We start from the raw sequence: 72089 nt of genomic DNA, 5'->3' as shown, positions 1-72089 counted from the left end.
GGTTCGATCTATCTTCAAACTCCTGGTGCTCTCTAGCGTCCATGGATGAAGGATAGTTTGATCTCTTCTAAAGGTATACCCTATGGGGATGGGATTCCTGGAATTTAGCTTCAATCAGCTTATTAAAGTTGCCAAAGATACTTGAGGGTCTTTTCAAGATCACTCATAAAGACACTTTTCAATAAGTTTGATGAGAATCTAAAGAGAAGTTGATCAATGATGATCATAAACATCTACATGAATATTCTTAGTGTGTGACTAAAGTAGGAATGTGATCCTGACCTTATTGCTGAAAGATTGAAGTCCATTAAAGACCTTGAAGATGATCAAGGATTGTATTTGGTTCTGTGAAAAGGGAACTAATGTTCTACTGGATGTTGGAATATCATATCAGCAGGTGTGTAGATTCCTGTTGCTGGGCAGATGTTTTGGGTGCTAAACAAATGTGTATTGATCACATATGTTTAGAACCTTCTCCTGACTTGGAAGAGGAGGCATCTGAAGTGTGTATCTAAGAAGTTTCTATCCAGGAAACACATCTTAGATAATTGTGCTGATCAAGGAATGATCAACATGTTATTTGCACTCGAGGTCGAGCTCATTTGTCAAGGACATTCTCTCCGACATTTGGAAGTTGCTTCTGATCAAAAGGAGTCAGATTCGTGTGAACTTACCTTTGGGTTATCTAGCTTAAATAGACTAGGTTCTGATTGCTTTAGAGAATGGGGTCTCTAAGAAGGAACTGATCTAGAAGGCCAGATGATGGTGGTCTCCAACAAGATGGAGGGTGTGCACTCTTTTTTAAGGTTATTATTCAGTCTGTGAGAACATGGAACTCTTGTGGTGAAGAAGACATTCAAGGGAGGATGACGCATGCGAGTCTGAAGAATAGATCTCCAAGACTATATCAAGGAATGTTGATATAAGATTTACTCCTAGAGGGTAATCTGCTGCTGCTTCCAGGATCACATATCGTCCATGTAATGGAGTGTGTGATTGATCAAAATCCCCCAAACTTAAACTGTTGCTTGACCTCAAGCGACAATTACAAGAGAAAATGACCTTCCAGGCACACCGGTGTTCATACGTGAGATATCTGTTTGTATTGATCAAGAAACAGTTGGTCCGGTATTCACATGACGCGACGAGTTTCTGCTAGAACATTAAACCTTAAGTTCCCCTTTCGGATACCTCTCCAACTATGCTTTGCACTTAAGTCTCTTTCCGATTTTCCTCCTCTTTCATTCGGACAATCACATTAAGGCACTGCATTTCTTATAATGATCATCACATGCATGAGACGAATCAAGGCTTTTTATTTTCTTTTTCTGGCACCAAACGAGCAACATTTGCTACTTTTAATTACCGATGAAAATTTCAAACTTTGCAGTTATATATTGTCCTTTTTGGACGACGTTTGGGGATCAACCTCCTTTGGGCTGAATAACCGGGTGAGAGTTACCCAACTTAGCGAGCCGGTTGCCTTTTACAGCCTCTTCATCATCAGGTGCCAACTTTATCAATTTTTTTTCTCAACCAGTCATCATGCATGTGAATCTGAATTATGCCAGACTGTATCAATAAACTACTCGAGGAGTACTTCTCAGGAGACAAGTACTATGGTGCAAATCTACATGTTAGACTCGTATTTCTTTTAGGGAACCAAGGGTGTTTAAACAAACCTCTTCTTGTCACATTATTTCGAACTTCCTGTCCTCAAACAATCCTCCCTTCATCTCTATATACTATTCTCGATCGCTCTTTAAGATCAAAACTCTTCAACAAAAATTAAAATTTCGGTCAAAATTTGGGAAGAACTCAATGTTTGGTTTTACACATCATAACAAAAACATAAAAAGAAAAATGCAAGAGTAAATCCTCCCCCAAACTTGAACTAAACATTGGCCCCAATGTTTCAGAACAAGCCCGAGAGGGGTGACTCACAGAGGGTAGTGCAACTCTAACTGCAGCTTCCTAGCATTCACCAGAAAGTCCCCCTTTTTATTTCCTGAAACAAAAAACAAGCAAACACAAAAAGAAAAATAAGTTGTTAAAAGCATGGGTTGCCTCCCACGAAGCGCTTCGTTTAACGTCACATGGCTCGACGATTCATTCCCCTTGTTAGGGTGGCATATATGACACAAAGAACACATCATCTTTTTTCTTTCTTTTGTTTAGTAGCAATCCCATGAACTTAAAGTACTGATGATGTTGCTGCCAAATCCATTTTAGCTTGATTTTATTGAACAAGGCATAAATGTCTTCCAGTACTTTGTCAATTTCTTGTCTTTCATCTGCCTTGTTGTAAAAATAGTTTTCGGGGATACTCTCTTGTTGAAGATTTTTTTGTTGGGTGACCACATCTTCACAATTTGTTAAATTTGTGGTTTTATCCAAAACTCGATCATCTTCAAGTTTCCTTATTTCTTCTTCCCCATATTTATTTTTTACCTCAAATTCTTCTATTCTTACCGCATCCTCTTCATCTGATATTATGCATTTTTCTTCTGGTTCCACATATTCTTCTTCCAACTCTAACTTTCTCCAAATAAATCTATCTGGATAAAAGTTAGCTTCCTTACATTCATTCATAAGGATTCTTACCTCCCTCTTATATGCTTTAAAAATTTTAGTCGCCTCTTCCAAAGTGACTCCTGAATCAGGCGACCAACATGCAGGAGATACAGGTGACAATGTATCAAAACAATACATAGCTACAAAACTCAGACAATTTGTTAGTAGCAAAGTAGAGAAGAATTCATGAAGCAAAAATAATCAGACTTTTTTTTTTATAATATCATCAAATTCAAATAAACAAAAACTCAAAACAAAATTTTAGTTGACGAGCAACACAATTTCAATTGAACTAAAATTAAAACTCTATATTTTGACAGTTCCCGGCAACGGCGCCAAAAACTTGATCGAAAAAATATCAAGTGTACTATTTTGCCTCTTGTAATAATAGGGAAAATTCCCCGAATATCGATCTCAGGGACTGCGCAGGAATAATGAGTTCAATTCAAAGTTCAATTAAACAAAAACTAATGTTGGGGTTGTGTTTGTAAATTGTGACTAAACAATAATTAAAATAAGCAGAAAAGTAAATTGGCTTTTTGACAAATATGAGTATTATGCTAGGGGTATAGTGTGTGATTGTTCCTGTAATAACCTTGGATTTAGATCTCTTCAACAAGTTCATAACCTTTAATTACCGCCCTTTAGATTATTTTCCCCTAAGTCCTTAGTGGGAAAACCTTTGAACATTCATCCTAAATCCTAAGTCCTTAGAGAATTATGATGAAATCAAGCCTTTATGTTATCAAGAGTTAACCGGTAACTATAGGGTATCCCTAGTCCTAGGTGATATCTACTATAGTCTAATCGTACAAAAACCTTAACAACCGCTGTCCAGCTGGTTGTTAACCGTAAATCAATCTTGTTGGTCCGACAAAGAAAGCATAAAAACCTTGTACAATTAAATTGAATAAGAAAACAAATCTATTGATGAACTCAGGAATTCAAAATCATTACAGAATCAAATCAGGGACACCCCCTAGCATTAGGGTTTAGTTACTCATATTGTTCAAAGAAAACAAAATATAAAATAGATACATTACAAGAATTGAGATGAAAGTTGATCTTCAATCGCTTCCGTTCATGAAGACCTTCTTCTCTCCCAAACCCTTGTTTTCTCCAATCTTCAATCTTGTCTTCTCCTTGCCAAAAAGTCCTCTAATTCATCGCTAAAACTCTTCTAAATAGTGCAAACTCACTTAGGTTGGTTGGAAGTACCCAAAATACCCCCTTGGGTCAACACTTAATAAAAAATCATAAAAATCAGCAAAATCAGCGTTTTAGCCAACACTGCCCGTGTCAGGCAACACGGGTGGCCATGTTGGCCCTCTGAACTTAAATTTTCAAAATCACTCCCAGCACTGCTGACACGGGTGCCGGTGTTAGGTAACACGGGCCGTGTTAGCCCTTAACTTCAGAATTTGGATTTGAGTTCTTCAGCAAAGTTGTAGACTTTTTCGTTAGCGAAATTTTGCCACCGGAACCGCGTCATTCCGAGTTACGAAGCTCTAGTTATGATCAAAATACTACACACCTGTCACGATGAGAAACACGCTGAAAATATCCAGATCTCACACTTGCTAACACGAGCCGTGTCAGCCCCGTAACTTTCATCTCTTTTGCATTTTCTTGGCCACGCTTCATCCTAACACGGCCAGTTTCAGGTGACACAGGTGGTCGTGTCAGACCTCGTGTAGCTTGATTTTTCACTTCCTTCGAAACTCCCCTTTTTGTACTTTTTCGCATTGATTTGTCTCGATTTATTCCTTTGAGCCTGCAAACAGTAAAATACACAACCAAAGCATAAAATGTAGAAGAATGAAGTAAAACACATGACAATATAAAGCAAAGACGACTAAAATCAACGGTAAATAAACGTGTAAAAGAGATTCGAAGGAAGACAACATGGAACTCTTTTTTAAGGTTATTATTCAGTCTGTGAGAACATGGAACTCTTGTGGTGAAGAAGACATTCAAGGGAGGATGACGCATGCGAGTCTGAAGAATAGATCGCCAAGACTATATCAAGGAATGTTGATATAAGATTTACTCCTAGAGGGTAATCTGCTGCTGCTTCCAGGATCACATATCGTCCATGTAATGGAGTGTGTGATATTGATGTTGACTTCAGAACCATAGTAAATGGTCAACACCTTTGATAAAAAATGATGTTTGAAGTGATATTAGTCTAGAATGGTCTAGAAGGGGGTTGAATATACATTTCCCTTCTTAAAAATTATTTTAAAAATCAGAGTTTGATAGCAAAAATTTGAAGATCTTTTAAAAGAGATTAAGCTTATTGGAGCAATGTTCAAATGCAAAACAATGATGAATTCGACTAAACATTGAATGTGAGAGTTAATCTAAGCAAATTTAAACAAATATATTTAAATGTTACTTAATTAACTAAAAGAATAATAAAATATTACAACTTTCTAGCATAATCAACAACAAGAGTTATTCATAAGACAATATCTAATACAAACCTACGCTTAAACATAAAATCATTATTAACTCAAATTAAACCTAACAACATGCACACTACTAAAAAGCAAGAAACCTAAAGCACACAAATCTAAGTGAAAAGTGGAAAGATAAAGTAAGAGAGATTGTACGTCATGATTTACATTAGTTTGGTGCTCTGTTCTCACTTGCACTTAATCCAGTCTCCAATGGCAAGCCATTAGAAATTGTTGTCTTCCACTAAGAATTTTAATATGTTCTTTAATACAAATGATAATCACACATCAAAGCTGAAATACTTAGAATAAACTACTAAGCTAAACACTTACATTTCTTGATTTTCCTTCAACTTTACATAGCTCACAAAAATGCAACAACTCCAAGATCCATGATCTTAAGCAGATACACCTTTACACAGATCCTCAGTACACTCCAAGATCATGCTCAAAACAATATTCACTTGATTCTACCATGTTTCCATTGTCTGAGTCTTGATCCCAAAACCTCTTGGATAAGACTTCTTCTTTTTCTTCCTATAACTCAATCTATAGAAATCCACAACCTGATTATACTATTTGTCATTTTTTCATAAAAATATTAAAAAAAAAAAATAATGAATCGCATCATTACAAAAACTTAAACTCTCACCTATAGTTGAACATTACTCATCAATAATGTTTTGCTTTGAGGTTGAAGATGAAGTTTTAAAAAATCTCACACAAACAAATTTTCTCACTTGAGATTAACACTCAAATTTTTTTCTTTAAAGTTTCTTTGAGAGTGATTTTTGTGTGAATGGTGAACAGTAAAAGTTTATCAAAGATTATTGTGTGATTATTCTTAAAAATTTAGAGAGAGAAAGTTTATTTATGTACTAGAGATAAGACCCAAAAATAATATAAAAGTGACCATAAGATTCGATTCAATGATAAAAGGACTTAATTGAATCTAGTGAGAGAATGATTTGAATTAAGAAAATAAAATTCATAATTCAGTTTGATAGATTCAAATCATGATTCGATCTAAGTGATTCAAATCATACTCAATCATGATTGAAATAAAAAACCATATGTTTTCAAAAACAAAGTTTTTTGTTCATGGTTCAAGCCAAACTAGCATATGATTCAAGTCAAAACACCTCATGATTCGAGTCAAATGAGGGTATGATTCGAATAATAATTCCAACACCAAATTCCAAATTCTTAAACTCGCTCATGATTCAAATCAAAGATTTGTGTGATTTAGATCATGTTTCCCGAAGCGAACTTATGAGAAATAAAAAACTTCACGGTTCAAATCAAGAACTTGAATGGTTCGAATCATGTTGCTAGAATTTCTTGATTCAAATCACAAACCTTCTAATTCAAATCATTTCGGATTGACTATTAATTAAAGACATGTTTTATGCACTAAAACAACAAAATATGAGTGAGACAAATCTTTCTTAAGGCCAAAAGGTCTCACAAAAGTCGAAAGAGTTTAAAAATCAATTGAAGGCACATGAAACTTGAATATTTGACATGACTTGTGCTCAATATTTATAGCTCCATAAACTGAAACAATTATTTTTCGGAGCATGATCAAAAGTGAGATTCCACACATGGATAATGGAAACGAAGATGCCAACAAATAAAGAGAATTCGAGCCAAACATATAGAGTCACCATAACCGTGTTTGAAGGCATATAAGACGGGTTACCCCACAGGGTCCAAGATTTTTTAGAGTTAAACCGTGGTTAAAAAGGATCTCACAAAAATATTTGTCGCGATTAAATTCTGGTTAAATAATATCTCTATTTATTGTGTCATGGTTAAACTACGATTAATCTATACAGGATTTCCAAAAAATTGAGAGGACTATGAGAATAATATAACATGAAAAACACTTCCCACCTACAAGACTGGCCAAATAAAACAAATCTTATATAGATTTTATATGACACAATTTTTTGTCAATATTATGTAGCTTTGCATATAGCTAATCATTTCATCATCTCATTTTAAATAGTTTTAAGTTAAGACCAAAATATAAATATAATACTAACCATTAACTCCTAACAATTTATCATTAAAAAAATACACAAAATATATCAAACTTATTATTTGCAACTTACTTTTATCTTTCTGCCTTAGAAGCAAATAATCTAAAGGAATTTTTTTTAATTAAAAGTTATTTATCAGATTCGACTAAATTTAAAATTCCACAACAAAATGAATTCACTTAAATTTCTAATGTAAATCAATAATAAAATTCCCTTTAAAAAAGAAAGAAAGATAATACAAATTAAAAGATAGTATACTGATAAGATAAAATATAACTAGAAGATACAGTAAAAAAATTGTTGAGGAAAACGACAACAAGTCGTGCCGGCAACGATCGGCAATCTACTTTGCTCAAAAACGGTGTTAACCATCCAATATCCTCCAAATTTCAAATTTCTTAAAATTCAAAAAACACCATCCATACGACATCGTTTCGCAATTTACAAACAACACAAGGACCCATTTCCCCCAATAAAGAAATAGAATAAAATATTCAAAAAAATTTAAAAATTAAAAATTAAAAAAAAACACAAACACAGTGAAAGGATCAAAGTGAAAGAAACGCAGAAAGAAGAAGCAGCAAAATTATAGCTTTTTCTTAATCGCGCGTTTGGTGATTTCTACGGCGGAAACAAACGTGCGTTTAAGAAGGTAATGACGATGGACAGAGAGAAAGAGCGAGAAATCGAACTAGAAAGTGCAATGTATACGAATTGTTTGATATTAGGTTTGGATCCATCGGTTATCGGAATCGGAGCATCGAATTCAACTCCTCGTGTTGGAGCATTTCGTCATTCTAACCCTAAATTAGGAGAACAGCTTCTGTATTTCATTCTCTCCTCTCTTCGAGGACCAATTCAATCTTCCAAAGTATTTTTTTCACTCTATGTAGATTCTTCTCCATTTTCGTTGTTTCTATCTGATCTGTTACTTTAACTTGCTTTTTCTGTGTGGATCTTTCAGGATTTCGATAAAGTTTGGCCGATTTTTGATTCTGCTCAATCACGTGATTTTCGTAAGGTATATAGATTTATTGTTGTATTTTATTTGGATTTTTGTTGTTGTTGATGTGAATTGGAATGGATTTGGTGGAATGCTTTTGAACGGTGTGGTGGAACGTGTTTTATAGGTTGTGCAAGGGATTATTAGTGAGCTTGAGTCACAAGGAGCACTTCCTAGAAGCAATTCGAGGGTTTCTTCACTTGCTACTTGTTGTGGACCTAGGTTGGTATTTGAATTTGATTGTTGATTGAAGAAGGTTGAGTTGATTGGTTATTTGTATTTGTATTTTGTGCTTGTGTTGTGGTTGATTGTTTTGGGGAAAATAAGTTTATTTTATGGGTATGCCTAATTTAGTTTTTGTTTTTTTCAAACGGTCAATGCTAGTGATTAATTGTCAGGTTAGTATTTATCTCCTTCACCAGGGTTTGAATCTAGGTCCTCCAATTTCTTTAACTCTTAGCTCACAGCTCATAGCTCAAACCAGTTGAACTATCTATCCCCTCAAGTTTCCGTTGTGGTGCCTTGTTACTCTAGGTTGTCGATAGCGCGATATAGTGTAGCAGTTCAGTATCTCGGCGCCACGCTATTGGGATGCTAACCGCTATCCGCGATACCGGAAATAGCAGCCGCTATTTGTGGAGTCGTGGCGGCGCAATAGCGGTTCTGTAGCGGTTTATAGACCGCTATTGTGAAGATGAGGGCAATATTATAAGTTTGAATTTTTTAAGGGCAAATTGATATTTTTCCCTTTTATTTGACTAATATTAAAGCTGCTAGCGATGCCTTAGGCCATTTTCAGTTCTTTTTTTTTTAAAAATCTATTTGTGACAATATTAACCCAAACTTTCATCAACATAAGTTTTTTCAAAGCAATAATATAATTGATCCTATTTTCCTCAACAATATTAATGAATGTTATGAACGGTTGCAACAAAATGAGGATAAAAATGGAATATTGGAAGATGATTTGGATTTGGTTTAGAGAGCGCTTAGAAATATCTCTGTAAGGCTTCTTGATAGGCAGTTTTTTTTTTATTTTTAAATTATGTGTATCCTTGTATCCATGACTTTGGGTGCAACAATTTGGGCTCGCCTTTGCTAGCATATGTTTGGGGTTGTTTGTTAGCTTGTAATTATTTTAGGCTAAGGGGGTCATTGAATGTGTTAGGATTGCATATATTCAAGATATCCAAAATATATATGAAAGAATATCAACTAGTGTGCGGACACAAGGTGGAGAGACGGGAGATTTTCCCATTACAATAGGCGTCAAGGTTTAACCCTAAGCCCCTACGTTTTTATTAATGTGCTTACGGAATGCATCCAAGATCTAGCACCGAAATGCATGCTTTTTGTGGATGATATAGTCATACTTGGAAAGTCAAAGGTGTATTTTAGTGAGAGGTTAGAGACAAGCTTTAGAAAATCATGGCTTTCGCCTAAGCTGAAGTAAAACTGAGTATATGGAATGTAAGTTCAACAAAAGACGAAGCATTTCTAACGTAGAGGTGAGAGTTGAAGATCATATCATCCCACAAGTCACACGCAAGTCATGCAGTTTAAATATCTTGGACCCGTAATACAAAAAAACGGAGAAATAAAATGAGATGTAAACCTTCGAATTCAAGCGGGTGACTGGATTGGAGGAGAATTTCAGAGATTTTATTTGACACACATGTATCACTCAAGCTGAAGGGAAAATTTTATCGAATTGTGCACAATGTTGGGCTGTTAAGAATCAACATGAGAATAAAGTAAGTGTAACAGAGATGAGGATGTTGCGTTGAATGTGTGGTAAGACTAGATATGATAAGAATAGAAATGACACTATGGAGAGAGTGTTAGGGTAGCACCTATAATAGAAAAGATGATGGAAAATAGACTCGGGTGTTTTAGGCATGTAGAGAAAAGACTTGTAGATTTTGTGTTAGGGAGAGCAGATCAGATGGAGATGAGTCAAACAACTAGAAAACTATAAGCGAAGTTATTGAAAAATATCTCGAAATTAACGATTTGGATAGAAGTATGGTCCTGGATAGAACATTATGACGGAAGTTGATCCATGTAGCTCATTCCACTTAGTGGGATGAGGCTTAATTATTGTTGTGGGGTCATTGAAGGTGTGGTGGTGTTAGGGGGTTGTTGTCCTTTGTTTTGTTGTGCTCTAACCGGAGTTTGGATCTTTTTATTTTTGCCAATTCCTTGCACTCATTGTGCTTGATGTTGTGCTGTTTTATTTCAATTAGTCTTTCTAAAATAAAAGATCGAGATATATTTGTAAGTTGTTAGTGGCAGGAAGTGAAGTGCTTTTGTAGTTAGTGAAGAGATATTGACTGGTCAGTAAAATTTGTGGACAATTAGTATTAAATAGAACTTGTGCGCTGAGCAAACAAAATACTTGGCTGTATTGAGTAATTAGAGTTTTACCTTCTAGAAAATATTAGAAAAATAAGAATATTTTTCCAATGATATTTTATGATGGTGAATGTTGGGTGGTAAGGAATTTAAAAGAGCATTAGCTGAGTGTTGTATACTTGTATTCAATATTCACGAGGATATTTTGGTACATGACTGGACATACAGAACAAGATAAGATTGGGAGTGAATAGACAAGGTAGCATATATTATCCAAAGAAAGCATGTACAATTGTGTGTAAAATCATACGAGAAGAAGACCAATAGAAACCTAGCCTTGTAAGACGCAATGATAGTGTAAGTATTATTTGAGAAGAGAGACTAAGAAAAACGCCGAGTGAGACCATTAGAAAGGACTTAGATCTAAATGGTTTTTCTAAAGAGGAGTTGACCCACCTTGGAAAAGGATTCCTATTGTTGTTGTTATATTAGAATTGGATGAGATAAGCTCATGTGGTAAGCTGGTTATAGAATGATGGAACTCTAAAATCCATCGTAAGAAATTGAGTATATATCAACAATGCAAACTATTCAATAGATGAAAGGGAAGAATATAGAAATAAATGAATTCCAATCTACCCCTGAGGAGATAACTCCCTCTGCCTAATCATAACGGTTCTTTATACTACTAAGGCATAACTAACATACCAACTAAGAATTCTAACTCACTATTTATCATATATCCTTACCACAATCATGTTTACTAAATACTTACTTTTTTCGTTTGAATACATTTCCAAAATCATTTGAATGTTCATATTAATGTAGGTTTGTTGAGCTTTTGTGGCAACTTTCGTTGCATGCTTTGAGAGAGGTTCATCGACGGACATTTACTTCAGACATAGCATCTAATCCACTGCCTACGCCACTGACTGATGTAGCATTCTCACATGCAGCTACTCTACTTCCAGTTACAAAGGTATTAGTAATAATCCATAAAATTTTAAGAAAGAATGAATTAGCTATTGTTATGTTCATGTATCATTGTCTGTGATAATAGATACACATATGAGGAGTTTGTCATGTTCTATGTGGAATAAAAAAAATGTTAGTCTGAACTCTGATGTTTTACAAAAAGACATTTGTCTCTTTGGTGTACTCCCTTCATCTCATAGTAAATGTTGTTTAAGGTAATGTACAAGACTTAAGAAAATAATTGATTGCACCCATTTCCAAAGTTAAATAATTATTTCTGACTAAAATGTCATTGTTATTGGGGTTAGGTGGAATGACTAATTAATGTAGAGTAGTTTAGAACTTGAGATGCATATAAATAAGGATGTTATGCTACTGGACAAATGAAACTAACGTTCTTTCGAAATTTTAAAATGACATAATTTAAGACCGAAATATTTAGAACAAGACGCATAATATGGAACGGAGCAAGTAATTGTTTCTAAGACCTTTGACGTGGTACAAAAGTATCAGACAGTTCATACCTCGTTTTCTCTGACCATTTTGTCTGCAATTCATTAAGTCATTGCTCATCATAATTATAAATGTTTAATAACTTGATTATATTATGTTTTTTCTTATTGTTTTTCCTTTCATGTTCTTATGTTGATACGCCACTTTGTCTTAAGTAACTTAGTGTAGTCTTTGGTCTTCAGGCAAGAATAGCCCTTGAAAGAAGGAAGTTTTTAGAAAGTGCAGAAATGGCTGTACAACGGCAGGCGATGTGGTCTAATTTGGCTCATGAAATGACTTCCGAATTCCGTGGGTTATGTGCTGAAGAGGTGCATCAATAGCTGAAGTCTATTTTCCAAGTTTATTTAGATATAGTTCGTATTACCTCTCCCAGTCTAGACATTTCCTTATGCATCTTTCTCTTGAGAGATTATAATGTAAATCCTGAATTCAGGCTTATTTGCAACAAGAGCTGGAAAAACTGCATGACTTAAGGAATAAAGTCAAATTGGAAGGAGAACAATGGGATGATCTCGTATCAAGTTCGAGTCAGAATTCCCATTTAGTTTCGAAGGCTACTCGCTTATGGGATTCTTTAGTAGCTCGTAAAAGTAAGTACAAACTTTTATATTTTGTTTCCCCTCTGCACTTGTCGGGTAAATGACTAGTAATGATATTTAAGTTTTGTCAATATTAATGTACAGGTCAACATGAAGTTCTTGCATCAGGTCCTATTGAAGACTTGATAGCTCATCGCGAACATAGGTAATATAGGATGCAACTTACCTGCCTTTCCAATATCTGTAGATCAAATGTTCTACCTAACCATTTTGTACATAAATTTCAGGTACCGAATCTCTGGATCATCTCTGCTTGCTGCCATGGACCAGAGTTCCCAGGCTCCTTATTCAGATATATTATCTGGTGAGTCTGGGGATTTGTCTCCAGTACAAATGGACACCAAAGAGGCGATTGATGGATCTCATTTTAGCAGTGAGACATTGACAACAGTGGATGATAGAAACGGGAGGGTCCACCAAACTGTTGACATAGCAGAAGTTGTACGGCGATGGACACATGCTTTGCAACGTATCCATAGACAATCACTTCACCTGGTGTGCTCTTTATAATCTTTACATGCCACACTATTATGTTATTTTTCCCAATAATTTTGTATATTGAGCTGAGCTGTACCTTAAACATGGTCTGTCAAGCTGGATAAGGCCAGAATTTAATTTGGGTTTGGCAACTTTGCAACCGCAGCTGAACCCTGTATCTATACTAATTTTGGGGTGGTCTATGCTAAGAGAATCAGTAAAATCACCCAATGTTTCAGTATTGAGCTTGATTTTTGAAGTTGTATATTGTGTTCACTTGGATAACACCTAAATGATCCTTAAAGTTCTCCATCACACCTTGCCATATGCATGTGTAATTTTGGAAACCTTGTTTAACGATTAATTGGAGTTGAGGCATGAGTTTTTCATCAACTAGTTTTTTACTTTGAAGTCATTAGCTTATTCAAACTTTTTTAAACTATGGGACAAAAAACAAACAACTTCCAAGAGTGAAATCAGATTAGTGTCAGTCATGCTCCTAACGCTTGGACATAGTGTTAGTTAGTATTTGAATATTTGGGTGCTTCAATATATTGTGGTTTATGAATAAAATGACTACTTTATGAGGTGTGAGATTGGTTGAAGTTGCTTTTGATCATTACATGTGTTAGACCTGTATGTGTACCTCTATCTTTCAAGTTTTGTATTAACCTAATGACTTTTGTTTAGGGGATAACTTTTATTATATTCTTTGTCAAATGTCTTTATTTTTGTCAAACCTCAGGCATGTTTTCATCTTTATCTTACCAGCTAGGATTCTACTTTTGTTACAGTTATATTTACATCAGAAAGACCTCGGAGAATTATGAAACTCTAAAATCATGATAAAGTTTTCTTAGTGGTTGTTGTTTATAGTTCAAAATCTTGAATAATGGGACAATCCAATCTGTTTTGCGCCAAAAACTTGGCAATTTGATTTACTGATGCAATTGTGTTCTGTTGAGAGTAACAATGCCTAGTGGTAATAAATTGATTACACCGTTCACTCTTATTTATTACATATTGAAGCTTTTAACTATCTGTAGGCAAAAGCAAATGATGGAGAGGGTCCGGATATATTGCGCAGTGCACAGGAAGGCGGCTCAAGTGGCCATGCCGAGTCTTTAGCAGCAACCCTTGCAGAGCATCAGCAACATTTGGCTAGCTTCCAGGTGAAGTATTAAAACGTGTTTCAAAATATGCAAAATACTGTCAGCATTCGTTGGAGTGCTTCTAAAGGCAGCTTCATTTTCTATTTGTCATGAGCTTTTTGACAACGTTTTTAGAAACCTTTAACAAACTTCATTGCTCCTGCTGCTTTTTATTGATGGGAGAAATAATATCCTTTGTGATTTTAAACACTATTTAGTTGATTGAACTTTTTAGAACTTGTATGTGCAGAGATTTACAATTGATATAGAAGAAACCTCACTTTTGTTTTGGATTGCTATTTATGAAAGTATACAAATAGTTTTTGTTTAGAAACCGAGGGTTTGGAATTTTTTCGCGTTACATGCCTTGTCTCGGTGATTGTGGATAACATCTTTTAAGTTGCAAACAGACTCTTTATTTGTGCTTTGTTAACAACTGATTGTATACGAAGATAATAATTTATTTTATTTTATCATTAGGCATTTGGGTAAACAACTTAATTAAGCACTTACGCAAAAAGTTCTTATCATATAAGTTCCTTAATTCGTCCTCCTTAATACTCCCTCTGTCCCAAATTATAAGAGAAAATTACTTTTTAGATTCATTGAATAATTAATGTATTGGGTCTATATAAAGACCAGATACATTAATTCTTCAATGAATCTAAAAAGTGATTTTCTCTTATAATTTGGGACGGAGGGAGTATCATCTAGCTTCTAAAGGAGGGTTTTCCAAGTGTTTGCATACTTGCCACATCTTCACACTAGTTTAGTATCTTATAGACTTATACAGAGTTGGCTTGTAAATACTGTTCTTATACTCGAAAGTTTCCTCTCCAGGAATTTGACATGGTTGAAATTTTAATTTGCAGGTGCTTATTAACCAACTCAAAGACGTTGCCCCAACAATTCAGAAGTCTATATCAGAGTGTACTGAAACGGTGAATTGCTTGACCTCCAATCTAACTCCACATCTATTGAACAGACATCATAGCCAGTCAACACCACCTATCCAAGCACAGAGCAGTGGGAGGATGGTAATCTACTAATTTATTATGATACAACTATTACTTCTTTGATGCTTTCAGAATACTAGATTTGATTTTACCCATAGTTTTAATTATCAACTACATTATTCAGGAAAGTAGTACTGATGATGTTGGTGAGTTGACCTCAAGAATGTCTAATGTTCAGCTTGACAAGGTTTCTGTTAGTCCCTCCACATTAAAACTTCCTCAGTTATTTAGCATGACCCCATCTTCTGGAAAAGCTGGAAATGTGCAAAGGCGGCATGGTAATGCTTCTCAAACCAGCCAAACAGAGAAACTTTCTGTTAGTAAATCTTTGGATGCTCCTTCAAATAACGAAGTAGCAAGTTCAGAAGGTGCGCTATGTTTTCATAATTTCTGCCAAAATATTTTGTTGGGAATAAGAAATCATCCTATGGTCCTCTACGAAACCTGAAGTGTTGACCATAGCTGACCCCATTTAGTGGGATAAGACTTGATGTTTGCTGTTGTACTCTAATATATATAAAAATATTTTCTTATATTCTAACAAGCACAAAGTGAAGCGAGCTTGTCCAATGTCCATTCTATGCTAAAAGGACTCTTGCATGAGCCTTGAGGGGGTATGTTAAGAGATATCAAATCATACTGTGCTCATCTTAGCTCAGCGTTTTAGGAGAATTGATTATTGATCTTTGACACACTTCATTATATTGAAGCTTATGGCTCTTTGAGGGAAATATGTTGGAAGCAACGATTCTGATAATGGCTCTATTTTGTAGGTAGTGATAGTTTCTTTGTCCAGAATTTGAAGAGGTCGGTAAGAGAAGCTGCGCTGTCATTGCAGTCATACAATTTAGAGTCATCTCTGGATAGCCATTCTGACGGAAATTCTGAGCACTTCTTTGTCCCTCTTTCAGAGAGTAGTGTTTCTCATTTGGATGCAGAAAAAAAGGCAACTTCATTGAGGAGCAAAAGGTTATTTGTATCTCCATTGGATGATGCTTTACTTCAGAGTCATGCATCAGATGGACAAGAGAGCGTGTTTGATGAATTTCCAGATACTTTGAATGACTTGGAAGGGCTTTCAGATTATGACAATGTAAACGGGTCTCTCTCGTATACCCGTTCAAATGAAACTTCCAATCCACGAAGGTCAATGTTTGACTTTGAGGATACACAAGAAGTTTTGTCGCCACCTATGATAATGGACTCGTCATATTTTACCGAACAATTTGAAGACTTGCTTGGTATGTTGAGTTTTCAACCTGTTTTTGTATTTGGAGTTTGTCTTTCAGTTATTCTAATCATTCAATGATTTTAAAATGCTTTGCTAGTTTAAAATTTAATCCGGAGTATCATAGTTATTTTTTTGGGATTATATTGGTTAGTTGATGAGTCTGGAATTTTGTTGTTGCAGCCCCTCTCTCCGAGACGGACTCGGCATTGATAGACCATTGAAAAATTTCTGGGCATCCTCTGAAAGAGTTAATTAAGCAAATGACATGATTGATGCGGTGGATTGGTATTCTTTTGCTGGGATTTTCACTCCCTTCACGTTTTATGACACGACACTTGTATCTTGTATCTTGTATCTTGGCATATGTATATTAGAAATGAAAGTCATTTTTTATTTTATTGTATTGTGCAGTGACATACATTGTTCCTTTCTAAATTTGGTTTGGTGATTTCCAGTACTTAGTGCAACATTGACTGATTAATGGAATATGATTCTTTGATTTTATGATTACATTATTTGTTTAGCATAATCATATAGACATAACCAATAACTGAGATTAAAAGATGGAATTTTACAGTTCTGGAACACTATTGTTGACATGGATCAATTGAAATCTTAGCTTATTGATTGATCTGGGTTGAGAGTTGTTAATTAATGGTATGATATATAGATGATTTATAAGCTATTTGTTAGTCTATTTCATAGTAAGCTTTTAAAATTTTATTGAATAAAATTCTATCTAATAAATTACTTTTGATATGACACTACAATATTTGATTTATGTAGATTTTGGCGAGAGAATATTCCTTATATAATTAAATTGTTGTTAGGGAAATGCTAACCAGTGTTCTTGGGGTACTCTTTAAGTGATTAAAGTGGTAAATTTTTATTAAAATGCGTATATTCAATGCATTAAATGTATATTGAAAATTGAAAATGTTAACTTTTATAAAGAATGTTTTCTTTATTTAGAACTAGTAAACTACCCGTGCTGCCGCACGGGTACATTTATTTGATATTATATATATAATTTGTTTAGATATTTAGAATGTTGAATGATAAATATAATTATATAAAAAATTAGATATTTATGAATTTGTACAGGTTAAAATAATTTTGTATAGTTAATTTGTATTCAAATGCATATTGAAAGCAATTTTTATCAAAAACAAATTTGCGTGAATTTAACTAATCGTATCCCGTTACAAATTTATTTAATATGATACAGATTAGATTTAAATATACATGTAAATTTAAAATGAGTTATTTAATTATAAAATGAATAATAATAATAATAATTTAAATTTAATTTGAATATTTGAAAATAAGAATTTCATATCTCAAATAAAGACAATTATTAATTAAAATAAAATGGTTATTTTATTGATAGTGCCCCGTGAGAAAAATAGAAAATTTTGACATTTGAAAATAAGAATTTTGTGTCTCAAATAAGTATAATCTTAATTAAAATAAAATAGGTATTTTATTCATAGTGATCCGTGGGAAAAATATAAATTTTAACATGTAAATATTTTTTTTTAAAAATTATGAATAATTTTGACATTTGAAAATAATTTTTTTAATAATTATATTAATTCAATTTATTAAAATTTTGAGAGAAAAAATTAAAATGAAAGTGAAAATATTGGAGAGAAAATTGTAAGAGAGAGAGAAAAGTAAATAGAAATGAAATGAAAAATAAATGTGGAGAGAGAAGTGAGATAGAATAAAAGTAATATTATAAGAGGATGAAATTTGAAGGAGAGAGAATGAATGGAAGATAGGTGGCAAAAGTGGGTTGAATGTGGGGTGAATAAAATGAGTTGATTATGAAATGACAAAAATAACTTTTTAGCTTTGAAAATTATTTTTAAGAAAAGGGCATAATTGGTAGTGTGGTGGACTTTAACTTTAATTGCTTGATAGTAGATGCTTAAAGAGTGTCTTGAGGGTACTGATTAGCAAGTTTCATTGTTGTTAAATTAAAAACCCTTTTGAATCTCTTTATTATAACAAAACTAAATAAATAAAATAAAAATGAGTATAGGAATGATTCCTACCAATCCATTTGTCCTTATATATTTGTCTTTAATTATTTATTCAATTTTTAAACAATAGTAGTAATTAATTCAAGTGAGTCACGGATTGATTTTAACATCTATATATAAAAAGTTTTATCAATGAGTAATAGTTCACAAATAGAAGTAAAATGTCACTACCATTAAATAAGAGTTATTATCCAAAACAAATGTTAAGCCAATCACTTGTCTGAAATTTGAGTAAGACTTTGAAAGTCATATTTTTATTTTATCTTCATAGCTATAAAGATGGGACCACAAACGAGCTGCCCACTAATGTTGCCAGATCGATTGTTGACGAACTTTAGCAAGCAAATCATAACTTTTGTTAGAAATTAATTAAGGTCGGATAAATTAGCTTCATAAATTTAAATTTATGAAGAGATAAATTATTTAAAAAAATTAAAGACCTTTAGTTTATTCAGTTTTTTAATAGGGACTAATTTGTCTTCTCATAAGTTTGAGAATTAAATTTATTCATCTTTAAAATTTTAAAGATAAAATTAATTAGAGCATAATTAATTTTACCATTAAAATTGATTCTATCTTGAAGTTAAAATTTATATTTTTTAATCTACACTTAATATTTACATTGAACTTGTTCAATTAAATTTTAAGTAAATATATTTAAATATAAAGTATTTTATATTTAAATATATTTGTTAACGTATAAATTAATTCAAAAATTAAATTTGTCTCTAGACTAACACACACTAACATTATTATTTTGGGCAAAATATTCTAGGGCTTTTGGGCAAAACTGAACTAGAATCAGTTTTATAAAAGGGGATTACGTTTATCACTTTAAAGGTTGCTCCCGCATCTTAGTGAAAAACTAAAATTACTTTTGAAATATGAAAATGTACTTTTGGACGCACTCCAGTTCACACACAATCTATTTGTAGTGAGCCATATACTTCATTTTTTGTCAAAAATTAATTCAGAAATGTATATCTGTATTACTCACAGAAACGCACATCCGGACGAGTTTTTAATCAATAAGGCGCAAGACCCCCCCTCCTTCCTCATTTTCAGCATACTCTCAAACTCTCTCAACTCACTTGCAAGTTTCTACTCTCGACATCCAGAAAATAAAAGTGCTCAAATTAAAACTCACATTTGATAAGTTTTTGAATCCAACTACCTCACATTTGATTTCTAAACATGCATTTGTAAGAATTAAGCATTATGTTGTGTAATAGGTAGTTTAATTGAGCAATGTGTTTGATAGGTGGTTTAGATGAGCATTTCGTTTTGAGAAAGTTGGAATTTCATGCATTTCTGCCATTTTTTTGTTTTGTCTGAGTTATAGATTAATACAGAAATGCACTTTCATATTTGTTAAAAACTTGATTTTCTAGAATTTGGAAGTGCATTTTTTCGTATTTTTCCTGTCTGCAATATTTGGCTTAATTTTCATTATGTTTCATCTGGGTATGATTTTTTCTATAATGTAATTGTTGAACCCTCAAATTTGCCCTCACATCTTCAAGACAATTTGTTTCAAGAAGTCTCCTAAGCAATATGCCTCCAATTAGGGTTTTGGTTTCTCTCAAGGAAATGGAATTTCTAAAGCCTCAGGTGGACTTCGTAGTATATCATATGTCCTAAGGTACCTCCATGCCAAGTTGCAAGCCTCACAGTGCAAGGTTGCTCAGTCAATTGCTTAAATGATCAACAATCGATTGTGTTAGACCTAAAAGTCAATTATGGTCAATATAGAGTCAAACTTCAAGATTTTTGGTCAACTTCAAGGATTTGAGGTCACATTCATCATTTGATCAAGGTTTGATCATGATTCATCAAAAAAATCCCAGTCATCAAAAGTCAAAGTTACTAAATTAGGGTTTTTAGGCAAAAAGTCAACTGATCTTTGACCAAGCATAACTTTCACATACTTTATCACAAATTTCCCAACCAAAGCTCATTTTGAAGGGAATTCAATCCTCTATAACCTTGTCTCCCTAAAAGAAAGGCCACATGCTTCATTTGAAGGATACATGTCAAAATATTACAGGTCATTTTGAAAGTCAACAAAGAGACATTTTTGGTCAAAGCATTGTACATGAAGATGAAGACTCTAAATGAAAAAAAAGACCTATGGGAGGTTGTAGTAGACATCTTAAGCTTTCCAAAGATTCCAAAAACACCTTCATATGACAAGAATTGAGGAAGTTATGGATTGCACAAGTTGGTCAAAATTTGAGAAATGCACAAAAGTCACTTTGAGCAAATTTGAATATTTTGACTAATGGGCCTAAGATTTGGATTTCAAATATGATTATGACCTAAATAAGGACCTATAAATCCATCCACTTATTTATATAACCTTTTGGATTTTATTCATTTAAAAGCTATATAAATTAAGTGAAATATAAAAATAATTGAATCAATTCACATGGCTTTGGTTTTAATCATTTAAATTTCGTGGAGGTCCAAATTTCGTGAAGCATGATTATAGAGAGAGAATAGCCAAATTTAGAAAGATTTCTCACAGATTTCAATCAAATCTCAAATCTCACTAATCACTTGAGGTCCAAGCCCAATTCTTAACCTAATACACTCTCCTATAAATATACAACAACTTCAAACATCAAGGGGACGAAAATAGGGCACGATCAAACTTCGTTCCCAGCGAGTTTCAATCAATCCAAAGTCATCATTCATCCTCCTGAAGGTCTCAGGAACACATTCATATACTCCTTGAAGCTTGGAGCACGTGGAAAAGCATCACACGACCACCACCAGTTTGCTCCATATTTTAAATTTCAAACTTTCAATACATGCATTTTAAATGGTTTCTATTCATATATCCATGTTCATGTTAGTGTTTCGAGATGTTTGGAATAATCATTCTTGAGTTTTTGTGCAGATACAGACATTTGCCATTGTTAGGGCATAACCACGACCAAGCTTTGTATTCCATGATACAAGATGATTCAATAAAAAATAACACCACCACGGAACTCGTAGACCTCGATTTAGAGGATAGGGTACTTTTGGTGCCTTAATTTTCATTATTTTGCAGGTTTGAGATTTGCAGGAATAGCTACGTTTAAAATCGTAGCTAATTTGTAGCTATAGGCCAGGTTTTTGAAAGTTGCATAAATCGTAGCTGATTTGCAGAAACCATGGCAAAACCGTAGCAAAGTTGCAGCCGATTCGTAGCAAATATCCAAGTCCTAAAACGAAGAAGACGACGAATGTGTGGCGTTTTGGTGCATCATGATTGGTTCGTGCAGTAGACATGGGGCCCATTTGACTATTATTTTGAATTGATCATTTAAGTGCAGGTTTAATATTTAATGATTGATGGTGGTATTATTAACCATTGACGATTGTAGCACAATTGACAGGGAGCGTGGACTGGTAACCATTGGGACTTGGGTTTGATACCCAGTGTCTTACAACCTTTTTGTTAATATTTCCCACCTTTTCTGTCTCATTTCTTTTAATTAATCCTTAATTATTGATTAACCACTAATTAACCATTAACAATTAGGATTAAGGTTTTTTAACTAAACAATTAATTTTGCCTTCTAATTTTATTCAACTAATTAATTTTTTAAATTTTAAGTTAATGTATTTAATTAATTTTGTCATTAAAAAATCATAAAAAATACAAAAAATAGTTAGATTTAGGTTTAATTGATTTCTTGACATAATTTTTTTTAATTAGCCTTAATTAAGATTTGATTAGATTTTTTTTAGATTTAATAATTAAAATCAAATTTGACATTTAGGTTAATTAGATTTGAATAGATTTAATTCTACATAATTAAATAATTAAATTTATTTTCATTAATTAAATTTTTCATAGTTAATTTAGAGTTAGATTTTTAACTAACATTAAATCTTTTCTAATTCTAAATCTTTTTCTCTTCTCTCCTTCGATGTCTTCTCAATTTTTTTAAGTCATTCGCTATTTATTTCTTCGCATATTTTTACCAATTACGTAACTGCTTATGAGATGTAAAAGTTTAATTAGGACTTTTCATTTTCCGCACTTTATTTTTCCGCAAGGTTTTTACTAATTATGTATCTGCCCCGAAGCCATGTAATAGTAATTAGGGTTTACTTTCCGCAATTTACTTTCTGCACCCTATAAACTGTTATAACTGCTAGATGTATGCTTAATAGGATTGTATGACAAGACTTAAAGCCTGACATAGATAACTCTAATCTCAAGATTAAATATCTAAATTAATACACTTGCACTGACTCACCTTTAGGGTAACCTCTCTTGCTGCCTTTCGATTACATGGTCATGTCCCTCGAGCGTAGGGATACTTTAGCAAAAGACGCTTACAATTAATGTCATCATAGTCCCTTCGATATAAAGATCATAGTCCCTCGATGACCCTCCGAGTTGCCTACGAAAAGATGATCTTGTCCCTCGATGACCCTTCGGAAAAATAATGATAGTCCCTCCGAATTGCTAAGGTATCCTTACATGTTGCCTTCAATGACCATTCGATGACCCTACACATGTCCCTTCACATCCAATAGATAGGATTTCCTACCAACTAATGGCATGGATAATACTATTTCCAAAAGAAAACATAATGGATTAGGAAAGACTATTACTTAGTGGGTAGGGGCTCCTAAATGCTTGCTCACTCCCAAATTCATTTTCACACCTCGCTTTTTCAAACAAAATATTTTCAGACAACACTTTGTATACATTCCTACAAGAATCATTACAAAGTATGCCTTACTAATGGCACTCCAAATATTTTTCAAACACATACACACACACACACACAAGTCAAACGAAGTGAGCTAGGCAATTAAGAGCCCATGGATAACCATGGATACAAAGGGTGCTAATACATTCCCTTTGTATAATCTACCCCCCGAACTCAAAATCTTTTAAAGGTCTTTCCTGTTCTTTTTTGCATTTCCTAATAAAATTGGATAAAATAAATTCGGTGGCGACTCTTGCTAACCACAACATATTTTGCGAAAAATAAAACAAAAAGTCAGCTCTCCCACCGTATTACAATAATGCTTGTGTGGTTTAATTATAGGAAACATAGATGATAAACAAGATCGAACGAGGCTTGACAGGGTGTCGCGACATGCATCGGTTCGTAGAAAATAGCCCGACCTTAGAAACCACCGGTCGATTCTATTTCGTTTGATGTAGAGACGTTAACTTATAGGATTCATGCATCTCCGTCTTCGTCTTCTCGGAGGAGGTACGTGTCACCTCATGTTGCCCTAGAAGCCCTACCGATCCAGGTTGATGCATCTACTGTCAATGCAACTAATCTTGAGGATTTTGGAGGAGACCCGTATGACTTATCTTAAAATGCATAAAAGAAACAAGTATACTAATGTCAAATTTCACTTATCTGAGAGATCCCACGAATTTATTACTTATTTAAATTAGTGCATTATTGTATACGAGATTAATTAGCTAACAAAATTACCAAACTATTAAAATACATTTTACAATTTAAAAGATAACTTAAACATGAGTTATTTAAGAAAATGTAAACCTAATTTTAAGCAAGGATCTATTATAAATTTCATTGATATTCTTATGTACTATAATATATTTTTGTTATAAATTTATAAATCATTCATAATAAAAAAGCAAGATGAGAACTTTGGCAAGTCTGCCAAGTGTCATCATTCTAGCTCACATGCTATTTTAGAAGTTTCTATAAAAGGTAATATTTCCTTTTTGGTTTTTAATACATTTTATTGTTTTTTAATATTTATTTTATTTTATTACTCCAAATTTTAAGAGATGCACTCGCGTGAATAAAAATTTATCTCCTTCATCATGTGAATACATTCCCCCTTTCCCATCTTTTGGTATTTCGAGGCAAAATAACAGCCACAATTTATGGGCTATTTATTTTTTAATTTTAATTATTTGGTTATATTTATTTAATCAAAACATTTTTTATTGGTCTATCTCTTATTTTTGGGATTAATCCAAGTCCATTTAAATGTTTTAATTGGTTAATATAATGTTTTATCCTGTTGATTAACGTAGTTTGTGTTTTCTAGATAAACTTTTCACATTCTTTAGTGTTTCCAATGCTACATTATATTTTCCACTAATTCATTGAGATTCATGTTTTCAAAATTCTAATCCTCCTTTTTCCACCTCCCACCTCTTCATCTTCCTTCTTCCTTCTTCCGTATTTTCTTCTTCGTTTTGTTTTTCTTCCTTCTTCCTTTTTTTCATTTTTTAGACAGATTCAAGACGATGCCTCTTTGTTCATTTGACGGATCTATGATCGGAAGCGTCGTTGACGGATCTATATCTGCGACGATGCCTCTTTGTCAAGAGAAACCAACCGAGATTGCGTCCATAGGTTTGCTTTAACCAATTAAATGCAAAAATCCATAGATCAGTTCTTAAATCAATGTCGATCTTCTTGGGTAAGGAAACCCTAACCTAATCTGCTTTCAACCCTTTTTCTGGGTTTTGATTTTGTAGTTAGGGGTTTTACAGTCCAAGGCTCAGAAGGAGTGTTAGCCTAAAAGTTCGATTTATGGCTGAGATAATTATGGTTTATCAAACTTATTTTAAGGTTATATGTATACTATTTGCTTATGCATATGAAATGTGGTTATGATTTAAGAATTGTTGGTTGCTAATTATTACTTATTACATCCCTGTTGGTTTCAAGCTTACGTGAATTTGAGCTTTTTTACTATCCAAACTGAACATACCCGCTTTGTTTTTGTTATAAAAGTAATTATGTATGGTTATTGATATTTTGTGGTTGATTTGATAATTTTGAGGTTTATTTTTCAGGATTTAGACTTGATAGAGTTTTACCGCTGACTTTTGAATCTAACAAGGTATGACAAAGTTTTTCTTATCTAAATATCAACATTTGAAATTTGAATTCGGTTTATTGTTTTCTCTTTTAATTCTTATGTTTGCTGATATTTGCAGAGGATTAAGTGAAAGAAAGAGCAAAAAGAGATGCAGCAGCTGCTAGCAATGGAGGGAATACTCATGGAAAGGTGATTGAAACGGCACTGTGTTTGAATTTTGAATTTGTGCATACAAATATATGGTGATAGCGGTTTTTGAATGGCCTAACTTGAATTAGATGTGTGTACATGTCTTTGTTTTTCTCTAATTTGGCTTGAACTGGATTTTTTGTGTGTGTAGGATTGTGTATGAAGTGATGGCCTCTTATCGTATTAGAAGTGAATTTGAATTGTGACATAGATAGCAGTGACTTGGTTCTGAAATTGCATATGTGTATGTTACATGGAACTCAGTGTTTGAGTAAACCATTTTGGAAATATGAAATTGTGATTATGATTATTATTACTATGCTTATAGAATTTGATATGATTTGATTTTGCAGTTGGTGGATCTCATCTCAAGTTATCTGAGTTGTTTTCAGCAAAACTAATTCATCTCTGGTTGGATCTAAGCTTGGTGTTCAAAGGAACTCAAACATTGTGAGCAGAAGGAAGTTTTCATCTGGTTGGATCTTACTTCCTACTTCAATTGTAACGGAGTAAAATGTTCTTTGAATTATAATTGAGTTGACCTATATCTTATAGCCCATTTATGCTGAAATATGGATTATTAGTAATTAGTACTTGATGAACCTAACTTCAACTTGCTCTAAACTCTATCTGTAATGGTTTTTCGTATGATAGATTGATATCATATTCAGTGTTAATATTATGTTTACGTTGATGAAGCTATTTAATGATATGATAAAAGAAATGAGAATGGATTTAAAGAAATCAAGATACAAACCTTTGATGTATTATATCTCTACTGTTACTAGGTTGCTGGAACTGTTGGTTTAATGAGTGTACCAGTCATGGGAATCTCAACGCGTTCGCAAGCCACAACTAAGAGTGTATACAATGCTGCCTTGGCCTTAGGAATTGCAAATCAGCTAACCAACATACTCAGAGATGTCGGAGAGGATTAACTTATTCACTTAAGATCATCCAAGGTACGATGTCACACTCTTACTATTAAGTCGAGAACGTAACAAACACGTAAAACCTGCTTCTAATTGAATGCAAAATTGTTGTTTCATATATGCACATATGGATGCAAAGATCCCTTGGTATAAATGTTCCTCTCACAGGGGTTCCGTTTGCATGTTTTGGAGTAAATTTGTATTTTTGCAGTTGTGTTCTGAAATTTGTTTTTTACTTTTATCTGTTTTTCTATCTGGTGTCAATCATGTTGCTGACCCTATGCATATTGGTTTGCCCATTTTGCAGATGAACTGCGTTTGACATCGAAAATAACTGTAGATGATTGTTTTGTAGATGATTGTTTTGACATTGAAATGGCAGTTGGAAAGTCTCACAGTTTCAGGATGTCGGAGTCTCTAAAGCCTTCACCGGCTAAGAAGCCTTGCAAATATCGAAGCAGGGAAAATCGTCAGGAAGATCCTATTCCAGTGAAGTTATGGAACAAGAAATTTGGAAAGATTTTCCTGAAGATTTATTTGAGGCGGTAATTGCACAGCTTCATATTGCCACTTTTTTCTGCTTCCGTTATGTATGTCGTGCATGCATCTGTCATGCTCACTAATTCTAGCTTTCGCAGTTTGCCCAACTTCCTTAATTTCACGGTTATTCACATTTATATTTCCACATCACAACAGGAATTCAAATGGGTAAACTTTGATATAAACATGTTGCTGAAGTTGCTGAAGGTTTTGAAGTCATTGTTTTACAGATTTGAGAGAGATTTTTGTTAAAATTCTATAAATTTAATGCAAATTAATTTATTTTATTGGTTGTTAACTCAGTATCGTCAATACCAATTAATTTAATTCAATGGTAGTTAATGGCAATTGATTTAGTTTTATTTCCTATTTGCCTCACTACGTTAGTGTTATGCTGATAGATATTCTTTACTCTAATATAGTTTTAGCAAAGAAACTTGAATTCTTTATATATTTTTTGTTATTTTTCCTGGTTTCAGATCTAACTTTAGAGCATAAAAGGAAACTTTAGATCAATTTATCTAAACAAACAATGAAATTTATTTAAAAATATAGTTGATGACTGAATAAGTTAATCGTGTAAAAGCAAACAATATAGAATTTTTTTATTAATAGATAAATTCAAAGATATAAATGATATTTAGATTTAGTTAATGACGAAAACTATATTAGTAATTTAAATTTTTTTAACACTTTTTCTATTGGTTTGTTAAGTTTGTCAATAAAATCATATTCCTATTATTATACCTATATGCTTTTATAGCATTGTAGCCTACAATTTGTAGTTCTATGAAGATGGGAGAAAATCAGATGGTTTATGCCTTAATTATTTATAGTAAGAATTTATCATCATAATTTGTCATTAATACTTAAAAATATTTACATATTTATCTTATGTTTATAAAGATGTAGAGTTTGTCTTAATTTATTTGAAATAAAATTGAAGTTATTAAATTTATTTTTAATGCCAGAACTTAGTGAGTCAAAAATATTAAGAGGAACTTATTTTAATTGAAATTATAATTAATTTAATTTTATTTAAGATGACTTATATAATTTTTTAAAATTTAAGATAACTTATTAATATACGTTAATTTTTTTAATGAAGCCAAAAAATATTGTTTAAAAATTGATACACAAAAAATAAGGACTAATCCATGAGTAAATTAATTGTCGAACTCAAATATCCATGAGTAATACTATGAATATGAATAGTTTAATTACAACACATAGATTTAAATTTTAAAATTTTAATTTTACATTTAATTTTAAATAATAATTTAAATCATTAATTAATTAGATAGAGAATCTCTTTTCTATGGCAGAAAAATATAGTAATTAATAAAAAATAATTACATTTATTAATTTTATTTGATTAAAAAGCCATGACCATAGATAAATAGTAGGTATGTTAACTTTTTCTTCAATAATATTTTTATTTTATTTTAAGTATGTTAATTTTTTTTACATTTAATTAATAATATTTTAAATTAATGTATTATTTTATTTGTATGTTTTTAAATATATTAATTAATTAATTTATGATTATTATAATAAATTATATTGGACAGTTAAAAATAGAATAATTCAACTACGTGTTTAAAAAAGTAATAAAGAGGCCTAAAATAATAAAGAGCATACAATTATTAAAAATTAAAAGTACTTAAATTGAATTTAGTAAAACAAGTAACTCTCACGATCTCTCTAAAATTACTTTTGAAATATGAAAATGTACTTTTGGACGCACTCCAGTTCACACACAATCTATTTGTAGTGAGCCATATACTTCATTTTTTGTCAAAAATTAATTCAGAAATGTATATCTGTATTACTCACAGAAACGCACATCCGGACGAGTTTTTAATCAATAAGGCGCAAGACCCCCCCTCCTTCCTCATTTTCAGCATACTCTCAAACTCTCTCAACTCACTTGCAAGTTTCTACTCTCGACATCCAGAAAATAAAAGTGCTCAAATTAAAACTCACATTTGATAAGTTTTTGAATCCAACTACCTCACATTTGATTTCTAAACATGCATTTGTAAGAATTAAGCATTATGTTGTGTAATAGGTAGTTTAATTGAGCAATGTGTTTGATAGGTGGTTTAGATGAGCATTTCGTTTTGAGAAAGTTGGAATTTCATGCATTTCTGCCATTTTTTTGTTTTGTCTGAGTTATAGATTAATACAGAAATGCACTTTCATATTTGTTAAAAACTTGATTTTCTAGAATTTGGAAGTGCATTTTTTCGTATTTTTCCTGTCTGCAATATTTGGCTTAATTTTCATTATGTTTCATCTGGGTATGATTTTTTCTATAATGTAATTGTTGAACCCTCAAATTTGCCCTCACATCTTCAAGACAATTTGTTTCAAGAAGTCTCCTAAGCAATATGCCTCCAATTAGGGTTTTGGTTTCTCTCAAGGAAATGGAATTTCTAAAGCCTCAGGTGGACTTCGTAGTATATCATATGTCCTAAGGTACCTCCATGCCAAGTTGCAAGCCTCACAGTGCAAGGTTGCTCAGTCAATTGCTTAAATGATCAACAATCGATTGTGTTAGACCTAAAAGTCAATTATGGTCAATATAGAGTCATACTTCAAGATTTTTGGTCAACTTCAAGGATTTGAGGTCACATTCATCATTTGATCAAGGTTTGATCATGATTCATCAAAAAAATCCCAGTCATCAAAAGTCAAAGTTACTAAATTAGGGTTTTTAGGCAAAAAGTCAACTGATCTTTGACCAAGCATAACTTTCACATACTTTATCACAAATTTCCCAACCAAAGCTCATTTTGAAGGGAATTCAATCCTCTATAACCTTGTCTCCCTAAAAGAAAGGCCACATGCTTCATTTGAAGGATACATGTCAAAATATTACAGGTCATTTTGAAAGTCAACAAAGAGACATTTTTGGTCAAAGCATTGTACATGAAGATGAAGACTCTAAATGAAAAAAAAGACCTATGGGAGGTTGTAGTAGACATCTTAAGCTTTCCAAAGATTCCAAAAACACCTTCATATGACAAGAATTGAGGAAGTTATGGATTGCACAAGTTGGTCAAAATTTGAGAAATGCACAAAAGTCACTTTGAGCAAATTTGAATATTTTGACTAATAGGCCTAAGATTTGGATTTCAAATATGATTATGACCTAAATAAGGACCTATAAATCCATCCACTTATTTATATAACCTTTTGGATTTTATTCATTTAAAAGCTATATAAATTAAGTGAAATATAAAAATAATTGAATCAATTCACATGGCTTTGGTTTTAATCATTTAAATTTCGTGGAGGTCCAAATTTCGTGAAGCATGATTATAGAGAGAGAATAGCCAAATTTAGAAAGATTTCTCACAGATTTCAATCAAATCTCAAATCTCACTAATCACTTGAGGTCCAAGCCCAATTCTTAACCTAATACACTCTCCTATAAATATACAACAACTTCAAACATCAAGGGGACGAAAATAGGGCACGATCAAACTTCGTTCCCAGCGAGTTTCAATCAATCCAAAGTCATCATTCATCCTCCTGAAGGTCTCAGGAACACATTCATATACTCCTTGAAGCTTGGAGCACGTGGAAAAGCATCACACGACCACCACCAGTTTGCTCCATATTTTAAATTTCAAACTTTCAATACATGCATTTTAAATGGTTTCTATTCATATATCCATGTTCATGTTAGTGTTTCGAGATGTTTGGAATAATCATTCTTGAGTTTTTGTGCAGATACAGACATTTGCCATTGTTAGGGCATAACCACGACCAAGCTTTGTATTCCATGATACAAGATGATTCAATAAAAAATAACACCACCACGGAACTCGTAGACCTCGATTTAGAGGATAGGGTACTTTTGGTGCCTTAATTTTCATTATTTTGCAGGTTTGAGATTTGCAGGAATAGCTACGTTTAAAATCGTAGCTAATTTGTAGCTATAGGCCAGGTTTTTGAAAGTTGCATAAATCGTAGCTGATTTGCAGAAACCATGGCAAAACTGTAGCAAAGTTGCAGCCGATTCGTAGCAAATATCCAAGTCCTAAAACGAAGAAGACGACGAATGTGTGGCGTTTTGGTGCATCATGATTGGTTCGTGCAGTAGACATGGGGCCCATTTGACTATTATTTTGAATTGATCATTTAAGTGCAGGTTTAATATTTAATGATTGATGGTGGTATTATTAACCATTGACGATTGTAGCACAATTGACAGGGAGCGTGGACTGGTAACCATTGGGACTTGGGTTTGATACCCAGTGTCTTACAACCTTTTTGTTAATATTTCCCACCTTTTCTGTCTCATTTCTTTTAATTAATCCTTAATTATTGATTAACCACTAATTAACCATTAACAATTAGGATTAAGGTTTTTTAACTAAACAATTAATTTTGCCTTCTAATTTTATTCAACTAATTAATTTTTTAAATTTTAAGTTAATGTATTTAATTAATTTTGTCATTAAAAAATCATAAAAAATACAAAAAATAGTTAGATTTAGGTTTAATTGATTTCTTGACATAATTTTTTTTAATTAGCCTTAATTAAGATTTGATTAGATTTTTTTTAGATTTAATAATTAAAATCAAATTTGACATTTAGGTTAATTAGATTTGAATAGATTTAATTCTACATAATTAAATAATTAAATTTATTTTCATTAATTAAATTTTTCATAGTTAATTTAGAGTTAGATTTTTAACTAACATTAAATCTTTTCTAATTCTAAATCTTTTTCTCTTCTCTCCTTCGATGTCTTCTCAATTTTTTTAAGTCATTCGCTATTTATTTCTTCGCATATTTTTACCAATTACGTAACTGCTTATGAGATGTAAAAGTTTAATTAGGACTTTTCATTTTCCGCACTTTATTTTTCCGCAAGGTTTTTACTAATTATGTATCTGCCCCGAAGCCATGTAATAGTAATTAGGGTTTACTTTCCGCAATTTACTTTCTGCACCCTATAAACTGTTATAACTGCTAGATGTATGCTTAATAGGATTGTATGACAAGACTTAAAGCCTGACATAGATAACTCTAATCTCAAGATTAAATATCTAAATTAATACACTTGCACTGACTCACCTTTAGGGTAACCTCTCTTGCTGCCTTTCGATTACATGGTCATGTCCCTCGAGCGTAGGGATACTTTAGCAAAAGACGCTTACAATTAATGTCATCATAGTCCCTTCGATATAAAGATCATAGTCCCTCGATGACCCTCCGAGTTGCCTACGAAAAGATGATCTTGTCCCTCGATGACCCTTCGGAAAAATAATGATAGTCCCTCCGAATTGCTAAGGTATCCTTACATGTTGCCTTCAATGACCATTCGATGACCCTACACATGTCCCTTCACATCCAATAGATAGGATTTCCTACCAACTAATGGCATGGATAATACTATTTCCAAAAGAAAACATAATGGATTAGGAAAGACTATTACTTAGTGGGTAGGGGCTCCTAAATGCTTGCTCACTCCCAAATTCATTTTCACACCTCGCTTTTTCAAACAAAATATTTTCAGACAACACTTTGTATACATTCCTACAAGAATCATTACAAAGTATGCCTTACTAATGGCACTCCAAATATTTTTCAAACACACATACACACACACACACACACAAGTCAAACGAAGTGAGCTAGGCAATTAAGAGCCCATGGATAACCATGGATACAAAGGGTGCTAATACATTCCCTTTGTATAATCTACCCCCCGAACTCAAAATCTTTTAAAGGTCTTTCCTGTTCTTTTTTGCATTTCCTAATAAAATTGGATAAAATAAATTCGGTGGCGACTCTTGCTAACCACAACATATTTTGCGAAAAATAAAACAAAAAGTCAGCTCTCCCACCGTATTACAATAATGCTTGTGTGGTTTAATTATAGGAAACATAGATGATAAACAAGATCGAACGAGGCTTGACAGGGTGTCGCGACATGCATCGGTTCGTAGAAAATAGCCCGACCTTAGAAACCACCGGTCGATTCTATTTCGTTTGATGTAGAGACGTTAACTTATAGGATTCATGCATCTCCGTCTTCGTCTTCTCGGAGGAGGTACGTGTCACCTCATGTTGCCCTAGAAGCCCTACCGATCCAGGTTGATGCATCTACTGTCAATGCAACTAATCTTGAGGATTTTGGAGGAGACCCGTATGACTTATCTTAAAATGCATAAAAGAAACAAGTATACTAATGTCAAATTTCACTTATCTGAGAGATCCCACGAATTTATTACTTATTTAAATTAGTGCATTATTGTATACGAGATTAATTAGCTAACAAAATTACCAAACTATTAAAATACATTTTACAATTTAAAAGATAACTTAAACATGAGTTATTTAAGAAAATGTAAACCTAATTTTAAGCAAGGATCTATTATAAATTTCATTGATATTCTTATGTACTATAATATATTTTTGTTATAAATTTATAAATCATTCATAATAAAAAAGCAAGATGAGAACTTTGGCAAGTCTGCCAAGTGTCATCATTCTAGCTCACATGCTATTTTAGAAGTTTCTATAAAAGGTAATATTTCCTTTTTGGTTTTTAATACATTTTATTGTTTTTTAATATTTATTTTATTTTATTACTCCAAATTTTAAGAGATGCACTCGCGTGAATAAAAATTTATCTCCTTCATCATGTGAATACATTCCCCCTTTCCCATCTTTTGGTATTTCGAGGCAAAATAACAGCCACAATTTATGGGCTATTTATTTTTTAATTTTAATTATTTGGTTATATTTATTTAATCAAAACATTTTTTATTGGTCTATCTCTTATTTTTGGGATTAATCCAAGTCCATTTAAATGTTTTAATTGGTTAATATAATGTTTTATCCTGTTGATTAACGTAGTTTGTGTTTTCTAGATAAACTTTTCACATTCTTTAGTGTTTCCAATGCTACATTATATTTTCCACTAATTCATTGAGATTCATGTTTTCAAAATTCTAATCCTCCTTTTTCCACCTCCCACCTCTTCATCTTCCTTCTTCCTTCTTCCGTATTTTCTTCTTCGTTTTGTTTTTCTTCCTTCTTCCTTTTTTTCATTTTTTAGACAGATTCAAGACGATGCCTCTTTGTTCATTTGACGGATCTATGATCGGAAGCGTCGTTGACGGATCTATATCTGCGACGATGCCTCTTTGTCAAGAGAAACCAACCGAGATTGCGTCCATAGGTTTGCTTTAACCAATTAAATGCAAAAATCCATAGATCAGTTCTTAAATCAATGTCGATCTTCTTGGGTAAGGAAACCCTAACCTAATCTGCTTTCAACCCTTTTTCTGGGTTTTGATTTTGTAGTTAGGGGTTTTACAGTCCAAGGCTCAGAAGGAGTGTTAGCCTAAAAGTTCGATTTATGGCTGAGATAATTATGGTTTATCAAACTTATTTTAAGGTTATATGTATACTATTTGCTTATGCATATGAAATGTGGTTATGATTTAAGAATTGTTGGTTGCTAATTATTACTTATTACATCCCTGTTGTTTTCAAGCTTACGTGAATTTGAGCTTTTTTACTATCCAAACTGAACATACCCGCTTTGTTTTTGTTATAAAAGTAATTATGTATGGTTATTGATATTTTGTGGTTGATTTGATAATTTTGAGGTTTATTTTTCAGGATTTAGACTTGATAGAGTTTTACCGCTGACTTTTGAATCTAACAAGGTATGACAAAGTTTTTCTTATCTAAATATCAACATTTGAAATTTGAATTCGGTTTATTGTTTTCTCTTTTAATTCTTATGTTTGCTGATATTTGCAGAGGATTAAGTGAAAGAAAGAGCAAAAAGAGATGCAGCAGCTGCTAGCAATGGAGGGAATACTCATGGAAAGGTGATTGAAACGGCACTGTGTTTGAATTTTGAATTTGTGCATACAAATATATGGTGATAGCGGTTTTTGAATGGCCTAACTTGAATTAGATGTGTGTACATGTCTTTGTTTTTCTCTAATTTGGCTTGAACTGGATTTTTTGTGTGTGTAGGATTGTGTATGAAGTGATGGCCTCTTATCGTATTAGAAGTGAATTTGAATTGTGACATAGATAGCAGTGACTTGGTTCTGAAATTGCATATGTGTATGTTACATGGAACTCAGTGTTTGAGTAAACCATTTTGGAAATATGAAATTGTGATTATGATTATTATTACTATGCTTATAGAATTTGATATGATTTGATTTTGCAGTTGGTGGATCTCATCTCAAGTTATCTGAGTTGTTTTCAGCAAAACTAATTCATCTCTGGTTGGATCTAAGCTTGGTGTTCAAAGGAACTCAAACATTGTGAGCAGAAGGAAGTTTTCATCTGGTTGGATCTTACTTCCTACTTCAATTGTAACGGAGTAAAATGTTCTTTGAATTATAATTGAGTTGACCTATATCTTATAGCCCATTTATGCTGAAATATGGATTATTAGTAATTAGTACTTGATGAACCTAACTTCAACTTGCTCTAAACTCTATCTGTAATGGTTTTTCGTATGATAGATTGATATCATATTCAGTGTTAATATTATGTTTACGTTGATGAAGCTATTTAATGATATGATAAAAGAAATGAGAATGGATTTAAAGAAATCAAGATACAAACCTTTGATGTATTATATCTCTACTGTTACTAGGTTGCTGGAACTGTTGGTTTAATGAGTGTACCAGTCATGGGAATCTCAACGCGTTCGCAAGCCACAACTAAGAGTGTATACAATGCTGCCTTGGCCTTAGGAATTGCAAATCAGCTAACCAACATACTCAGAGATGTCGGAGAGGATTAACTTATTCACTTAAGATCATCCAAGGTACGATGTCACACTCTTACTATTAAGTCGAGAACGTAACAAACACGTAAAACCTGCTTCTAATTGAATGCAAAATTGTTGTTTCATATATGCACATATGGATGCAAAGATCCCTTGGTATAAATGTTCCTCTCACAGGGGTTCCGTTTGCATGTTTTGGAGTAAATTTGTATTTTTGCAGTTGTGTTCTGAAATTTGTTTTTTACTTTTATCTGTTTTTCTATCTGGTGTCAATCATGTTGCTGACCCTATGCATATTGGTTTGCCCATTTTGCAGATGAACTGCGTTTGACATCGAAAATAACTGTAGATGATTGTTTTGTAGATGATTGTTTTGACATTGAAATGGCAGTTGGAAAGTCTCACAGTTTCAGGATGTCGGAGTCTCTAAAGCCTTCACCGGCTAAGAAGCCTTGCAAATATCGAAGCAGGGAAAATCGTCAGGAAGATCCTATTCCAGTGAAGTTATGGAACAAGAAATTTGGAAAGATTTTCCTGAAGATTTATTTGAGGCGGTAATTGCACAGCTTCATATTGCCACTTTTTTCTGCTTCCGTTATGTATGTCGTGCATGCATCTGTCATGCTCACTAATTCTAGCTTTCGCAGTTTGCCCAACTTCCTTAATTTCACGGTTATTCACATTTATATTTCCACATCACAACAGGAATTCAAATGGGTAAACTTTGATATAAACATGTTGCTGAAGTTGCTGAAGGTTTTGAAGTCATTGTTTTACAGATTTGAGAGAGATTTTTGTTAAAATTCTATAAATTTAATGCAAATTAATTTATTTTATTGGTTGTTAACTCAGTATCGTCAATACCAATTAATTTAATTCAATGGTAGTTAATGGCAATTGATTTAGTTTTATTTCCTATTTGCCTCACTACGTTAGTGTTATGCTGATAGATATTCTTTACTCTAATATAGTTTTAGCAAAGAAACTTGAATTCTTTATATATTTTTTGTTATTTTTCCTGGTTTCAGATCTAACTTTAGAGCATAAAAGGAAACTTTAGATCAATTTATCTAAACAAACAATGAAATTTATTTAAAAATATAGTTGATGACTGAATAAGTTAATCGTGTAAAAGCAAACAATATAGAATTTTTTTATTAATAGATAAATTCAAAGATATAAATGATATTTAGATTTAGTTAATGACGAAAACTATATTAGTAATTTAAATTTTTTTAACACTTTTTCTATTGGTTTGTTAAGTTTGTCAATAAAATCATATTCCTATTATTATACCTATATGCTTTTATAGCATTGTAGCCTACAATTTGTAGTTCTATGAAGATGGGAGAAAATCAGATGGTTTATGCCTTAATTATTTATAGTAAGAATTTATCATCATAATTTGTCATTAATACTTAAAAATATTTACATATTTATCTTATGTTTATAAAGATGTAGAGTTTGTCTTAATTTATTTGAAATAAAATTGAAGTTATTAAATTTATTTTTAATGCCAGAACTTAGTGAGTCAAAAATATTAAGAGGAACTTATTTTAATTGAAATTATAATTAATTTAATTTTATTTAAGATGACTTATATAATTTTTTAAAATTTAAGATAACTTATTAATATACGTTAATTTTTTTAATGAAGCCAAAAAATATTGTTTAAAAATTGATACACAAAAAATAAGGACTAATCCATGAGTAAATTAATTGTCGAACTCAAATATCCATGAGTAATACTATGAATATGAATAGTTTAATTACAACACATAGATTTAAATTTTAAAATTTTAATTTTACATTTAATTTTAAATAATAATTTAAATCATTAATTAATTAGATAGAGAATCTCTTTTCTATGGCAGAAAAATATAGTAATTAATAAAAAATAATTACATTTATTAATTTTATTTGATAAAAAAGCCATGACCATAGATAAATAGTAGGTATGTTAACTTTTTCTTCAATAATATTTTTATTTTATTTTAAGTATGTTAATTTTTTTTACATTTAATTAATAATATTTTAAATTAATGTATTATTTTATTTGTATGTTTTTAAATATATTAATTAATTAATTTATGATTATTATAATAAATTATATTGGACAGTTAAAAATAGAATAATTCAACTACGTGTTTAAAAAAGTAATAAAGAGGCCTAAAATAATAAAGAGCATACAATTATTAAAAATTAAAAGTACTTAAATTGAATTTAGTAAAACAAGTAACTCTCACGATCTCTCTTCATTTCAAAAAAAAAAATTATAGAAACACAACTAATATTATTATTACCTATACTGATTAATATGATTATCGCATATTGAACTAGACTGATTAAGCAAGGATTGATCAACGTATTTTTTTAATGGTTAGAATTTAATAAAATAACACATGTCACTTTTGATTTGGTGTTTGTTTTTTAAGCTAATTAAACAAGATTTTAATTAAAAATTCAAGTCATGTACTCTCTTTTAATTTTTTTTAATTTAACTTTTTTGTTTTTTGGTTTTATTTTAATTTGATTTTTTTTTTGTTTTTTGGTTTTATTTTAATTTAATTTTTATTTAGTTGTGGATATTCATTAATTTAATAATAGTCGGTCAAAATAATATTTTTTTTTACTATGGACGGTTGTTTGTTCTTTTTTTTTGGTTAAGTTTATTTTTTATTATTTTGAAATAAAATAATAATTTAATATTTTTTAAATTATTTATTAATTTTATTAAATAAAATTATTAAAAAAATTGTTAAAAAAAATTTAAAAAAGATTCGAAGGAATGGAGGGCTCCTTCCCCTTTTGTAAGATAGTTTCTATTTTATTTTATTTATTTGTTATTTATTTAATTTAATTTTGTTAATAAATTTTAATTATTGATTAATAAATAAATATAATAGTTTTAGATTTGGTCTTTTGTTTTTCTTTTTAAAAAAATAAAATAAAATAACAATCAAACTTTTTAGAATTCTGAGCACCATCTTTTTTTCTTTTGGTCTTTTGATTAATAAATTCGAAATACCCAAATTATTTTATAATTTATAAAAAATATAGTTAAATAAACTTTTTTATGTATACTATTAATAACAATAACAATAACAAATTATTTTATCTATACAGCAGTAATTTTACTATAAATAAAATTTGTAAATTATAATTAATTTTAAAATATTATTTTTACTTAAAAAATATTTAACCCGTGCCTTGCACGGGTCTAAGTACTAGTATCAATTATTTATTTAAATTAATATATAAATAAAAATAAATATTATTATTAAAATTTAAATATCAATTATTAATTTACATTATCCACCAGAGTCAAGCAGCTTTTGTACCTGGTTAAGTGATTCACAATCATATTCTATTAGCATTTGAGTTAATGAAAGGTTACTCTAGAAAGGGTGGAACCCCCAGATGCATGATGCAGATAGAGCTTCAAAAGGTTTATGATATGGTTGATTGGAATTCCCTTGAGTGTATCTTGCAAGAGATTGGGTTGCCTAGCAAATTTACTAGATGGATCATGAAAGTGGTAACTACTGTTAGCTATATATTCAATATAAATGGTGAGTATTCTGATCTTCTAGAGGCTAGGAGGGGAATTAGGTAAGGAGACCCTATCTCCCCTTTGTTGTTTGTGATATTGATGGAATATATGAATAGAACTATGGCTAAGATGCAAAAGAACCATGATTTCAATCATCATAGTAAGTGTGAAAGGCTGTCCACCACTCACTTATCTATTGCTGATGATGTCCTTCTTTTCAGTAGAGGGGATATCAAATCGGTGGAGATTATTCTGGGAGCTTTTAATTGTTTTTCTGACTCTACAGGTTTGACTGTGAATCAAAGTAAGTGTAAACTGTTTTGTGGAGGTATGGAGAATGACGTGGTTATGGATGTTCAGAATTTGACAGGTTTTGCTGTTGGTCAGTTGCCTATAAGATATCTGGGAGTCCCTCTGTCGTACAAGAAGTTGAATTTGAATCACTATCTCCCTATGGTGGATAGAATTACTAGTCGAATTAGGCATGGGACTGCTAAGCTGCTTAGTAGAGCTGGTAGAATTCAGTTGGTGAATAACATAACCACATCTATTGCACAATACTGGATGCATTGCTCCCCCCGCCAAAGTTTGTTATTCATAAAATTGATGCTCTGTGCAGGTCGTTTGTATGGACTGGAAACTCTGAGGTGAGTAGAAAGAGCCATGTGGCATGGAAGAAGACTTGTAGCCCTATCCAACAAGGAGGACTGAACATTGTTAATATGGAGGTGTGGAATTCTATAGCTCTGTTGAAGTGCTTATGGAATCTGTGTATGAAGCTGGATAATTTGTGGGTTAAGTGGGTACATGCGTACTACTTAAAAGATGATAATGTGTTGACAATTAGCATTTCAAATATATGCTCTTGGATCTTGAAAGCCATCAACAACAAGAGATCTCTTGCCCCTCTTATTCAGCAACAGTGGGATGCTATGTTGACCAAGAATCAGTTTGTGATGAAGGACACGTACCAGCAGCTTATTGATGACCAAAATAGAGTGGATTGGAGACATATTATGAGGAAAAACTATTCTATACCTAGGGCTTTAATAACTCTTTGGCTTGGCTGTCATAGAAGGCTAGCGACTGAAGATAGATTGACTAAAATGGGCACGCTTCAAAATGTGCAGTGTGAGCTTTGCAGTAGTGCTATTGAAACTCACGATCATCTGTTGTTCGAGTGTAATATGACTAAGGATATTTGGGCTGGGGTGTTGCAGTGATTAGGGATCATGCACATACCGCTTTTGTGGAAGGATTAATTGCCGTGACTCGTAAGAAATACAAAAGGAAAAGGCTGTAGACATGGGCTGTTAAAAATGGCGATGGCAGAAACTATATATTTTGTGTGACAGTATCAGAATGATGTGGTTTTTCAGAAGTCTACAGAGATACCATAGTGCAAGCTATAATCGATATGATAGTGTATAGGGGCCGAATGAGGCCAAAATATAGAATACATATAGCGACTCTTTTTATATAATTGAGTGATAGGATCTAGTTTTGGTTGTTGTTTGTTGGGCTGGATCGTTTGCGACCGCCTTATTGTTTTGACTGTTTTTTAGAATATATATTATCTTTTAATTAAAAAAAAATACAACTTCTCAAAAAAAATAAAAAATAAAAGTAGTTAAGGACTTAAGGTTCAGCCCAAGAGAAGAGAGAGACTGCTTTTTCCATCTCACTTTATTCTCTCTCTCTTAAAAAAAAATGTTGTAGAATTTTCTCTTTCCTGGAAGACCAGCTTCCTTCATTCTCAAAAATTCTTTTAATTTGTAACAACTCGAAATATTTTAAATAAAAATTAAATCTTTTCCCTTACTTCTTCGCACCCATTTTTTTTCTTCCTAAAATTCGGTTGTTAAGGTTGTTCCATCATCGTATTTCCTTGTCCCAAAACACTTTTTAAGGTTAAATTTCATCTGGGTGTGTCTTTGTGGATCAGACCCAGATCCTGTTTTTGTCTGATCCATCTATTTTTTGATTTTTATAGCAAATAATCATAATCAAGAAGCAATATGAAAAAGGAAAAGTAGGTAACTTTCTTTTACCCTTTTGCTCACTCTAGTTGAATAGACAAGTCAAAGTTTATGGGTCTTTGTGGTTTTAGTTTCACACAGTTTTTGAAATTGGTTAGTCGGTCTCAATCAACAAGGGTAGTCTTTGATTCTATGTTTGAGTTTGATGTTTATGTGGTTTGTTAAGAATGTTTGGTATTGTGTTGTTTTTGTGTTTGTTGTGTATTTGGGGTTTGGTGTGATTTTGAACTTGTGTAGTGTTTGTGTTTCAGATTTGTTACAAAAAATGAAGTATTATGAATGTTGATAAGCAATTTTTCTCTGAATCATGTGGCTTCCTTCAATTAGAATATTATGTTGATAGAGCACCCAGAATTGACTTTGGACATGTATAATTGATTTAAAATGTTTGGCTGCTTTCGAGTTGAATTGATTATGCTTTCCAGAATTGATTCTACTTGAGTATGTGATTTATAGTTTTCGAGTCTAAATGTGATTTTTATACTGAAATTTATTGGTGAACTCAATTTTGCTTAAAGTTATCTAAACATAAATAACTTAACGTCTTACTCGCCTTTAGTCAGAATCAATTCATTTAAAATCAATTTTCTTCACCGCATAACCAAACGCACGCTTAGTGTAGGTTTGTTTTCACGTTTGGAGCACCCAAAATTGATTATGGATGTGTAGAATTGATTTTAACATGTTTGGCTGCTCTCGAATAGAATTGATTATGCTTTTCAGAACTGATATTACTTTAAGTTAGGAATTGTAGTTTTTGAGTCTAAATGTGATTTTTGCACTGAAATTTATTGTTCAACTCACTTTTGCAGCAATTTATCCAAACATAAATAACTTTACGTTCGATTCCTTTAATCAATTCATTCAAAATCATTTTCCTTCATTGCATAACTAAAAGCACGACTTAATTTAAAATCATGGAGTCTTATGATAAAAGTGTTGTTTCTGTATAAGGGATTCAGTTTGTGCATTTCATTGGCTTACTGCAGATTGAGGTTGCTGCTTTGTTTGATTTGAAGGAGCTCCAATAAGAACTAAGGAACGAGTTTTAACTTTTTTTTGTCGAAGAGATTTGCGGTATGATCAAGCAGATATTAAATAGGCTCCCTAAGAAAGTATTGAAAACGGTGGAAAATAATGAAGGAGGTGGAACATCAACCTCTTCTTCAACCGCCTCCAACAGTGTAAGAAGTAGTTATGGAAACTCAACTGCTTCATCGGTTTCAGGTGTTGATTCCAATTCGAGCCTTGGACTAAATCATGGTGACGTGCTTGTACAAGCAATGAACTCGAAACTGAATCTGAATGGTAGTTTGTTGGCTTCTTACGAAGCCTTGCCGAGTTTTCGTGATGTTCCAAATTCAGAGAAGCCGAATTTGTTTATAAGAAAGTTGCAAATGTGTTGTGTCTTATTTGACTATACCGACCCTTCGAAGAACGTTAGAGAAAAGGAGATTAAGCGACAAACGCTAGTTGAACTTGTGGATTATGTTACTTCGGCTAACGGCAAGTTTACAGATGTTATGATGCAAGAGATCGTGAAAACGGTGTCGGTAAATTTGTTCCGGACGTTGACTACTCCACCGCGCGAGAACAAGATTCTTGAAGCCTTTGATATGGACGAGGAAGAGCCTTCGATGGATCCTGCATGGCCTTACTTGCAAATCGTGTACGAACTTCTTCTTAGGTTTGTCACCTCGCCCGAAACCGATGCGAAGTTAGCAAAAAGATATGTTGATCATTCATTTGTTCTCAGATTGTTAGACCTTTTTGATTCAGAGGATCCCAGAGAGCGCGATTACTTGAAGACGGTTCTTCATCGAATATACGGGAAGTTTATGGTGCATCGACCGTTCATCAGAAAAGCAATCAACAGTATATTCTACCGTTTCATTTTTGAAACCGAGAAACACAACGGCATTGCAGAACTGTTGGAAATTTTGGGTAGTATAATCAATGGATTTGCTCTTCCGTTGAAAGAAGAACACAAGCTGTTTCTCCTTCGAGCTCTTATTCCTCTTCATAAACCGAAATGCATACCGATGTATCACCAGCAGTTATCTTACTGCATCACGCAGTTTGTAGAAAAAGACTGCAAGCTTGCTGATACCGTTATACGCGGGTTATTGAAATACTGGCCGATAACAAATAGTTCTAAGGAGGTTATGTTCTTAGGAGAGCTGGAAGAAGTCTTGGATGCAACACAACCTGCGGAGTTTCAGAAATGTATGGTATCCTTGTTTCGCCGAATCCGACGTTGCTTGAGCAGTTCACATTTCCAGGTTTGGTTAATCTAGTAGTTTTCATCAGCTTGCACATTCTTTAGTTTTTCTGTGATGCTTCTACAATACAACCCCTCGCTAAAAATGGAAATGGAAAATTTGTTTGTCAATCGCGGGATTGCATAAAATAATAGTTTGTTCAAATTCCACTATGCTACCTTGCTATAGTGTTAATAAAGCCGCTATTTGCAATACTAAGTACTAGATCGCGTATTCACTGAACAAAAGCAGTTTGTTAGAGTCTGCTATGCTATAGCATGGCAACGCCGAGTTGCAAAGATATTTACATTGTTTTCTTAAATTTGCGTTTCTGTATCCTCTCACTCTGTATTCATCATCGTAGTCAATAGCAGGCAATAGCGGCGCTGCTCCGCTATAGTGGAGTGGAGCGGAGGCTGACCGCTATGGGAAAAGCTTTAGCGTTGCAGAGCTCTATAGCAGTTGCTATAGGGTAACTTTGAGTTTTTCTATCAAATTTGAGTTGAGACTCAACCATAACCTTCCTTCGTAGTCGTTTATGCACTTCAAGATTTATGTGTGATTTGTCCAAAAAATGATCAAATAGAGCGGTCATCCCACTATACGCTATCACACATTTAGGGTTGGCCGACCCGCGCTGCTATCTGGTAATGACTACTCTGGTATTCATAACATGACCTTTGATTTTAATTTCTATGAAAATTGATGGAACAATTTGTTAAGCATCACATTCTTTTGTTACTCCATTTACAATGTTTCATGGTCTTCTTTAGGATTCTCTTTCTGATTTTCTAGTTAATTTTCCGAGTGCTTGAATATTGGTTTCGGTGTTTGCGATCCATCAATGCTTTGGTTTTATGCTTCTGCTTCATCAGCTTAAATTTTAAGGTTTTTTGTTTGCGATCCATCAATGCTTTGGTTTTATGCTTCTGCTTCATCAACTTAAATTTTAAGGTTTTTTAAGAAACTAACAAAAAATCTGAGTTTTCTTTACTAATTGAATAAAATTTAATTTTGCAGAACTTTATTCTTGTACTCTATCAAATGATTTGATTGCATCTGAATTTACAGGTAGCTGAAAGGGCATTGTTCTTATGGAATAGTGATCACATTCAGAACTTGATCAAGCAGAACAACAAAGTCATACTTCCCATAGTCTTACCTGCTCTGGAGCAAAATGCACGGAACCACTGGAACCAAGCCGTCCGAAGCTTGACGATAAACGTCAGCAAGATCTTCTCGGACTTTGATCCTGCATTCTACGAAGAATGCATGATCAAATTCCGAGAAGACGAAGCGCAAGAGAATGACATGAAGTCAAAATGTGAAGCCAGCTGGAAGCGCTTGGAAGAAATGGCAGGCATGAAAGCTCCAACCAACGAGCCGGTTTTGGTTTCTCCGAAAGCCACATCTCATTACGCATCTCCCGCTAAGGCAAGTAGACCTCAGTTGGAATGATCCATCAAGGGTGGAAAATCATGAGAATACAAAAGGGTGATAATGTTGGATACAAAAGTACTCCAAATTGGTTTTACAAGCATTGAATGTATATATTCAAAATTGTTTTGGCATTTGCTTTATGTAGCTGGTCTTTGAAGTTTGATCTATGAAATACTGACACGACACAAACACATCGGGTTACATTCAATTATTCCATTTTCTAAAAACCGATGTCGACATGTTAGTGTCTGTGTCTGTGCTTCATAGGATTTGATGCTACAAAGAATCACGAAATGGCCCGAGTTCCGTGTTTAATCCACGCTTTCATACTTCACTTTGATGAAAACATGTACCATTTTGTGTTTACAGTTTGTAGTCTTAATTTTGGTTTTCTTGTGTAGTTGAGTTGGTTGTTCAAGGAAAGTTGATAATTAGGAGTTATCTTGTAATGAATTGTTGATGTTGTTTTTTATATATATATATATTTTGAAAGCAATTTATTTGTTACTTGCTATTTGTGATTGTTTATATTTGTAAATATATAATGTTAAGAATATTTGTATATAGAATAGTCTCACATCGACTATATCATGTATTTAGTTATAAACTCTCTATATATAATAAAGTCTCCGTAGTGCTTTACAAAACACACGGTTTATTCAAATGTCTCTTGGTTTCTTGTATTCCAACAGTGAAAGATTCTTTTTTTTTTTTTTTTAAATCTCAAAATGTTATAGAACGTTATAGAAAATAAGATTAAGAGACAAATGCTAGTTGAACTTGTGATCATGTTAGGCTAAAAGCAAGTTTACATATGTTACGATGCAAGAAATCGAGAAAATGGTGTTGGTAAATTTGTTACGAGTTACAACTCTGCAGCGCAAGGCATACTTTGCTGCATACTGATGTATCATCATCTGTTATCTTACTGCATCAGGTAGTTTTTAGATAACATATATTTCTAAGGAGGTTTATGTTTTTTGCAGGTTTGGTAAATCTAGTAGTTTTCATCATCTTGCATATTCTATATTTTTTGTGTGATGCTTTTTCAATCCTTAAATTATCCTTAAATTGGTAACTAGCACTTCTTAAGCCTAAAAACAACTTAACCAACTTAGATAGCTACTTATGATACAAGTAACCCACTTAAAACTCTTGATTTGAATTAAATTTTAAGTTTCCCTCTTGATTCAAAGTATTTTCACTTATTACATTGAGCATGTTTGTAATTTTATTGAACTTTTAAATTTTTAGTGGTTTGGCTAGAACATCTCATTCAACCAAGATCGGCTTAAAGAACAATGTTCCTTACTTTAGTTTTAATGACACAATATGAAAGAATAATTTTATTGTCCAATGTTTGTTACATGTGTAAATTGCGTCTAATGAGATTCATCATAATCTATTATCTAGAAAGAGAAAAGAAGATTCAATAAATGATCTTCTAGTATAAATGAGTTTGAAAGATTTCTTCTAACATAGTGATCATCAAGTATTTTAGTACTGAACTTTGAAGCATCCTCTAGGCGCATGTCACGGTGACTCGCTCTAGTACTTGATAGTACAAGCTATCAACGATATCCTCTAAGTTAAATACTCAATCTCTGTAAGGTTTTTCTAGTCAAATATAAGCTTTAAAGTTAACAAGTTTGATCCTCTTGTAGATGATAAAGTTGCTATCCTTTATGAGTTTGTTTCTCTGTAAATCATCAACAAATTATATTTTCATAAAGAATAAATTCAATTGTTTTCATTCAAACATTTGAATTAAAAAGCAACTAAGTATAGTAAAGAAGGTAAACATAGTACATGCTTTGCGTGACAAAAGGTACATTGTAACATGCGATAAAACTACTATGAGTTATATATACACAAAATAACATGTTGCAACAATACAAGATCTCCACGAGTCTTCTCCTTATAAGATAAAGATCATCCAACTGTCCTAAAAAAAAAAAAAAAGGAAGTTATATAAAAACTCAACTTCTTACTATTTTATTTACCAATTGACCAAGTAGTCGGTGCACAAGTAATGTAATATAACATTAAACAATCATGTGAATAAACGTCATAGAATTAACTTGAGAAGAAAATAATAGAAATTTCTGTTGAAAGATAAAACTACTTGTATTTGTATCTAGATTAGCTTACATTATCTATTGAGTGATATTTGTAAATACTCTATCATTTATTCATTTGTCTAATTGTATTCTTTAAAGGGCTAAATGTTAGCCATATTATTTGAAAAGATCTAGTTGAGATAATTTCTCTCTATTTGTATAATATATAGGTAAATTAAAAGAGGAAATATCTTAGTAATATCTGCAATCAATTTGATTATGATTTTTTCTTTACCCACCTCCCTATGGGGGTCACCCCCAGCGAAAATCTCATTTTACCCCTGCTTCGGAAATGCATTTCCGAAATATTTTTTTTTCTAAATTTTTTCAGACTTCGGAAGTGCATTTCCGAAAAAATCCCAAAAATTGGGATTTTGATTAATTCGGAGATGCATCTCCGAAAAAAAAAAAAATCTAAAAATTCCATAAATTAATTTTAGGATATGAATTAATTTATATATTATAAATTTGATATAATTTATGAGTAATAAATAATAATAATTATATATTTTGATATAATTTATTAGTTATGAATAATAATTATTATATATTTCTATTCTGATTCATATTTTAAAATTTAAAATAATTTTAATTAGAAAAATTAAAATAATTTCACTTACAAAATAAGTTATAATTTTTTATTTATATATTTATATATTTATAATAATCATTATGTATTTACAAAAAAAATTTAAAAAATAGTGTTTTAATTTATATATTTATATAATAATTATAATAATTATTATATATTTATAAAAATTATTATATATTTATATATTTATATAATAATTATTATATATTAATTATAAATATATTTATATATTTATATAATAATTATAAAAATTAAAAAAATGAGTGTTTTAATTTATAATAATTATTATATATTTATATATTTATATATTAATTATTATATATTTATATATTATATATTTATATATTTCACTTACAAAATTAATAATTATTATTATATATTTATATATTTCTATTCTGATTCATAATTAAAAATGAGATAATTTTTTATTTAGTTTAAAAAAATTAAAAAAAGATTTTGTCTTAATTTTATTTAATGAATAAATTTTATATTTAATTCTATATAATTCAAAATTTACTTATGGAATTAAAATGTTTTTGATTTATATAAGTTAGTAAAATAATTTTTAACTTTCAAATAGTTTAGGATGTTTTGATTCACCTTGATTTTATTGATTCACCTTCATTTTATTGATTCACCTTGATTTTATACCTATTAATTGTATTGATTCACCTTGATTTTAATTTTTTTAATAATTATTAATTATTTCGGAAGTGTATATCCGAAACATTCCAAGACCAATTTGGTCTTGGAATATTTTGGAAGTTCATTTCCAAATTCTCCAAGGGGGGTGCGTTCGGAGATGAACTTCCGAAACACCACATTTTCAGAAAAGTAACTTTATTTCGGAGATGTATCTCCGAAATCAATATTTTATATTAAAAAAAACACGTTTTCGGAGATACATTTCCAAAAACACCTTTTTTAACAAAAAAAAAGTACCTTTTCGAAAATGAACTTCCGAAACAAGGGGTAGTGTGGTAAATTCACCAGGGGTGGGCAAGAAGGTTAGGAGGTGGGTGAAGAAATTTTCTTTGATTATAGTGAACATATCTTAGTATGATGAGACTAAACATATTAATTAAGGTGGTACATCAGGATAAATTATGTTTGTGAATATCCCCTACCCTTATCTATTTACTTTCCATAGTTTTTTATTAACTTGAAATTTTTTTAAAACATTTAATTTTTTTAATTAGTCAACATAATTCAAAGTATTTTTTTTTGTTGTGTTTATTCAATATTTGAGGCTAATTTACTTAGTTACACGTGATGATCTATCATAGACAATCACACAATGTCTTACCTCGTCAGTTATCTCTCCGTATGCATTTAGAAATTATAATTGATTTCTCCCCCTTTTGTCATCAACAAAAATATTTGGAAAAGGAAAACATAAAACATGCATGTTGGTGTGTTTTGAAGTTGTTGATGCATATGTTGTTGATAAGTTGCCATAACTTCATGATGGAGCCTAAGAGCTTCTCAGGTGGTTGTGGTAGCATTAGGGAATCTCTTGAATTGAGCTTTGTTGGACGGTTCAAGAGGAGGAATGCATAGTGCCATATACTAACATCCCACGATCAATCATAAGATCGAGCATAGTAGAATGCATAGTAGAGAAAGTAAGATTTTAGTGAACTTCACGCTATGTGATCTTCATCACTTCTTCTGAATATGAATTAGGAACATCTAAAACCATAGGTTCAAATTGATCTTGTAGGCACTAGTTGGACCAAGTTGTCTTAACTCATAACTTATGTTGAGAGGTTTTTGCCTCTTTATCATGAGGTCTATCTAGTTGAAGAAAGCATCAATAGTGATCTTGATATTTTCCTCAACAAACTTTCTGCAACATCTCTGTTGACTTCAAGCAATTCAACTACCCAGAGCTTGAGCAGGTTCTATTGTCACGATAAGTGGTGAATGATATGTAAAATAGTGAGGGCTATATATCATATTTGTTTGTGTGAGGATGGTTGAGGCGAAGGTTGTGTTGTAGGTATATTAGGTCTAGGTGTTAGTTGAGGTGCAAAGGAAGGTTAAGGTTTGAATGATTGATGGATAGAGATGCAAGGTGGACCAAGATCATAAAATACATGCTCATATTGTAACAATGCATCAGAATAACGTATTAAGGGTGAAAATGGTTGGTTGGAAGTATTCAAGGGTAATTTATAACATGATTTTGGAGATATAGTTGCTTACTTTTCTTTTTCTTCTTATTAAGAGGTTGAGGAGGTAAACCATCCTAACCATCAATAAAAGAGAGTGAAAGTACGACTGTTGCTAAAAAAGTTGGAGCAGTAGAGAGAGCCACAAATGTAAGATGTGCAACTAGAGACTCACATTCACCAGTGATATCATGAATGTAATTTGTTCTCAATGGATTTATGTTTGATGTTTTTTCTTTTCTTAGGAAGAATAACACCAACTTTACCTATGATTTTCACTTGACAAAATTTTGACAATTAAAAGGCGACTAGGTCATTTGAACTTTGCTCTTTTTAAAAAATAAAATAATGTTCATTTCTTATAGGAACTTAATTGTATGAGTGATCTGCTCTTGCTTCATCGAGAGATTAATCCCCTTTATAAAGGAAGTAGTTTCATTGGAGGTAGACTCAACATACAACCAAAATTCTTTCACCAACTTGACAAAGATGGATCCTTCCAACATCTTAAAGTAGGGTTCTTATTTTTGAGCTATCATGTCATGTTAAATCCATTTATATCCACATTCTTAAAATACAAAAGCTTATCACCCAAAACTTTTCGTTTTTATGGATTTGCATTTATTGTTCTAGGAGTTCAATCCAAATCTCTTGAAGGATTCTCTTTAGGAAATTTCACTTTTCTTGAAATGTTTGATGATGGTTCAATTTCTAGACTTTAGGTTTTTAGGGTTCTATATGATATTTGAAATTTTTTAGAAAAGGTTAGAGAATCTGAAGGAGTAGAAAAAATGTGAATAATGTGTGTAATGAATGATAATGAGTTTTAAATGATTTGTACAAAATAAAAAAAAAATGATGCAAAAAATAAATAAATGCAGATAAGGAACAAAAATGAAACGTTTTCACAAAAGAGAGATAAACATGAGACACATGTTAGAAGTGACCCAAAGAGTCATTTCTTAATAGAGGATGATTTTTCAAAATAACAACCGTTATGAATTTATCTCTAGAGGATTACACATTATTTAGTTTCTAATAGCATTATAAAGAGTTAAAACAATGAATAAAACATACATATTTCTCTTTTGCTTATGATAGATTTTATTTATTAAACAATGAAACATTACTTAACATTTAGTGCTACTATAGTAGGACAAATATTCTTTCCTTACTTGTTTCTTCCATATCTCACAATTCATTACTATAAATAATATATTTCATGATAAAGTTTTCACCTCACCCAAAATAAAATCGAGGTATAATTTATAAGTGTATACTAAATAATTTATGCCTTTGATTTCTATAGTAACCGAGGGATAAAATAATCTGATTTTACTATAAAAATACTCGTTAAACAAATTTTACCCTAATCCTAACTTATACGTAGCCGCCTCAAACTCACACGCATCATTTTTTGGGATGAATTGCAAGACAAAAAAAAACTTCAATATTATTCTATCTTTGAGCAAAACATTTTTTTTGCCCTTGCAATCTATCATATAATGGTGTTGATGTTGTTGTTGTTATTGTTGTTGTTGTTGTTGTTGTTGTATGAACAACACTCAATTAAATAAATTTGAAAAAGTTCTCTATGATAGATTGCGGGTGCATAAAATTATTCTTGCTTGAGGTTAAATAAAAAAAGGAGTTCAAAATTTGAAAAAATTAGAAGATGGATGCATACAAGATATGCAACAAAATTTGGAATTACAGCGACGATGATGAATCTGGATTTGTTTAATATTTTGTGTATACAATGTGATATTTAAAAAAAGGTTATTCATCTCACTTTCTTCTAAAATCGAGGGGTAAACTTATTTTATACCGAGGAGATAATTTTGGCGTGATTATTGAGGATATTGATCATCATACTTAAATAAATATTTGTCATCCATTTCACGAGTATCAACGCTCAAGACACTACCATTAGTGATCCTCGTGGAACATAAAAAACTTCCACTATAAAAACATTATGAATATAAAAAAAGTAAGTGAAGCATCGTGAAGTGCTTAAAACTATCTACATTCACCACTTTAAGGTTTGCAAGAGCATTTTCCATGAAAAAATCTCTATGATGGATTCCAAGAGCAGAAAATTATTTGGGTTTCAGTTTGTGTTCTTATATATTTATTTGAGCATAAAATTATTTACTTATCTAACATTTTTTTGTTTTATATCAGAAACAAATGCGTACAAAAGCAATTGAAAATATCATGCACCTAATATTCTAAAATAAGATATTCAGGAAAATTAATTTTTACTTCAATTTTATGCGTAAACAATGTAATATTCTGGATAAGTAATGTAGTTTGTAAACAAATTAATTTATTAATATTCTGTATAAACAATATAAAGAGTTTTAAAAAAACAATCTATCTTACCCCTCAGTTTTATTGATAAACCAAGAGGTATGATGCACTAGTTTTGAAAATAATTAAAATGTAGATGCTGAGGTTCGAACCCATGTGCACATAACTTAATCCCTCATTTTTTATTAACTGAGGGAGTAAAGTGCATCTTTTTATGACGTCATTCGTTACCTCGCTTTATTAACTGAGGTTAAATGCATTTTGCGTCCGAAGTGAAACATATTATCTGCAGTAGTGATACTTTTCTCTTGCAATGTATGTGTCTGGATTATTGTCAAATGTTGTAGCCATCAGTGCAATATTGGCTTATTCTTCATCATTTTATTCTTAAGAGTCATCCCATGTTGCCATGAGACCTTTCTTCTTACTTCCTTTGGAGTTACCATCTTTGAGTTTTTCATTTTGAAGTTTTGGACAATCACTTTTAAAGTGTCCAGGCTTGTTACAATGATAGTAGTTTCTTTTGGGGGAAACTATTTCTTGTATGAAGATGTTGGATCTTTTTTTCAAAAACACCAACTGTTATTCATCATCATCTTATTCAACTTCATCATTTGAGTTCTCTTCTCTATACTTCATTTTCTCAACTTCAAGTACTTTGTATTTGACAATTTTACTGGGTAGTTGTTTTGACCTTCTTAAGAGATTCATTTGTATCTAGATGAAACTTGTGACTCTTCTGAATGAAAATAATATGTTCAAGTGTAACTTTGTTCAAATAATTGGTCTCAATAACAGTAACTTTTGGTCTCCATATGACGGACAAACTTAAAAAAATGTTTCTTACATGATATGTTCTAGTGTAGCTATTGTCAATGATCCAAGTCTAGAAACTAGAGTTTGAAACCTAGCAAACATTATATAAACATATACATCATTCTTAATCTTAAACAAATTATATTGTTGAGTCAAAAGCTCAACTTTGTTTTCCTTGATTTGTTAATCTTCTTCGTATATGTTGACCATAGAGTCATAAGTACTCTTAGTAATAGATTGATCAAGAATTATAGTAAACTCCTTGAAAGATATAATATTCACCATAATGGTTCACGCCTTATAATGAAGTTTATACTTTTTTCTATCCTCATGTGATTGGTCATCAATGTTTATAGCAACTCTTTGCTTATTGATAACTATACTATGACCCTTTTCAACCATGTCCCGAAGATAATCATTTTAAGTCACAAAGAAATTGTTTTACATGTCTATTCATTAAAAAAATATTCATTATATCCATTGAAAAGAGACAGCTTAGAAAGAAAAGAGTGTTTTCCTATTATTAGTAGAATTAGGTGTTAAATTGTTAATTAACAATTGAACATAACATTTCACCCATTTTTTCCTAATAAAAATTGTTAAATCTTTTTTATTTTCAACAAGAATAACAAAAATTGATATTATGTTAAATATATATATTCACAAAATATTAATCTTGGCATCAATTAAAAGCAAATATATTTAGAAATTCATATTTTAGAAAATAAAATTACATTAGATAAAGTACTAGTAAAAAATAATCACCAATGACTCATAAGAAATAGATCTTTTCCTCAAAATCTTATGTTACAAAGGTCATCACAATCTTAATTTATGCATGTAGAAATAAATTTCGTATTATAAGTATAAATGAAGTCAATAGAAAACTTACATATTATTGTTATATCATAATACTCACACCATAATCTTTTACCATTCATAAGCAGAAAAAATGGGTCACGATTACAACATTACTTTCAAATTTTTTTTGAAATCTACTTTCAATTCTACTTAAGCTTAAACATGAAGAATTATATATACAGTAGAACATTATGTATCACAATCTTAAAGAAAATTTTACATACTCTTATAAGATTACAACATTTCATAAATTAAATTAGTTTCCAAATATCACAATATTTAGTCAATATTAAACAACAATTATATGAGTCTAAACGTATAAATTTCATGTTTTTCTATATTAAAATAGTTCAATTCATAATTCAAGAAAGGATAAAAAACAAAAAACAAAAAAAAAACGACAACATGCTGAGACTAAGAACAGAGGTATGCATGTTTTATACCATTTTTCGTTCTTGTTAACCTCTATATTTAAAGAGGTTTTAATATGCAGATACCATAGCGATTCATGGAAAATTTAGTGGGGAAGTTAGTTCTCTCATAGAACGAGTCTAAAAATCTACCTCTAGCTTGATTCCTTGGATACAACTCGAGTAATGACCCTCACTCTATTTAATTTATTTTATTTCTAATAACTCAAATAGTTTTATTTTCGAGGATAACTTAGACAGTGAACTAAAATTTTCTTATTAAAATTGAATATATTAAATATGACCAACTACTATTTCCTCAATATACATAATTTAACAAGTTTTTATTTATATTTTATTTTAGAGCGAAAAACATATAAGTTTATATCATTAAAATAGAGTTGTTTAGTAAAAATATTTCTCACGAGTTTGAAATATATAAAATGTTAAAATTAAACTGTATTGAATTCATGATGCTTTTGAATGTCATCTCATGTATAAAAACTTCGATTTCAAATAAATTTATAATTTCAATAGTCTTAATATTTTAAAAGTAGTTCATATGTGTAACTCCATTGGTTAAGTAATGTTGAATTTGATAGACGATCTTAGGGTGTGCATTTTCTATTAATTTATATGAACTATTAATGTAAGACTAATATAATACAAATCTAAAAATCTTTCTAAATAATAAGATGTGATTGAATATGTACGTAATTTTTTATTCCAACAATGTATATAAATTAAATATTACACATACTTTAAAAAAAACTACTATTAATGCATTATTCTTTTAAAAAATAATTATCACTATGTTCTTTTGTATGTATAAACATATTCTCATTTCTGATTCAAAAAAGGAAGCAGTTTATGAGTAAAACTTGTAGGTCTTAGCTTGAATTATGATTGTCCTCAATCCGCCAATAGGTGATAAAATCATTAAACATAGACCAAGCACAATGCATATCTGCAATAAGTAAAACAAAATATATTAAATTTTTAGGTTAAAGTGATAAATTATAAATTAAAAAAACTTGAAACAAAAGTTTAAACTAAATATATACCCAATTAGTCCACCAGGACAAGCCGAATTTCCTTGGTTTGTAGATTATGAGCCACATGATACAAGGAAGCTGAAAATACAACATAACATGAATATGATCAAAGTTATAATATTATTAAAAAAATATATTATATTAAATTTTTTAATTTTCTATGGCTTACAAAATATGTTGTTGGAGCAAAAGCAAATCCTCCAAAAAATCCTAGAAGGCCATCGAAAAAAGGAAATGTAATTGCAATGAACATTGTGAGTGCTGAAAAAGAAAAAAAAAGTCATTACACAGAACCCAAAGAAAAATATTTGAAAGGATAGATACAATAATTTATTTCATTAAGAAATAACATACTTACCAACATACACATTACGCACGATAAATCGAAGCATTGTACTTGGTTCAAATCTCATTTTCTTCACCAATAAAGTTTCAATCATGTCAAACACCGGCATAGCATAAATCTGTAGCACAAAAATGACGTTAAAATATATTAGTATAAATTTATCAAAAAAATTAAGTTAGCAACACAATATTAGTCTAAATAGCAAGAGAAAGTGAACTTTACCTGATAGCTTCCAATTACATGAATAACAACAAACATATTAGCCATTGCAATAAGCCATGCTGGTTTCTCTAAAGAGAGGAGAATATCACCATTGACCTCATTTCCAAATATCCAATAACCAATAAAAGCAACTGGAAAGTAGCATAAAGCCACAATAATGTAGGCAACAATAACTCCTCTCCACATTGGAACCTTAGACGGCTTTTCAGGTGTAGATGGGATTGTTGCTTGTATCTCTAACACAACATTGTGTCCAGCATAAGCAAATGCAACAGATCCAAGAGCATTAAAGAAATCAAAGACTGTTCCTGCTGTACTATGTGACTTGTATCCATATTGTACATCTTTTTGAACTCCTTTATCTATACTTGCGGCCCAAGAAATTGTAGAGTAACTGTAGAAAAAAGAAAGCGCCAAAGTTTAAATTAACATGTTATCCGATGTATTTGATAAATTTGAATTCTCTGTTTTCATAGTTATGGTCATCGTTGACCTAGTTTGTTAGATAAAGATCAAAAGACTCATATCTTAAGTAGTATGTTAAAACGTATTTCAAAATATTGTATATGAGTTATGTAATCTTCATCTATTGATCAAGACCCATTGCCTATAATGTATGTATGATTTAGTTAATGCAAATAATCCCTATCAAATTTCATTTTTTTCACTCAACTAGCAAAATTCGATACTACTAAAAAAAATCTAAAATCCACAGCATACATCTACTTAGTTAAGGTTCTTTATTGATAGTAGAATATTTTCAAGAATATAAAAAATTTATACCTGAAAGACATGACTGCTGCAGCCAATGACACACCAGAAATTGAGTTGAAATCAGGGAGATGAGACAACACAAAGTGAACAGAGGCAAATATCATAATGAAATAGGTCAATTTTATATTTTTGCAACTTGGACACACAGTATCATGAAATTTCTTCAATGATGTTCCTCCAGTGACCATGTAAACAATGTTCGTCCCAACTTCTACAACAAGTTGTTGAGGCACCACAATATAAAGACCTAGTTTTTTGCCAAAGGCATGTTGACCTAATTCATGGTATCTATCAAAACGTTTTCCTGGAACCATTTCATGCATCTGAACCATCTGCCACAGTGTGTAAAATGTGATAATCCATGAGAGGACAAGTATGGTTACACCAGGACCCCTATACAATCAAAGATAAATTCATAAATTTTAATTAATATGCACAAGATCATACATTATAAATATTTACATAAAATAATATAATTTTTATGTTCAGAATTAACTATAGTTATGTGCAAAATGGATTACTCACATGACCCAATATTTTGCAGCAATTAACTTATGGTGAAATAAAGCTCCACACACCTTTGAAAACGTATTTTCTAGCACATATTATATATTTCATTTAAAGTAAATTTATTCTAAATTATCTATCATTTTATAATAACAATAACATTGAATTTTTTCTTACTCAAATGCTAGTCTTATATTTTAAAGTAATTGCAACTATATAGTAGAATAATTAATGAAGTGCAATGGTATTTTCATCTATGAAAATTTTAAATATGAAAATTTTAAATGAGGTCCCATAATATGAGACAAAGAGCAACATTTACAAATTTTCATGCAAGATTATGAAATTAAATTTGTTCAAATATATATAAGACTGATTTTTTAATAGAAAAAAAGCCATGGTATTATAAAAATTAGATTTGAGTTGAAGTATACCATCCAAGTTGGGACATAGCATGAGGGAGACTAAGAACACCTGCTCCAACCATTGCAGTGACATTGTGGAAGGCTGAGTACCACCATTTTGCATTTCTTTTAGAAGTAATTGGAAGCCAATCTTCAATTCGTTTGTCCCTCTCTGATTTTTCTTCTATCTATTTTGTCAGTAACGATAAATAAAATTTACCTTTAATTCAAAATTATTAATTTAATCAATCTATGATAATAGAAAGGTTTCATATTTTGTGATTGAATGCATCCGAGTGTTTGATTAATATTGAATAGTCAAATAAAAATATATTTTTTAAAATTTAACTATTTAATCTTAATTAGAAAATCAAGATGCATTAGATGCGCCATAAGATATTTTATCCAAATTTTCTTAGAGTTTCTTCAATTTCAAGAAACTCTAAGATAGTAAAAAGAATATGACTATAAAAATATAAAAGTAAAATTAAATATAAGAAAAGAAAATAAATTTTTAAAAAATTTTAAATTTTTTTTTTATAGACTTTGGTAATTCTATCCTATTAAATTTAGATATTCTTAATTATTTGAATTATATGTTATATTCATGTAAGTCGTTTTGTAATTACTTGAATGCTATTTTATTTTCTAAAACTTTGAAATAGTACAATACTTGATGGATGATGTAACCGTAAAAGTGCTTATCTCTAATTTAAGCTTGAAATTTTGACTTTAAATAAATTTATATGTCTTCCGTGAAAATATGACTTTGTCTAATCAGAAAACGTCCGTGGCTTACACAAGATATTCATAGGTTGAATTTTCTCTAAGGAAAAGTAAAATGTATGACGTGACCTATATGATGTATCTAATTTTGTTATATTTTTATTTTTATCAGTTATTTATTTGAGAAAACTTAAAATAAACTATTATTCATACCTAATAAATTACAATTATTCATAGATGTAACTCAAAATTTCTATGGTTAAATGACAAAATAAAAAAGATTCTATAATTAAAATCACACATTTTCTATAGTCTTACACTGATATAATTGTTGATAGCATACAAAACTTTTATACCGATCTTATATATGAATTAACTTTTAATAAAACATTATGACATATTATAAATATCTATCAAAAGAATAATAAAAAGAGAGAAGCAAACAAACATAAGAGATACTAAACTGATGATTTAGAGAAACTTACAGTTTTGTGGCGATCAGGACTAGAATCATGATGATTATTGAATGCTTCAGTTTCCAAAGTTGCCATAATTCTTAAACTTCAAGAGAAGAGAACAACGTTTTGGTTTGGTTAGAAAATAGAAACCAGTTGAATTAACTATATGGTGACTCTCTCATCTAATGTGTATTTATACTCAAATCTTAGTCAGTATTTATTTAGAAGATAGAATAGTCATAGTATTTATTAAATTAAAATTATTGTTGAGAAATTTACTCCTACGTTTCATCATTTAAAAACAATAACAACAAGATATAGTGATAAATAAATAAAGGGTCCCATAAATAAAATATTTACGAAGTTTTTTTTTGGACGCGTGGTAAATAAAAGTCAAATAAAAAGAGAGATATTAGACGTGACGTACATGAAATTGTATAAATTAATTGAAAATTATAAAGAAAATGGTTGACTTTGAAAATTAATTGAGAACTTTGTTTTTGAGATCCTATCTTTTTGGTAGTGGCCGAAATTTCGGAGAAATAGTTAAGAACTTTGCATGCAATGGTGTCATTGGAATAGTTTTATATATTTGAAAATATTTGAGTCAAATAAAAACATGTATTCGGAATATTTACACATGGAGAGTGATTCATGTGATATGGATTGGACTTGGGAAGGGAAAAAACAAAGAACAATCATAAATATTTTTATTTGTAGTTTTTTTAAATCATTTATTCATTGTAACTACTTGTGAAAAAAATCAGGGTGTTTAAATTTAAATTCATATGAATAAAAATTATAAGTCGATCCCAAAAGATTGAATGTTATTGAATTTGTTTGAATGTTATTGAATAAAACAACTCGATTTAGATCAGATTTCGAATTGATTTTCTAAAATCAGTCCAAACTAAACCGAACTGCGTATATATATTTTTATACATATTTTTTATTCATTTATTATTAATATAATGTATTGTATTAATTTATTATTCGTGGATACTTTCTGTAATACTATGTATTAGTTTAGTTTAATTTATTTATTTCTATTATTTCATTTGTTTCAACCATAATCGATCATTCTCATTTTGTTATTTTTATTATTTGTTTATTAATTTTTAATATCTTATATGTAAGGATGGTAAAACGGGCCGCCCACCCCGCCAAAAAGCGAGCGGGGCGGGCAAGCCTGTCAAGTAAATTGGACATAATTAAAAACCATGCTCGCCCCGCCAAGGTGGCGTGGGGGGCTTGCCCGCCTATTTTTATTTTTATTTTTTAATAGATTAATAATTTTTTTACCTTTCAATTAAAATTTTCACTTATATATTAGAACAATTTTTTATAAAGCATCTTTTAAATAAATTTTACCTAAAAAATATTGCATATATTTAGTAATAAATGTATAAAATAAAACCATCAAGAATTTTAATTATTAGAATTAACTAAAAAAGTGTGGGCTTAAGGCGAGACGAACTTAACGAATAGGTGAGACGAACTTAATAAAAAATATAATTTGAATATCCAAAAATCGACCCAAATTAAACCAAATGAAATCAGATCAGATCGATTTTTTTAATAAATCATCCAGAACTGAACTACGAGTAAATTAATCTTCAAATTGGATGAGTGTTTACCTCAAAACCGCACCGCAAACACCCTTAAAAAAACGAGTTCGGTCTACCCATTTAGCCTGCCATCTTTGGTGGGCCAAATCAAGGTTTTCGGCTCACCCACTTTACTTTGCCCTCCTAATTACATTTTTAATGACTTTGGAGAACACTAACCTAAACGAGGTGAACATGACGTTTTGCATCTTTTAGGATTTAGGAATGGCAGGGTCTGCCAGCCTAACCATTTGGCGGGCTGAGACAAAGTTTTTGGCCTATCTCCTCTATTTTGACTGCATTGCCTCGTTTTTCGGCAGATTAAGCTAAAGTTTACGGTTCACTCCCTCTATTTTGTCTGTCCCGTCTCGCCTTGTTTTTTGGCTTGCTTTAGTAGGGCAAACCTAAATCGGATGGGTAAACCCATTTGTTATCCTTTGTTGTAACAATCTCATTTCTACTTTTTTTTACTATTTTCAACATTCCTTATACTAGAATAGTCTTTGAATAAAACCTTTTGCATTTTGTAAAACCCATCATGTCAATTTTCACTCTTTTAATCAGAGTGTCAATGTGATATCTATCATTGAGTTTCATATTTCTGTCATTAGAGAGTTGAGCTTGAACTTTTTCACATTAGTGCAACAACCTTTGTTAACTTAGATCCTTCTTATCTTTATTTATTTTGCGTCTTCAATGACATTTATTATGGCTTGGAACTTCACTGTCATAAGGTTGTTGTAGCCTTTCTACTTCAAAGTCATAGTCGCAATAAGTTAGCCCTCTCTTTTGGAACACGAGACTTATATCTAGTTCCCCCTCAATAGTAACGTTGGCAGTTATGTTGAATATAATGGTTCCAGGTTCAACACAGTTTCGATTTCTGCCATTGTTAGTTGTTCCCTATATATTAGGGTTTGAGTCAAGATTAGCATAATCTTTAAAATTGATGTTCGAAGTGATTTTCTGATTAGGGTTTTTGATAATATTTTTCATTAGGATAATTAAAGGAATATTTGTAGCATTTTGTAGCCAATTTGATCCATGTATGTCATTCATTTTCTCCTTGTGTTGAGAGTTTGTTGTCTCAGTACGCGCAAATGGGGCCATTTCTACTATTAATGTTCATCTTATATTCTTTTGGAAGCTTATCATTGATCTTAGGGTTTTCCTTCCTTGTGACTGTTGTATCCCCCTCTTTCAAATTAGCCTGATTCCACTTGTTCTTCATCAATGGGTTGCCCAAATTTGTTTTTCAACCTAGAGCTTTCTCTTATGAACCATCTATTAAACTTAGTTATGTCAAGATGTTTTTCATGCCTAAGTTTATTCTCAGTATACAAAAAATGCTCCTTATTTTGATTCCATTCCTCATAATTCTTTTTTTCATGATTATTGTAGTAGAATAATTAAGGGAGGCCTTGGGATTAGGGAGGGAGGCATACACTTTATCCTTTTTAAGGATCCACTGTATTAGTTCGAGAGCCCTTCATCTGGTTTGATCACCCCTTGTCTGGATTCGTCGCCCGACTTCCCGGTTCTCTTTCCATAACGCACATTATGGGTGGAGCTCATACTGGGTCAATAGTCGGTACCTAGGAAGTCATGGAGCTTAACTGCACCTCATGGATTTCTAGGTATCAACCACCCATTTCTGTGAAGTTTGCTATATTTTCAGGAGACTTGGCTCACTCGATTCAAGGTCCCTAAGAGCTATAATTATATATTACCATGATATTAAAAAACTAATCTCTTAACATCGAAAAACAACCTATACAGATCTTCTCACTCCATCGTGTGAGCTAGCTCTAGTTGAAAGTGCATGTCTCTGCTACATTAAGGGGAGATTATTATTGTGTCTGTTATATGGTTTTGTTTCTTGTCTTTTAACCTTTATTTTGGTTTTAGTCTTATAACATTGTGTCTCCTTACAATTGCACATTTGGGGATCAAGTTTTAGATCCGTATATTTTAGCATGCATAATTCAAACTAATTATGTTTGAGTATGAGCATTATGATTTAAGTCAATTAGTCGAGTTTTTGGATCAAGAACTATACTTGAGATTGGTTGAAGTTATGACACAGGAGAAATCTCAAAACAACTTTAGAAATTGCAAAAACTTAGATTTAGGTGTGTGACTCGAATCACACACCCTGTGAGTCGAATTAGAAGGAACAGAGGTGAAATATGAATTATGTGATTTTGTGAGTCAAATCACAGGTTTCACATGATTCGAACCATGAAACCCCATGACTCGAATCACAAGTTCTTTATGAATCGAATCATGAAATTCTTGTTAGCCACTACCTTGCTTGAGTCAAATCATAGCTTTGTCTTGAATCGAATCACAACTTTGCCTGATTCGAATCACATCTTTTCCTTGAATGAATCCTGGCAAAAATAGGTTTCTCATAAGTGTAGATCTTGTTACAAATTACTTTGCCGCTTAACTCAAATCACACAAGTGTTCATGACTCAAGTCAAGCATGATTTTTGTCACTCTTTTTGTGCTTAATCTCCAGCACCTATAAATCATTTCTTTTTAAAAAAAACTTTCATAATGTTAGAAAATATATACTTTCATTATTAATTTAAAAACTCATAAACCACTTGTTCTTTCATTTTTTAAAAGAGTTTTGGATCTTTTGTGAACACTTACAAACAATTTCTTTCATCTTTTACCTCATTCTTTTTTCATTGTTGCATGGATCTGAATATTATTTTTGAATATTCGTGAATGTGATTGGTTCTAACAATTCTAGTAAAAAAGGAGGAAGTGCTTCTCTTAAGGTTGACCTTGGTAGTGTTGTGTGGAAGCCTAGAGACAAGGTAGGAGTTCTTCTTAATCTTCAGACATGCATATGCTCAAGGTACTAGTGGAATCAAGTAAATATTGTCGTAGACGAAGACTTAAGAGCTGTTTGATGGGGCTAAAAGATTTAAGAAGCATATTAAAGTAAATATTTCACACGGAGTTCAGTTCATAGACTATGTATAAGTCAAAGATACAAAAAGAAGAAAATTATTTTTCAACATTTATTTCGAATATTGTGATTGTACGAACTCTTGTAATATTTTTACAAATCATAGTGGAAGACAAATAGTTTTCAATGAGCAACCATTGGAGAGTGGATTAGGCACGAAACAAGGACAAACATGTTGAACCACTATAAATCCTAGTGTACTCTCCTCTCTCTTTCTCTCTCTCTCTCTCTCTCTCTCTCTCTCTCTCTCTCTCTCCCTCTCTCCTTTTAGATTTATGTAGTTAGTTGCATGATTAAGTTGTTCCTTATTTCTCTCTAGAGGTTGAATTTCTTCAGAGTCGGAGTCTTCAGAAGTTGACCTCCTTCAGAGTCTGATGCATATGTTCTGATTCTTCAGATTCAGATCTTCAAGCTTCTCACAAAATTTTAGTCTATGGTCCAGCATACTTGAACTTAAGTTAGAATAACCAATTTTTCTTTAAATACTTTGTTATGATCAAAACCTTAGGGATATAGTACAAACCGATTTTGTTCCAACAATCTCCCCCTTTTTTATGATGAGAAACACAAGTATTTAAGAGCAATGTTTGTTGATTAAATAAACAGGTTGACTCTAATGTATGAGGTTTGTAAGCTCCCCCTAGACTCTGGTAGTCATAAGAGTGAGGTTTGTAAGCTCTCCCTAAGTTCTATCCAGGTTAATTAAATTGGATTTTAAAGCAATATATATATATATATATTCAATAGGCAATTGATATAAGTAATCGCACTAGGGGTGCAACCCTTACAGCAGAGAAATTATAGAGAATTGAAACAATCCAAAGGGGATTTAAACCAGTCATAGAAGCTACAGAAGGACAAAGGGTTGCTACTAGCTACCCAATTCCAAGATAAATACAAGATATTAGAATACACCACGTCGAAACTATACGGCACCTTATCAAATATCATCGCGTTTCTCATGAACCAAATGCTCCAAGTTGTAGCTATCCAAATAGTGTTGATTTTCAGTCTTGAATTTGCCATTTTTACCTTGTCATGAAACTTGCCAAACACCATAAACTCATCAAGAGAGAATGAGAGATCAACTCATATATATATATATATATATATATATATATATATATATATATATATATATATATATATATATATATATATATATATATATATATATATATATATATATATATATATATATATATATATATATATAACTCTTCAGAATTTAAGCGAAAATTTAACTGTCAGATTCAGAGCTTAAATACTTATTATCATACTCCCCCTTTTGTCATCAACAAAAATATAAAGAAGGAAGTAAGAAAAGAGACCGAAGAAAAATAACAATAACTCAAAAGATGATTTTCAAAATTACAATAATATTATAAATAGATCCACAAATTTAAATGTTTGGGATTTTATCAAACTGGATAAAAAAGAATAAATATTATATCTACTGCTCCTTTTTTGTCATAAGTATAAAAAATTATAAATATTTTGAAAAATGATTTTTGTCAAAACATTTGGAAAATTGTAATCTAGTTGGAAAGGTTGGGAATAACTTTTCAATTCTCGAGATGGTCCTGTCTTGTTTTGATAACTGAGCATTTGAAATAATCAGAAGCGGTCAAAGTTGGGGAGACTTGGTTATGCAAATCTCATAGTGTTTTCTCTAATCTATGCTAGTGAGGTACTTGATGAAAAACCTAGAGATTACAAGGTAGTTGTCGGGAGTCGAAACAAGACTAAATGGCTGAAAGCCATGGATGATGAGATGAAATCTCTTCATGATAACCATACTTGGGAGCTGATCGAGAAACCTGTGGGATCCAGGTTAGTCAGTTGTAAGTGGATTTTCAAGGTTAAGGAAGGAATCGAATGAGTGATGTCGTAGAGATTTTAGTCAAGGTTGGTTGCAAGGGGGTTCACTCATAAATAATGAATCGACTTTAATGATGTGTTCTCACCTATTGTAAAGCATAGATCCATTTGAATTTTGTTGGCCCTGGTGGTGAAGTTCAACTTAGAACTTGAACAGATGAATGTGAAGACCTCATTCCTGTATGGTGATCTAGGTGAAATAATTCTGATAAAGCAACCTGACGGGTATGCAAAAAAAGAAAAAGAAGATTATGTGTGCAAGCTGAATATTTCTTTGTATGGCCTGAAACAATCTCCTCGGGAATGGAATAGGAGGTTTGATAAGTTTATGGCACACATAAGTTTCACTAGGAGCCAGTTCGACCACTGTGTTTACTCAAGATTTTTACCTGAAAATTCACTTGTTATTTTGCTGCTTTATGTGGATGATATTATCATAGCAAGAGACAATGTCGAGGATGTAATGAAGGTGAGGCTGAACTCAGTAATGAGTTCAAAATGAAGAATCGTGGAGCTTCCATAAGGATTCTAGGGCTTTACATCTAGAGAGATATGAAGAAGTCTAGATTATACTTATCTCAAGAGATATACTCAGCCCCGGCCCAAGGGGCAGGCAAGCTAGGCGAGTGCCTAAGGCCTCAATTTTTTTTATCAATTAGTAGTATAACATTAATGCTTCAATATAACATTGATGTTTTAAATGACTGTTACTTTCATCTTCCTTTCCTATAAATTAAACAATAAATGTAACTATACAAAACTTTTAGTATGTCGTTGCATCTTTGACTAAATTATTATTTTACTGCTACTTTAATTTTCTAACAGCATTCATAAAAAATAAAAGTAAAATTTGCACCATTTATAAAACTCTTGTTTTGTTCTTATTTTGAAAAGTTTTTTACTATTACTTATTTATCGTACGAGTATATATTATCAACTTTATAAAAAATAATACAAATAATAAAACATAATACATCAATTGATATATTTAACTATACAAAAAGATTTGATTTCTTTAAGTCTATATATTAATTATATAATAATATTAATAATTCTTATAATTATTGTATATGCAAAAAAAATTAAAAATATTGAAGTTAATAAAATTTTATTTTAATATCAACAATGTCACAATATAAATTAAATGAATTAATTTTATTGTTCATTAAAAAAATATTAAACTGAATTGATTAGAAATATTTAATAAATATTTTGCTTCTAAAATATGTTAATAAAATTATAATTATTTACATAAAAATATTATTTTTTGTCTTAGGCCTCAATATGTGTTGAGTCGGCTCGGGATATACCTAAGGAAGATTCTCGACAAATTTGGTATGTCGAATTCAAAGCTTTTCGTAACACCAACAAATCCTCAATTCAAGTTGAGTATGACTCAAAGTACGAGTACTAAAGCTGGAAGAGCCTATATGAATAACATTCCATATGCTAATATAGTAGATTCTTTGATGTATGTTATGGTCTGTACGAGGCCAGGCATAGCCTACGGGTTGAGCCTTGTAAGCAGGGATATGACCAATCCTAAGAACACACACTAGAAAGCTCTAAAGTGGATTCTGAGATACATAAAAGGATCCCTGAGTAGGGTCCTGGTTTATGGCAGAACTAGAGAAAATGGCCAAGCCAAAGTCGGAGGATTTGCTGATTTTGACTATGCCAGATGTAAGGATACCAGAAGATCTCTTTCTAGATATGTTTTCACTATGTTTGGTACAACAATCAAATGGAAAGCAACGTTTCAGAATGTTGTAGCCTTATCAACCACTGATGCTGAATATATTTCCCTCACAGAAGATGGTAAAGAAGCATCGTGGCTTAAAGGGTTTGCTAAAGAACTGAAACTTCAAGGTCAAGCTAAACGTGATAGTCAAAACGTCGTACATCTGTCAAAGACTTCAACATATCATGAGAGAACCAAGAACATTGATGTTAGGCGAAATTTCGTCACAGAGAAAATTGAAAGTGGAGAAGTCAAAGTGATGGTTTCGACTGATCACAATGTTGCAGATATGATCACCAAGTCATTGTCAAGCAGCTAGTTCTTCCATTGTATGCAGTTGATAAATCTGCATGATGAAATATAGTTTGTTCCCTTCATGTTCTACAATTCATTCCGAGATGGAGATTTGTGGTATTTGGATTGAACTCTAGTCTCGACAAGGATAGCTTCATGTTTCGACAAAGTAGTGCATGTTGTAGTCGAAGATGTGTGTGTTGTAGTCGAAGCTTATTCTAACACGTAGTTGTATAAGTTAGTTTAGTGTCTAAGTTAGTCATGTGTGTCACGTATGTATGTGTGTTATCATCATATGTATACATAGCTAGTAGTCTATAAATCGACTGATCTCTCAGGTTATATATGAAATTGAATTAATTATACATAGCTAGTAATCTATCATCATATGTATATTAAACTGAATTGATTAGTAAAAAAAATATGAATTATGACCATTTCTTTTTCTTTTCTTATTTACATATTTTTAATCTCTATAAATTGATAAATTAAATTAATTGTTTTATATGGATAAAAACATTATTAAACAAGAAAAACAGTGTATTTAGTACTTACCCTTCTTTTTTTTTTCCTTGCCTTTGATCCAGTTGAATTGAAGATGATGAGTTATATAAAACTAAATCACCATATTTTCATACATAGTTTATTCATAAAAAATAAACATTAAAAATAAAAAAGTACATTCGACATCTTTGAATTCACATCAAAGAAAAGTCCATCCAAAAAGAACTTATATTTGACATATTTGAATTCACACCAAAACCCATTCTTTAACAAGTATAAACATTTTACTAAATTTTATTTGAAGAGATAAATTTTAAATTTTCTTAAAAGTAAGATTATAAAACAATAACTATTGTGATTATAATTACTAATAATTTTTCTTTTTCGTAATAGCAAAAGAAAATCTGTCTAGTGGCTCGCAATCAAGTAGGAATGATAACATATATAATATATTGATATTTTCTAAAACTGCGATAAAACTTTTTCTATATACACCACACAATTGGATTGAAAGTTTAAAAAGGACAAAAAAGAAAAAGACTTAGGTTGACGAAAGGAAAGTGATAAGGATAGTTATAGTGAATATACTCAAGCTGATGTGTGCCATTAATATGTTCAGTTTAGTCAGTTGTGAATAGTCAGTCAACCATATGTTTCATCCATAATTGACATTTCTGTTGTCTTGTCTTGTGTTGCTTCAAATGATTTTGTTTTTGACATCATAATCTCACACGCTTTCTACATTTTTTTCCTTGATAATTCTTATTTGTACACTTTGGTGGCCTCTAACTTGTGTTTGCATTGGTAAGTGCGGAAAATTTTCAATTTTCCTCATTTTTTTTCTTCCAATTATAGTATATTGCTTTGGTGGTTACCATGTGGATATGGTATTTGTTGAACAAGTGATACAGTCTTCAAAATTTAAAAGTCATCATTTGTCACGGTTAAGCCGCTAAAAATTTTACTTTAGATCTCTTCACAAATAACCTGTTTATTATATTAATGATAGAGTCACTTTTATGGAAGGAAGATCAAGAGGACATGTAATATTTTTGCGAACCTAGAATAATTTTGATAATAACAGAGAATAATTGTAGATATGATAATGTTATATTCGGAGTTTGCTTTAAGAAAAATCAACAAAAATTAAGGTTTTACTTAAACCCGTTCTTCTTCTAGACGTTTTAGATGCTCTCTTTTGGAGTAGATCATTTATGGTCGAACTCAAAACAACTTATGTGTGTTATTCTTCTTCATCTTGTTTTTCTAGTGCAATTTTGTTTGCACTATATGGTATATTAATTTTTCTTGAGACTTTTAAGTATGGTTGCTTCTATTCTTTACCCTACACGTCATATTCTTTTCTGTGTGTTTGATCTTCAAACTTTAATTACAAATAGCTTCCGTTGTGGAAGAGCAGATCTAAGTTTACAAGTGAGCACAAAGAATTTTAAATGGAAAATCGAAAAAAAAATTTTGAAGACAATAATTTTGTATTGTAGAAAATAAGGAGGAAAGTAATTATGATTCAACAAATGTTAGTCATGCTTGACTTATTATATAAGACCAAATCTTTGATTTATAAGTTGTGCTTGAAACAACAACTCTATTCATTTTAAATGGTGGAGAACAAACTCATTGTGGAGTAATTTACAAAATTTCACAAAGCTATTGATAGCTTGCAAAACATTAAGGTGAAACTTTATGGTAACAATGATACTTTACTACTGTTAGATCCATGGTTTTATGGTTGGTGTAAATTTTGATAAAACATGGTTTTTATCTGATGTTGAGAAAAATGTTGTAACATCTTGATCAACTATTATGACAGGTTCTGCTGACATGTATTTTAACAAATATTCTGCCAGATGTTGTGACATGTTATACCAGAATATCTTGACAGTACAGACTGGTTTTAATCCTTGAAGATTTGATTGAAAAATATGAGATTCTAGATGATTCTAGTACTCATAGAGGCGCAACCAATCAAGGATATTTTAGGAACAATGCAAATTTGATTTGGTTTAGGTTTTGGGAGTTTTTTTTTCGTGTTTTTTGTTTGTATGTCACTTATGTATCTTCTGGTACATTGAGGTAGACTGATTATTCTCACTCTTGAAGCTTTTAAGCAAAAGAGTTAAGTATTGTTCTTGATTAGAACTTTAAGCAAGATCAAATATTATTTATTGGAAGTGTAATCTTCTATTTGGTTCTTTGATACAGTTGTTGGGACTGTGACTGTTTTATCACTGAGGTGATTGTGGAAAGTGATATGGGGTTCTCATATCTAGGAGGTTCCTAGGTAGAAATTGCACAGAAATAGTGATTAGCTGATAAGTTGTAAATTGGGAATGTTTAGGCTTTGAACTAATACTGTTATAGTGAATTTCCTTCCTGGCTTGGTAGCCCCCATCGTAGGTGAGTTGCACCGAACTGGATTAACAATTGATTGTGTTCTTTTACCACCTGAAGGTGACCAAGTTTGTGTGTTTCCATCAGAATTACGTGTTTCCATCAAAATTTTGTGCTTCCATATGTGTTTATTGCTTGTGTGCAATGTGTGTGCTTCCATTTTTGTTTACATTTACTCTATTTTTTGTCAACTTTTGGATACAAGGGGAGAGTAAAGTGTTAGTGTGTTATGTTTGTCCTGATGTTATGACACATGTGTTGACATGTTGATTAGCATGCTGATAGGACTATGCTACTGCTAAGGGGAGAGTAGTTATTGTGGTTTCTTGTTATATGCAACTATTTATGAGGAGCATGATTGTCTGTCATTCTTGTTGGTTATGTTATTCTACTACTACTGGTGATTGAAGGATTTGTGAGACTTTTATTTATCTTTTGTTGCATGTGCCTTTGATGTGTGAACTTGGGTAGTTCATATTTGAGTTTTCCCTTTGAGGGGAGAATTGGTTCTATATGACAGGGGAGTAATGGGCATATCTGATTGTACAAGCTCCTTGAGTTGTGTCGATGTGATGTCAGACCACACGTATGAACATCTGGTTTTTAGAGAGCTTTGAAGAAGGGATCTCTCTGTTTAATTGTTGTGCATCTATGATATATTCCTATGTTTGCAGTTTGTACAAAGTTTACATGTTTTCATGTAGCTTGTGTTTTTTGATTGTGGTTTTGTTTCTATCTCCAGGACTTTATTGTGCTTTGATTTTTTTAGCCAAAATTTGTCTAAGGGAGAGATTGTTAGATCCATGGTTTTATGGTTGGCATAATATTTACTAAAACATGGTTCTTGTCTGATGTTGAGCAAGATGTTGTAACATCTTGATCAACTGTCATAACAAGTTCTGTTATCATGTGTTTTAACAGATGTTATGTTAGGTGTTGTGACATGTCATACCAAAACATCTTGACAGTACAAACCGGTTTTAATCCTTAAAGATTTGATTGAAAAATATGAGATTCTAGAAGATTTTAGTGCTCATACAGGCGCATCCAATCAAGGATATTTTAGGGACAATGCAGATTTGATTTGGTTTCATAAAAAGGATCTTTGAGACTTTTTCAGAAAACTTGAATTTGATTTGTTCCTATTTTGTGTGAAGATCTTGCATCTGATTGAAAAGGATAAGATTTAATTTATTTCAAGAGTCCAAGCCCATACTACAAGAGTATATAAATAAGGACTTGACAAACCTAAAATAGCAAGCATTCAAACCAAGAAATAGTGGATGCAAAATAAGGGTTTAGGTTTTGGGAGTCTTAAGATTTTTCGTATTTTCTATTTGTATGTCACTCATGTATCTTTTGATACATTAAGTAGACTAATTGTGTTATGTAAAATTTTGACATATTTTATATAAAAAAAATCTTTTTAATCATATTAAATTAGTCTATTTAAATAAATATAAATAGTTTTTATTTTATTATTATATTATATTATATACTTTAAATTGAAAATACAAAATAAAAATTATTTTATAAAAATAATGAAAATTCAATTTAAAATACTATAGGAATAATATCATAAAATAATGATTTTACACCATATTTCATTATTTTTTTATCTATAAATAGATACTTGGTTCATTTGATTTGGACACAAAAAAAATCAACTTTTAAGAAAATAAGAATATGAAATAAAAGTGGTAAGGTAGAGTGTTGAATTTTATTAAACAAAATTATTATAGTGAATAAAAGTTCAATGTGTGTTGAATTATTAGGTGGAAGAGACAGAAGATAACGTGGAGTGTAAAAAATAAAAAAGGAGGGTGTTAAATATGTAAACCATTATACATAGTCTAA

General features: G+C 31.4%; 3 protein-coding genes and 2 long non-coding RNA genes across 9 annotated transcripts; 4 read left to right on the top strand and 1 right to left on the bottom strand.

The window, feature by feature from the left end:
* Positions 1 to 7594: 7594 nt before the first annotated feature.
* On the top strand, positions 7595 to 16908 carry LOC131652938 (AUGMIN subunit 6). Its single transcript, XM_058922937.1, has 13 exons — positions 7595 to 7949; positions 8043 to 8099; positions 8209 to 8303; positions 11265 to 11415; positions 12107 to 12232; positions 12358 to 12514; positions 12608 to 12668; positions 12751 to 13018; positions 14047 to 14172; positions 15024 to 15188; positions 15292 to 15535; positions 15941 to 16408; positions 16579 to 16908. The coding sequence occupies exons 1-13, from the start codon at positions 7734 to 7736 to the stop codon at positions 16617 to 16619; spliced, it is 2175 nt and encodes a 724-aa protein (XP_058778920.1). The 5' UTR covers positions 7595 to 7733; the 3' UTR covers positions 16620 to 16908.
* Positions 16909 to 24548: 7640 nt separating this feature from the next.
* Positions 24549 to 27242, top strand: LOC131647413 (uncharacterized). 2 transcript variants are annotated; one of them, XR_009297828.1, is made up of 7 exons: positions 24549 to 25304; positions 25402 to 25472; positions 25624 to 25716; positions 25826 to 25947; positions 26261 to 26434; positions 26712 to 26949; positions 27101 to 27242. It is a non-coding gene; the product is annotated as an uncharacterized LOC131647413 (long non-coding RNA). The 2 variants fall into 2 exon arrangements; XR_009297827.1 differs by having other exon boundaries at positions 26712 to 27242.
* A 6647-nt stretch (positions 27243 to 33889) lies between these two features.
* LOC131647412 (uncharacterized) lies at positions 33890 to 36583 on the top strand. Of its 3 annotated transcripts, none has more exons than XR_009297825.1 (7): positions 33890 to 34219; positions 34599 to 34645; positions 34743 to 34813; positions 34965 to 35057; positions 35167 to 35288; positions 35602 to 35775; positions 36053 to 36583. It is a non-coding gene; the product is annotated as an uncharacterized LOC131647412 (long non-coding RNA). The 3 variants fall into 3 exon arrangements; XR_009297826.1 differs by having other exon boundaries at positions 33890 to 34645; positions 36053 to 36290; positions 36442 to 36583; XR_009297824.1 differs by having other exon boundaries at positions 33890 to 34645.
* Positions 36584 to 40956: 4373 nt separating this feature from the next.
* Positions 40957 to 45536, top strand: LOC131652937 (serine/threonine protein phosphatase 2A 57 kDa regulatory subunit B' theta isoform-like). Of its 2 annotated transcripts, none has more exons than XM_058922936.1 (3): positions 40957 to 41321; positions 42318 to 43610; positions 44661 to 45536. In XM_058922936.1, the coding sequence occupies exons 2-3, from the start codon at positions 42408 to 42410 to the stop codon at positions 45045 to 45047; spliced, it is 1590 nt and encodes a 529-aa protein (XP_058778919.1). In that variant the 5' UTR covers positions 40957 to 41321; positions 42318 to 42407; the 3' UTR covers positions 45048 to 45536. The 2 variants fall into 2 exon arrangements, with proteins under 2 accessions (XP_058778919.1, XP_058778917.1); XM_058922934.1 differs by having other exon boundaries at positions 40957 to 41325.
* Positions 45537 to 54987: 9451 nt separating this feature from the next.
* LOC131647411 (lysine histidine transporter 1-like) lies at positions 54988 to 58990 on the bottom strand. The gene is made up of 8 exons (XM_058917301.1): positions 58835 to 58990; positions 57654 to 57811; positions 56722 to 57105; positions 55939 to 56332; positions 55729 to 55834; positions 55540 to 55631; positions 55380 to 55448; positions 54988 to 55282 (listed from the first exon to the last, which is right to left on the bottom strand). The coding sequence occupies exons 1-8, from the start codon at positions 58898 to 58900 to the stop codon at positions 55184 to 55186; spliced, it is 1368 nt and encodes a 455-aa protein (XP_058773284.1). The 5' UTR covers positions 58901 to 58990; the 3' UTR covers positions 54988 to 55183.
* Between the last annotated feature and the right edge of the window lie 13099 nt (positions 58991 to 72089).

The sequence above is a fragment of the Vicia villosa genome, linkage group LG2 (genome assembly GCF_029867415.1).
Source record: "Vicia villosa cultivar HV-30 ecotype Madison, WI linkage group LG2, Vvil1.0, whole genome shotgun sequence".
Classification (NCBI taxonomy): domain Eukaryota; kingdom Viridiplantae; phylum Streptophyta; class Magnoliopsida; order Fabales; family Fabaceae; genus Vicia; species Vicia villosa.
Note: the sequence above shows the minus strand (reverse complement) of the source record. Positions and strands in the feature narration are given on the sequence as shown.

Coding starts and splice junctions, on each gene's coding strand:
- LOC131652938 (XM_058922937.1), top strand. CDS start 7,734: ATGACGATGGACAGAGAGAAAGAGCGAGAAATCGAACTAGAAAGTGCA. Junction 7,950..8,042: donor GACCAATTCAATCTTCCAAA/GTATTTTTTTCA, acceptor TGGATCTTTCAG/GATTTCGATAAAGTTTGGCC. Junction 8,304..11,264: donor GCTACTTGTTGTGGACCTAG/GTTGGTATTTGA, acceptor ATATTAATGTAG/GTTTGTTGAGCTTTTGTGGC.
- LOC131652937 (XM_058922936.1), top strand. CDS start 42,408: ATGATCAAGCAGATATTAAATAGGCTCCCTAAGAAAGTATTGAAAACG. Junction 43,611..44,660: donor TGAGCAGTTCACATTTCCAG/GTTTGGTTAATC, acceptor CTGAATTTACAG/GTAGCTGAAAGGGCATTGTT.
- LOC131647411 (XM_058917301.1), bottom strand. CDS start 58,900: ATGGCAACTTTGGAAACTGAAGCATTCAATAATCATCATGATTCTAGT. Junction 56,333..56,721: donor GCAGCAGTCATGTCTTTCAG/GTATAAATTTTT, acceptor TTTTTTCTACAG/TTACTCTACAATTTCTTGGG. Junction 55,449..55,539: donor TTGCTCCAACAACATATTTT/GTAAGCCATAGA, acceptor TTGTATTTTCAG/CTTCCTTGTATCATGTGGCT.